At 33.2% G+C, this 69,374-nt stretch overlaps 9 protein-coding genes, 1 long non-coding RNA gene and 1 pseudogene across 16 annotated transcripts in view; 4 read left to right on the forward strand and 7 right to left on the reverse strand.

Moving 5' to 3' along the window:
- Positions 1-786, forward strand: part of LOC105114764 (receptor-like protein kinase FERONIA) — a 3,061-nt gene extending 2,275 nt beyond the window's left edge. Inside the window, 1 exon segment of the mRNA XM_011011432.1 lies at positions 1-786. This exon segment is cut by the window's left edge and continues 376 nt beyond it. Coding sequence (XP_011009734.1) covers positions 1-580 — 580 coding nt within the window. The 3' untranslated portion in view covers positions 581-786.
- A 5,455-nt stretch (positions 787-6,241) lies between these two features.
- On the reverse strand, positions 6,242-13,275 carry LOC105114774 (nucleolar-like protein). 4 transcript variants are annotated; one of them, XM_011011468.1, is made up of 13 exons: positions 12,812-13,275; positions 12,548-12,704; positions 11,812-11,882; positions 11,540-11,599; positions 11,228-11,440; positions 10,727-10,855; positions 9,336-10,019; positions 8,620-8,812; positions 8,326-8,519; positions 7,667-7,771; positions 7,334-7,473; positions 6,757-7,035; positions 6,242-6,668 (listed from the first exon to the last, which is right to left on the reverse strand). In XM_011011468.1, exons 1-13 carry the CDS (start codon positions 13,187-13,189, stop codon positions 6,398-6,400), a joined length of 2,874 nt encoding a protein of 957 aa, XP_011009770.1. In that variant the 5' UTR covers positions 13,190-13,275; the 3' UTR covers positions 6,242-6,397. The 4 variants fall into 4 exon arrangements, with proteins under 4 accessions (XP_011009770.1, XP_011009760.1, XP_011009752.1 ...); XM_011011458.1 differs by having other exon boundaries at positions 8,326-8,522; XM_011011450.1 differs by having other exon boundaries at positions 10,727-10,858.
- A 3,612-nt stretch (positions 13,276-16,887) lies between these two features.
- On the reverse strand, positions 16,888-18,075 carry LOC105114791 (uncharacterized). The gene is made up of 3 exons (XM_011011478.1): positions 17,596-18,075; positions 17,404-17,495; positions 16,888-17,313 (listed from the first exon to the last, which is right to left on the reverse strand). The coding sequence occupies exons 1-3, from the start codon at positions 17,927-17,929 to the stop codon at positions 17,029-17,031; spliced, it is 711 nt and encodes a 236-aa protein (XP_011009780.1). The 5' UTR covers positions 17,930-18,075; the 3' UTR covers positions 16,888-17,028.
- A 3,482-nt stretch (positions 18,076-21,557) lies between these two features.
- On the forward strand, positions 21,558-23,731 carry LOC105114799 (E3 ubiquitin-protein ligase At3g02290-like). 2 transcript variants are annotated; one of them, XM_011011491.1, is made up of 5 exons: positions 21,558-21,764; positions 22,337-22,449; positions 22,696-23,071; positions 23,158-23,267; positions 23,449-23,731. In XM_011011491.1, exons 2-5 carry the CDS (start codon positions 22,357-22,359, stop codon positions 23,473-23,475), a joined length of 606 nt encoding a protein of 201 aa, XP_011009793.1. In that variant the 5' UTR covers positions 21,558-21,764; positions 22,337-22,356; the 3' UTR covers positions 23,476-23,731. The 2 variants fall into 2 exon arrangements, with proteins under 2 accessions (XP_011009793.1, XP_011009800.1); XM_011011498.1 differs by lacking the exon at positions 21,558-21,764 and adding an exon at positions 21,781-22,056.
- Positions 23,732-25,948: 2,217 nt separating this feature from the next.
- LOC105114812 (uncharacterized) lies at positions 25,949-27,370 on the reverse strand. Its single transcript, XM_011011507.1, has 3 exons — positions 27,008-27,370; positions 26,669-26,922; positions 25,949-26,572 (listed from the first exon to the last, which is right to left on the reverse strand). Exons 1-3 carry the CDS (start codon positions 27,164-27,166, stop codon positions 26,179-26,181), a joined length of 807 nt encoding a protein of 268 aa, XP_011009809.1. The 5' UTR covers positions 27,167-27,370; the 3' UTR covers positions 25,949-26,178.
- A 3,045-nt stretch (positions 27,371-30,415) lies between these two features.
- Positions 30,416-32,562, reverse strand: LOC105119221 (protein FAR1-RELATED SEQUENCE 11-like; annotated as a pseudogene).
- A 6,142-nt stretch (positions 32,563-38,704) lies between these two features.
- On the forward strand, positions 38,705-39,750 carry LOC105114821 (zinc finger protein KNUCKLES-like). Its single transcript, XM_011011515.1, has one exon. The coding sequence runs from the start codon at positions 38,735-38,737 to the stop codon at positions 39,287-39,289; it is 555 nt and encodes a 184-aa protein (XP_011009817.1). The 5' UTR covers positions 38,705-38,734; the 3' UTR covers positions 39,290-39,750.
- A 5,376-nt stretch (positions 39,751-45,126) lies between these two features.
- On the forward strand, positions 45,127-50,185 carry LOC105114831 (uncharacterized). Of its 2 annotated transcripts, XM_011011532.1 has the most exons (7): positions 45,127-45,390; positions 45,880-46,054; positions 46,148-46,206; positions 46,307-48,109; positions 48,888-49,038; positions 49,168-49,867; positions 49,907-50,185. In XM_011011532.1, the coding sequence occupies exons 2-6, from the start codon at positions 45,946-45,948 to the stop codon at positions 49,833-49,835; spliced, it is 2,790 nt and encodes a 929-aa protein (XP_011009834.1). In that variant the 5' UTR covers positions 45,127-45,390; positions 45,880-45,945; the 3' UTR covers positions 49,836-49,867; positions 49,907-50,185. The 2 variants fall into 2 exon arrangements, with proteins under 2 accessions (XP_011009834.1, XP_011009829.1); XM_011011527.1 differs by having other exon boundaries at positions 49,168-50,185.
- A 4,594-nt stretch (positions 50,186-54,779) lies between these two features.
- On the reverse strand, positions 54,780-57,805 carry LOC105114848 (myb-related protein B-like). The gene is made up of 4 exons (XM_011011543.1): positions 57,503-57,805; positions 57,273-57,402; positions 54,934-55,819; positions 54,780-54,869 (listed from the first exon to the last, which is right to left on the reverse strand). The coding sequence occupies exons 1-4, from the start codon at positions 57,633-57,635 to the stop codon at positions 54,807-54,809; spliced, it is 1,212 nt and encodes a 403-aa protein (XP_011009845.1). The 5' UTR covers positions 57,636-57,805; the 3' UTR covers positions 54,780-54,806.
- A 4,412-nt stretch (positions 57,806-62,217) lies between these two features.
- Positions 62,218-67,308, reverse strand: AMSH3 (associated molecule with the SH3 domain of STAM 3). Of its 2 annotated transcripts, none has more exons than XM_011011564.1 (14): positions 66,976-67,308; positions 66,803-66,867; positions 66,646-66,721; positions 66,378-66,545; positions 66,157-66,251; positions 65,770-65,875; positions 65,623-65,669; positions 65,110-65,440; positions 64,849-64,938; positions 64,694-64,756; positions 63,982-64,056; positions 63,611-63,673; positions 63,157-63,209; positions 62,218-62,613 (listed from the first exon to the last, which is right to left on the reverse strand). In XM_011011564.1, exons 1-14 carry the CDS (start codon positions 67,072-67,074, stop codon positions 62,439-62,441), a joined length of 1,506 nt encoding a protein of 501 aa, XP_011009866.1. In that variant the 5' UTR covers positions 67,075-67,308; the 3' UTR covers positions 62,218-62,438. The 2 variants fall into 2 exon arrangements, with proteins under 2 accessions (XP_011009866.1, XP_011009857.1); XM_011011555.1 differs by having other exon boundaries at positions 66,157-66,249; positions 66,370-66,545.
- A 1,728-nt stretch (positions 67,309-69,036) lies between these two features.
- The window catches only part of LOC105114867 (uncharacterized), a 4,363-nt gene continuing 4,025 nt past the window's right edge, over positions 69,037-69,374 (reverse strand). The window contains exon 6 of the long non-coding RNA XR_840230.1: positions 69,037-69,374. This exon is cut by the window's right edge and continues 22 nt beyond it. This is a non-coding gene — a long non-coding RNA (uncharacterized LOC105114867).

Genomic DNA, 69,374 nt, shown 5'->3' on the forward strand with positions numbered 1-69,374 from the left:
TGGCCCGAACAACATGACGGACTCCGAGTCACATGTTTCAACCATTGTTAAAGGTAGTTTTGGCTATCTGGATCCAGAGTATTATCGACGTCAAAAACTAACTGAAAAATCTGATGTGTACTCATTCGGGGTGGTGTTGTTTGAGGTTCTATGTGCTAGGCCTGCTGTGATCCCCATGGGAGAAATTGGGGAAGATGAGCACGAGAAAGTGAGTTTAGCTGAGTGGGCATTACATTGCTGCCAAATGGGGACCCTTGATCAGATAATTGATCCATATCTAAAAGGTGAGATAGCTCCCGACTGCTTCAAGACATTCGCAGGCATAGCAAGGAAATGTTTGGAAGATAGGGGAAGTGAAAGGCCAACAATGGGCGATGTATTATGGAACTTGGAGCTCGCAATGCAGCAACAGGAAGGTGTTGGCCGGCAAGAGGTCAGCAGAGTTCAAAGGGAGGCTAATGGGACAATGAATGGTGATTTGGGCATAATGATCGACAACCAACGCTGCAGTGGCTTTGATATTTCAGATCCAAACCCAGGGGTGGAGTTTTCTGATATTATGGTTCCGACCGGACGTTGACACTTTGATGTTCATTTTCAACTCCTAGACCACTATATATATGGTAGCATTTTCTCTAGATGTAGTTCCTGTACTAAAGTCCCTCGTCATCTTGTATTATTTAGGTTGGCATAAACTAAATCCCTTCGAAGAATCATGTTCTGTCATTTGTAAGGAGGTAATTTCCTTTCTACCTTTTTCTTTTCCAGAAGCATTTCTTTTTCGCATTCATGGATTCATAAAGTTTAGTCTTAAGATATTAATTAACTTTTTTCATCTAATCAAACACCTTCTCGAGTTAGAATGATCAGAGCCAGTAAGTAGAAATTTCCAATAACCATTCACAGGACAGGAGCACTCAAACAGTAGCATGGAATCGGTGCTAGAATAAAGGAGGCAATTCTTTTTTTCTTTTTTCTTTTTTGGGAAAAAGGTAAAACGACTTAAAAATGAGTATCGCAAAGTTGAACAATGGTCAACACGGTAGGATATAGAGAGGGTTGCCGCTCTGCGAGAAAGTAGCTTACCCTCGTGGCGGCAGTTTAGTGGATACTAGATAAAAATCCCACTCTACACGCTATTGGGTTTGATAAGATAGATTTATTTAATTATATGATATAATAATAATAATAAATAAACCGAATTATAAAAAAAATGTGATAACGATAAAAAGCTAAATCTCAAAATAGATGGGAGTTTCAAATTTGACATGAGAAGGTTTTTTTCCTATTTTTCAAATGATAAATTTTCAGTCTTTTAATATTTTAAAATTTTATTTTTGATATAAAACTTTATTTTTTTTATTTAATAGTTTAATAAAAAAAACCGAATTCTAGAGATAATTATGGAGATTGAGAGATGCCACACAAAATCGTGGGTTGCAGATATTGCTGTATTCGTAATAGCTACGTAGCAGCCCATGATAAAAAAAAAAAACCAGACATGTTTTTTTAGCGGCAAAACATAAATCTGGTTAGTCCAACATCCGTATCCTTTCATCCATAATGGCCACCTGCAACCGCGTCCAAGTAATATACGCTATCCATTTCTCTGCTTAAAAAACAAACCCTACTCTTCTACAGCAGTGTGGGAGGAACGCGCATTATAAGTTGAATAGAACAGAATTATTTTAGGATTTCTTGGCTTCAAATGACTGCGAGTTTTGAACGACAAAGTTTAAATTTAAAAAGAAATTAATTTTAAATAAAAAATAAAAATAAAATTATTTAAAAAAATATCTTGGTTACTTGATAAAATTTGTTATCCAGATTATGAGACCATGGTAACTTACTTAAAAAAAAACTAAAAAAATTTTGATATTAACTTTTTAAACACGTAGCCTGAGTTACTAAACTAAAAATATCTTATCTTGAAAAATCACAAAGTATAATTTTTAACAAATTAAATATTAAAACATAAAATTAAAAAAAATTATACAAAAGGATTAAAAAAATAGAAGTTAAAAGGATGAGAACCTAATTTGAAATAAAAAGTAAATGAGAGAATAACCTAGAATTTTGAATTAAAGGGGTAAATTGAAAAGAAAAATAAAATTTAAAAAATAATCCAAAATAAAAAAATCAAAATCAGAAGAATGGAGACTAAATTTGAAAAAATAACAAATCATAATTATAGATCCGATGATAAAATTAAAAAAAATTAAAATTTTATAAAAGAGTTAAGAGCAAAAATTAAAAATCAAAATAAATAAGAATTAAAGTTGAAATATTAGTAAAAGAGAGGATAATTATAAAATTCTCAATAGCCAACATGAATTTCAAAGAGATAAGAAAAAATAAATAAGGGATCATCTACGACATACCATCGCCTAAAACACCATACATGTCATCCCAAATTAGAAGGAGGTGTCACGTGCAACTCTTATAACACCTTCACGAAAGCTGATGTTCTATCACTATACACTACTATCAAGAAAAATTCTTTTTTTATTAATATTTTATGTTTATCAAAATATCAAATTATCTATAAACCAACTTTATTATAAGAAAAAAAATATTTAAATTATAAAAAAAACCTCTTAAAGCTAGTTTAATAACTTTTGCTCTTAAAAGTAATCTAGTAATTTTATTATGCTAAAAGATAAAAAGATTTAAAAAAAAACCTATAAATGTTAGTTTAATATTTTTTAAAAAACTTTTAAGGGTAATTCAATTATTTTATAATGTTATAAAATACAAGAAAAATGTTTTAACTCAGATTAATTTATTAATAACAAATAAATCCAGGTGAAAAACTATTTTGTTGTTGAAATCAAAAAATATTTGATAATTTTTGGTATGACAAAATGGTTATTTTGTTATTGAAATCAACTCTGGTTTCACAGTGAATGATGGGGCATTTTAGTTTTTTTTATTTTAATTTAATATAGTAGGCAATTAGGCATTGTTGACTTGGTAAAATGTTTGGCTCTATTTATTTATTTATTTATCTTTTTTTTTTATGTGGGGTGTCCGGGCCAGCTTACGCACACAACGACTAATCCCCACGGCCCACTGAATACCCTGCAAACCTAATAGGCATGTAAGGCACCGCGGGAGTGACGAACGTACATGTCAGGGCTCGAATCCATGTGCAGTGAAAGGAGACAAGCCCCTTCCACCGCTAGATCAAGCCCCTCAGTGCATTTATTTATCTTATTTGCTTGGGTGCTACCCTTTGCGAGCATATATAAGCCAAGAAAAGGATGATGTGCTCTATAACTTTTCAACATACATTTTTCATCAGCTGTCACGCTCCCTCACGAAAGAACGAGGTGATGATATGGTTTAATTCTTGCCATTATGCCGATGGTCAGTACGTAGCATTAAATTGATGAAAGAACAATTCTTGTGGGTGAAAACGGGAATTTATCATTCTTTGGTGAGAAAAAGGGCCGGTGAGATTAAAAACTTTCTGCATTGCAATCTTCCTTGACAACAATCTTCAATAATTGTCTGCAATTATAGACTTTATAGATGGAGGTCGTCAATAGAGATTGATGAAGATGGAGTGGAAATTAGGGCCATGCATGAACATGAACACTCTTGAATATGCAGTCAGAGGATGCTGAGAAGTCTATGGTGCTTACGCGTAGCATTAATGGCTGACAATGGGCAGTGATGACCATATGATGAATAATGATAGGTCTACTCTAAAAGGTTGGTAAGTAAACTGCGAGTCTTCCACGATCAGACAAACTTTGTGTAGTTTTTGTCGAGTTGTTGAAGTAACCGTGTGAACAGCAGACAAACTTCGGAATCGTTTAGTGAAAGGATGCTTGAATATATATATCAATATATCATAAATATATTTTATCTTGGTAAATAAAAAAGTTGAACACGTAATCAATTATCTAAGTCAATAATTGAAAAAAAATCAAGAATCGATAGTGAAAGGATGCTTGAACATTCTACGTTGGAAAAGTGGTTAGTTCTAATCAACCATTCATTCACAAATGTCATTATTCTCTTTTGAGCTTTGATGGTTATTATTATTATTATTATTATTATTATTATTTCACATCAACGTAATTCTGAATGAGAAGTTTTTTTTACACATCTCAAAGAATTATGATTGATTTTGAAGTGAGACGTAATTAGCCGAATATGATATTAAAAAAAAATTGATTTTTTTTAATGGTTAGTGCTGATCTTTTAAAAAAACAAATTGATGTTATACTTAGTTGTATTGTCATTAAATTATTAAAAATCATGCATCTTAGATTGATGAATTATTAATTATCAAACCTCATTCATTATCAAAAACAAATTGACATTTAATCATTTTTTATAGGTTGCATGAAGAATAATTATTTTGTACAACAAAGACTATTTTTTATACTAATTTTGAAAGAAAAAAAAGTCAAAATCCAGAAAAAAATAATGATTTTTTTTTATATAAGGTTGTATGAAGGATACCAAAAAAAAAAATTCATTGTTTTTGTTAATTTGTGGGACATTGATATTGGGCAAATAATAAATAATAAGATAAAGAATATAAAACTATAAATCCTTATTATTTATAATTTTTTTAAAAAATGGTGATATATGGTTAGTGATGAAATTTAAAAACCATTTATTATATAATTTTTTATTAATTAATCATTATAAAACTTCTATTATTGTCACACAAAAAATGATATTTAATCATTATTTTTGTGAGGTTTCATGATGATTTTTTATACTAATTTTGAGAATTAATATAAAATTCAAAGTCATGAAAAAAAAATATTTTTTTAGTTTGTATGAAAATAAAAATTAATTATTAATTATTTGGAGATAATTATTATTGAGAAAATATAAATATAAATATAAATATAAACAAAGAAGAAAGTTAGGTAGAGCACATCGTGCTTGTGCTCATGGGCCCAATGACAACTAGGCCCGAGCTCCGAGGCTGGGGGCACTTGGTTTTGGAACTTCAAAAGATTAAACAAAAAAAGGTTGTCTGTAATAAGCGATGTGTCGTTCGCCAACCATCACCATGGCATGCTGCAACTCTGACATCACTACCTGCAACTTCCGGTGATCATTTTCTTGGCAGAATAAATGAGGGCTGCTACCCATTTTGTACAATATTTTTTTTTTTTTACCTAAAATCATTCTAAAAACATGTAAAAACCCTTGTTGAATCTCAAAACACATTTTATTGCATCCCAGAAACCCGAAAAACTCCCTAAGTTCTCTCTCTCTCTCTCTCTCTCCCTTTTCTTCTCTCTCCTCCCTCGATATCATGCTTTGAGACCCCACTTCTGGACTTTTTCTCCCGAAGGGCGATTCCCAACGACTCATCCACTCCCCTTCGAGGGACTTCGTTGTAAAACATTTTCACAGAAGATTTTTAACTTGAGGATCAAAGTGTTAAAAATCCATAAAATCTCCCAAAAATCGCTGTCATTTGAAGCCAAGAAATCTTAAAATAATTTTGTTCTATTCAACTTATAATGTGCATTCCTCCCACATTGCTGATGCACAAGGTATTGATGTAGAAGAGTAGGGTTTTTTTGAAAAAAAAAAAAAAAACAGAGAAATGGATAGCGTATCACTTGGACTCGGTTGCAGGTGGCAATTATGGACATAAGGATACGGATGGTGGACTGACCAAATTTTAAGTTTTTCCGCTAAAAAAGGTGTCCGGTTTTCTAACATGGGCTGCTACGTAGCTATCATGAATGTAGCAATATCTGCAGCAGACGATTTTTTTTCCGTGTCTTTCTACTCTAGAATCCGGTGTTTCTTTTCCTTTTTTCTAAGTTTTGTATCAAAAATTAATTTACAAAATCTTGGGGAATAAGAATTTTATTATTTAAAATGTAAGACCAAACACAACTTTTCACATCAAATTTGCAACTTTCATCTATTCTCTTGACCTTTTTCACTTTGGTCCTATAAGGACATTATTAAAAAAAAATAAGTTGAGGGATGAAAAAAAAAAACAGAGCATTAGCGCAATCCATGGTATCTTGTACCTTGATGCAGTGTAATAATTTTCCCATGCATTTTAGTGTTTTCTATAATGCATGGAAGAAAAGAAGAAGCTGAAATAGCTGTTATGGTTGGTGCAGTGGCTGGGATTGGTCTTCTGGTCCTTCTACTAACTGTAAATTACTGAAAGCACCACGGCAGGATTTTTGCTTTTTACGGCAATTTACGAAAGAAATAGGGCACAGCAAGTCTAAAAGGATGGATTAAACGTGACTTGTTTAGCTGAATTGTTATCCCCGAATATTAATGAAATTTCATTTCTGGAGTGGCAGTAATTTCTACATATCAGAGAATGTTACCCTAACAAAAAATAATAAAGGGAAACACATAAGTAAAACAAACAGCAGAATCAGCTTCATCTTCTTCTCTTCCTCCCTTTTCCCTTTCCTAATTGCCCAGATTTGAACGCGTGTTCTTGTTCTTGGAGGAAAGCCCTCGCCTTTCCATAATTCTCTGCTCTTTCATCCTCCAGCAGTGCCTTATCCTTTTCCTTCACCTCAAATAAGAAATAATTGTCCTTGCGCAGTTCACGAGCTGCCCCTTTAGCTTCTCGTTTTACGAGTTTCTTTAACTTTCTCCTTTCAGCCCGTTCACGGTCTGGGTCATAATCTCTACCCTTCACAAAACTGCAGCACAAAATTGCACAAGATGTTTAGCAACATGCCATGCTATGACCAACACAAGAAAATAAGAGGTGAAAGAAATATTAATTACTTCTCCTCAAATTTTGGAGCAACTAATTTGATGGGAACTGGCTTCTTTTTCTGCATTTGTAGGGGTTTCCGCATCATATGATGTTTGTTGGCCTTCTTATTAATAAGTTCGGCAACATCTTTGAATTTATCTTGTAACGTTGCTGGCATGTTTTCCTGTTGTGCTACCTCAAGCAATAACATTGAAATAGGCAAGAAAATTTCAGGAAAGGAACTCAACTCTTTATAAATGTCAACAAACCCTTGAAGAGTTTCTACCATGGTAACCAGCACACCAACCCTGCATGCATAAAATTCATTTTTGATAGATTAGCACACAGTGGATATGAAGACAGATTTGAGGAAGAATAGTAATAGAACTCCTCAATACTGTTGGATTGCATCAAATGATCTAAAGCAATACCATGAACATTCTAGGATTGGCATGCATTTGTAAGCAACAAATTAAATTAACTAATGATGGCAATTGCAAGGTTCATAAAAACTAAAATACAGGAATACAGAGTGAGGCCACAATGCCACTGAAAAAAATCCCTGTCTGCATTAAGCACCATCGCAGAAACAAAATCTCTACAAACCTGAAATCATCTGAGCTGAAAAATGAAGCGTCCTCTTTCATGTCCATTACCATGAGGAAATTCAGAGGACGAATCTCATTTACATGATCATGAATATGCAGCAAGGGCTTGAGTTCTTTTAGTTCCATAAGATGATAAAACTGCCATAGTACACACAATTAACATTAATTTCTTCATAATACCAAAAATAGTGTGGCTCTTTTTCAGGTACACATGAATAGCAAGCACACGTTGTTGAGAGCAATTTTTTCTTATCATGGTGGGGTGGCATAAATTAGGAAAGATAGAATGGCAAGTGCAGTAAAAACCACAATGCATCAGGGAGTTCTGTACCTGGGATTCCTGATAAGAAGATGGTTTTCTTTCTGTAGTTGCCATCAGCAAAGTTCGGAGAAACATTATGGCTTCAGGACAGAACTTCTGAGATTGTTTAGTGATCTGCAAAGGATACTACAATCAATACTTAAAGCCTAAATGAGAGTGTTTGTAATGCTGCCACTGCAGCACTCTTGAAAGAGGTCGGGTGAGAATTAAATCAAGATACAGGCTACTCAAATAAATACAGTCCCCCAAATATTGGCCCTTTTGCAAATTTTAGGTGTCCTGATTTTTTTGGCCACTTTGAAGTCGATGTTTTGTAAAAATTGAGTTTCCTATTATATCCTTTAGTATTTGATGAAAATTGACTACTCAAGTTTAAAAGGAACACATTAATTAATGTATAAAAAAGGAACAACACACTATGGACAACATTAATTATTGGATTAATTGATGTTTCATAAAAACATTTGTATTTGCAAAAGGGCCAATATTTGTGGGACAGGAGTAATAAAGTTCTGACTGGAAAGAAACGCATTTCAGGTATGCCTGCAAGTGCTTAGGCACTTTAAACCACCAATTACAAGTTGAAAACCTTTCCAGAAGCAAACAACAATCAAGGAGGTTGATATAAAATTCTTGTATAAATGAATAGATGGGCAAGAAAGACATACAGAGAGAACCATGGTACATAAGAAAGAACCAATTGCAATATCACGCCCCGACAAGATGGGACAGCGCATCAGATATTCAGACATCAACAGTATTACTGGGGTCATGACAACATGCCGAAAGTCGGAGCAAGGAAAGATCATGGACCACAACCTCAAGAGAGAGAGCGTTTTCATAGAAGGCCAGCAACTATTCTCTGCCGGAACAATAACTTTCAGTTAGAGATATGCACAACACTAAGAAACTCGGAATGAAAGTGGAAAGACCATCAATTCTCAAATCATATTACAACCAACCTGTATTCTTCAGAGCCTCACAAAATTGTGCACGAGTTCGTAAGATTCGCTGACGAGCACATATTGCAGAAAAGTATGGAATCTCCACGCTCATCTCCATCAGTGGCTTGACTAGCAAATTCAATAACTCAATATTCAAGGGCTTTTTATTTGCTAATACAGCAAAATACTGTAATAGCACACCATAAAATACCTGGGTGGAAACCGATTGTTATTTACACAATAGCAAAGAGCAGCCACACACACTTACTCTTAGAGTCACACAAAGACACACATTATACTATAGTTGCACAATCTGTATTCCCTGTCATTGTCAACACAAAACTGTCACTCAAAACTTATATCATGCTTATTAAAGCACTAGTTCCTAGCAAAAGCAAAACCACATTAATGCAACCGCCATAAAGCTTCTTTCATTGTTTGACTCTTTGGATGTGCTGTTTTCTTCTTATCAATTGTCAACTTTCTGTGCAAGCCATGTACACCTGGTATGAGTTTTAGTCTATTCACTCTTTTTTTATGAACATTAGAGCTCATGTTTGCATAAATCATGTGCATCTGTCAGATATAGGGACATAATTGGTGAGGATCTATATATTATCAAACACAAGTGGAAATAAAATCCTGTTTGTTGCTTTTCACTCCCTCAATCACCCTTCCCCACCAAAACAAGCACAGACCCACAAAACAAAGAAAACACAGCAAAGAATTCATACCTGAATTTTCTTCCGATTTTCTGCTGCAAGCTGTATTGCATTGCTTTTCCGAATTCGATCAACTACCAGAATAACATTTTCATTGGAACAATTCTCCAATATTGCACAAAATTCTTCAAAGCTCTTCGGGGCTTCAATTATATGCGGAATGTCTGGTTGGGTTGAATGTTGTTCACGATTTGCTTTTTTTTTCTTTCCATCCAGAGATTTTTCATCTCCTTTCCTAGGCTCAGCAGGTTCGGTTTTCTTTGACTTTTTGTGGCTTATTGGCTCTATTTCTCCATCATCATCATCATGAGAACCATGTTCTTCATCCTCTTCCAAATCTGTGCCAAGATTGTCATCATCACTCTGCTCCCAATCCTTCAAAGATGTAGACTTCTCATGTTCATCATCATCACCATCAGCATCTTCATCAGATCCTTCATCATCACCATCATCATTGGCGCTCACAGACTCCTCAGAAGAATCATCATCTTCATTATCAGAGTCATTTGCCTCCTTTCTTGCAAGAATCTCATCAACCCAGCCCTTTGCAGTCCCAGGCTCTTCATAAAGAGAAAAGGAATCACCAAGATCATCACCAGATATTGACCTTGGCCTCTGAGCTGACAGCTTCTCAACATCATCATTCTCTTCGTCACTGGAGTCATCAGCAACAAGCATACGTTTCTTACGATCTTTCTGAAATTATCAAGTACCATAAAGTTAATAGCTGAGATTTAGATTACAGTGCTAGAAAAAATGGTCAGTGAGCTTTATCAGTAATGTATACATAAAACAAGGAAACTGTGTCTTTTAGAACACAATAACTTATACCAGTATATAAAAAAAATCCTGCCCTTTTAAGCCTCTCTTGAAAGATTTCCGTATTACCAAGCTCCCATGCAGTAAAAATTTATAATGAATAAAGCTAGTTAAAAGCAAACTCCATAGAACATAGCATGGTAGAGCTTGTCAAAAGTATAACTCCATGAAAACTAACATGCATTCCAAAACTCTAGCAGAAGAGTGCCAGCGCATGCACAAGGAAAGTGTCACCATCCAACTCTTCACATAATTAGACTGCCATTACTAGAAATAAGTGAACATTGGAAATCAACATAGTTAATTGTCAGATGTCAAGCAGCTCAACAGTTGCCTCCCAAAAGCTACTGATGTGCTTGATGATTTTAAAGACAGTCCTTTTGGTTTTCCAGTTTGGTGGACTATGAAAGATGACAGAAAATTAATGGCAATATGAAGTACCATTTCACACTGAACATCCAAGATCAACAAGAATCCACCAAGTCAGAGTAATAATAGTAGTAATGCCATGCTGCCAAGCATGTATGCGTGCTTTTCTGCTCAGGCATATGCAGATGCTTTCAAATGAGTGAGAAGAAACATGCCTCTAGTTGCTCTAGTCGTTCTCTCTCCTTCTGGGCAATTTCTTCCGGTGTCTTTGTCCTGTCCGATGGCCGTGCACGTGAATCTATCGCCATCTCGTAAACGAGTTTGTCATAAGAATCAGGTTGTTCCTGCTGCAAATCATGTATATATATATAAAAAGAAAGGGATCAACTTCAAGAGTTCAGAATTATGCAAAGTCAATATTAACAGCTATTCGTTTACTGCTTCAAATTACATAGGAAAAGTGAACAAATTACCACCTCAGGTAACAAAGGTATAAAAGGAATCCATCTTAATCAACAGAATAGGTATAAAAGCCTTCATAGGATAATGCTTCCATAATTGACAACAATGTGGCATGCCAAGGTGTAGAGTAAAATAATAGAAAAAAGAAGATAGAAATTTTAAACATTCAAACAGGAAGTAGCAAACTCAGGAAGTAATTAAATTTAGCAACTTGAAAAGGCTTTCAAGATCAAGAACCGTATAAAAGAAACTACCTGCTTGAAAGTTTCAGGTTTTTGAATAACTGGTAACTCATCCTTCTTTACATGCTCGTTAGGAATGTCCTTATTGACAAGGGCCTTCAAGGCATTCATTTTGCCTGGTTCTGTCAAAGAAGACAAGGCTTGAGACTGCACCAAAGATGTGAAGCTTTTATCCAATTCTTCCATCAATTGCTCATTTTCTTCCTTATCTTTAGCTTTTTGAGCCTGGCCACAATTGCAAAAAAAGGGTTAAAATGTAAACTAAATCAGAAAACAGATGTCTCATTTTAAAGCTGTTTTCTTAAGATGAAAACAAAAAAACACCTTGAAAAACTTGCTCTTCAGAATAACCTCCTGCATCACTTCCTTCTTAGTTTTGGGTTTCTGCAAAGGTAAAGTTATGCTTTGTATCAGGGTTAAGCAATATTAGATATACAAGAGTTCAAAAGACAGCAAAATTAGATATAACAAGCTTGTAGTAACATCTCAGTTGTCTACATTTCAGGACGTATAATTTAGCCATGAGAATCATAGATAATGGACTCATATTTTGATATATTAATGGCACAAAACTGAGGTCACAAAGTGGATCTCACATTTTCCTCCCCGTCCACTGCATCCTGCGGCAAGCCATGAGCATTAAGTTGCTTTAAGATGGCTGGTTTATCTGGAAAGAAAAGGAAAGACAACACTGGTGATCATTAGCAAAATTCCAAATAAATCAAAGGAATAACATAAGAAGGTTTTGCAATCTTAGCATAATAATCAACAACAGAAATCTGGATTGAGATGGTGAAAATCAATGGCATTAAATGAACAGGTTTCCTACAACTGCAAGTGTCTACTAAAAACTAAGACATGTTGCGCCCTGGTAAAACTAAATTGAATGTACAAAAAGGAAAAGGAAAAAAAAAACCAAAATAAGGTCAGACACTTTAAAATATGATAGAATGCGGAAATTGAATCACTTTCTGTTATTCTATGTAAAATTCCTTGGAAACAAAAAAAAAAAAAGAGAGAGATGAACTTCAATAGGTCACATCACTTTTCCATGACCCGTTCAATTAACATCTATCAAAAAAGAAAACATTTTCCGGATGCTATGGGAGCATATTGAAGAATATCTGAGCTTAAGAATTTCTATTCCACAACCAGTTTAACACTTTCTGCTTGAAGTTTATATATATATATATATATATATATATATATATATCCATGGATGGAGCAATCATAAGCTTAACTTGGACATGACAATAATAACAAAAACAGAAAGCATCCAGCATTGTAAGCAAAACATAACCCAAATTTATTAACAAAAATTTTAATACATACTACTTGTCCCATCTGCGTCAGCATCATCTCCATCATCATCAGAAAAGATTTCATCCTCGAAATCATCTAGTCCCGACAGTGGACCAAGATTCGGAATTCCAAAATCATCATCTTCTTCTCCATCTGATAAATTATACTTGCTCTTCTTGTTTTTCAACTATAACCAAAAAAAATTAAATTTAACAAAATGAGCATCGCATGTAATAAAAATATACAACTTAATAATAAATAAATAAAATAATCGATAGTATATATTTTTAAGACCTGACGCTCGCGCTGGGAGCGGATGATAGCTTTATCAAACTCTCCAAGCTGTTCATTTTGTTCTCCAATTCTCTTGTCCAAGAAGACAGAAGACTTGCCGCTCTCTTCATACTCTTTTAACAAAGTCTTCTTCCTCTTTTCAATGGCGCGGCACCGGGAGAGCCCAATACGGAGCTCTTCGCCTTTGCGTTTCTTTCCGAGGATGTCAAATTTGCGGCGGGACCAAATTGTCTCAAAAGGGTTGCTGCTGTTTTTGTTGTCATTAGATGCAGCGCTCGCTTTCATGGCAACCGATTTTGGCGCTGTCCTGCTGTTCTTCTTCTTCTTCTTGGATTTTGTATTGCTGCTGCTTCTGCTTCTTTTTGATGTCTTTGCCATTGCTGTGTTTTTTTTTTTTGGTGCAAGGGACAGAGATAGTAGAGATGGGAGGAAGTCCCGTGAATTTGAGGGTTTAGGGTTTTGGTTTGTTTCTTCGGCTTTCACTTAAATTGTTTTCCAAACACATATAAACATGGGCCTATTTTCCAAACAAACGTATAAACATGGGCCTATATTTCCATTTTCTAAGCAAGCAAATCCCATTAAACCGAACTATATAAATAAATACTTACTTTCTATATTTTCAGTGAACCTTCCGGGTATTTACCGTGTTACATTGCAAGTCGACTTAGAAAAACTTAATATAAAAAAAATTATTTAAAATAATGGGAAATTTTTTGGTATGACATTAAATTTAGTTTAGTGTATCAAATTCAAAAAAAAATTGACCTCTCTGCTTATCCAACAAAAAAAAAATTGAAGACTGAATTAAAATTAAATAAATATTAAAAAATAAAATTAAAAATATAAAAAAATGTCAAGTGAGTGAGTCTAAATGGCCTAGCACATCTAGGCCTTGAAGATGGTCCAGTCTAAGTGCTTGAGTTTTTTTTTATATAAAATAAAAAAACAACATGATATTTATTTTTTATTTTAAAAAAAAAAAGTAAATAAACAATTTATGGACCCTGCAAGGCACCAACACATTGTCTAACTATTTGTGCTCAAAAATTTAAAGTTGAGGTTTTTGGATTGAAAATTTATTTTACAACTTATTTTCATATAAAAAGCACATTTAATAAATATCATGAAAACCTCATTAAACCAAAAAAAAATCAATTAAAAAAATAAAAATAAAGCTCAACATATTTTTTATGTATATTTATATATAAACTCACCATTATTAAGCTTTTAGATAACCCATTAACACAAAAACTAATGATTTTCTTAGTAAAAAGAGGGTTAAACCAAGCATTTTCTTTCTCATTATTGTTTTTCATACAACTTTCTATTTTACCCCTCTAACTCATGGATTTAAATGTTAAAAAAATTAGTTTTTGGACCCAGAATAAAACTATAAAAAATCATAGGACTGTGAAAAAATAAAGAGGAAAGTATGAGGATGGAAAAGAACTTTCCCCTATATTTTTTATTGGTCATGGATTTTCTTTTTGTTTTTGTACCTTGACACTTTATCATTGAATCTTTTTTCTTTCTTAAACAAATATTAGACACGAAAGGTTGAAATAAATAAATAATTTGGCTTCGTTAGAGTATATTTTGTAATTGTAATATGTTAAACTCTCACAAAATATAATAGTAAATCAGCGATTGATATTAATGGGATTCATCGATGTAAGAAATCGGGATTACTTTTTAGGATTTAATAACGTCCATGTCAAGTATTTTCCTTGAATGTTGTTTAAACCTTAACTAGACATGGTGTGAGATTTACATATCAGTATTGGATATAATTTACAATATCAGTATTTTATTAGTGGTATAATAATCAATCAAAATTTTTACATACAATACTATGATTTATTTTAAAAAACAATTGATGATTTTTAGTCTCTGGAGTAATTTTTTATGGTTACAGTAAAATAGTATATTTTCATGTTTTTTTCAACCTAAACTTGTTTTTAAAATCATCATTTACAATAAAGATGTAATTTTATATGGAAAATTTTAAAATAGAAAAGAACAAATTATGAATTTTATTTTTTAACTAATTTAATATTAAATAAATAAATAAAAGATAAAAAAAAATATATTAAAAAAATATAAGGTTTAATAGTTAAATATATTAAACTTGTGAATTGAGTAATCTAAATCAACATATAAAACCTATAAATTAAGTAATGGGCTCAGTTAAGATTAACAACTTGTTTTTTTTTAAATTATTGTTTATTTATTTATATAAATTTTTTAAATTATTGTTTATTTATTTATATGAAAACAAAAATGAAAAATTATAAAATTGAGGGTCAATCTAATACTTAGATTTTTAAAAAAAAAATTAATAACTTTATCGAAAACAAAACGAAACAGATTATATAACTCAATTTTCAATCGATATAATATTAAATGATAAAAAAAAAAGTTAAGCTCCCAAAATTTGTCAATAGACCCATAGATTTTTTAAAATTTAATAACATGTTTTTATTAAAAAAAACTATTTTTTAAGCTATATGATAAAAAAAAATAGATGATCACTTAATCTAATTCATTTAAAAAAAGAATAAAAAATATACCCCTTTAAACTTGCAAATTGTATAATCATTGTTATTTTGTTAAACTCGCAAATTAAGTTATTGGTTACATAAAATTTAATAACATAATTTTAAAAAAAAAATTTGGTTACATAAAATTTAATAACATAATTCTTTTTTAAAATTTATTTAACTAAATTTTTAAAAATTAAACTATACCGTGATACTGAGATATTTTTCTGCTATCAATCCGTTGTTGGAATATTTTTTTGATACTGTAATAACCATATAAAAAATAAATTATAATAACATGATTTGTTTATGTTTGTTTAATATTATGATACATTATGTTTTTTAAAAATATTTCTCACTTAAAATTTTATTTATTTATTTTAGATATTAATAAATCAAAACAATAAAAAATGCTTATAAAAACATCAATAATATATTTATTAATGTAAAAAAAAATTGAAAAAAAAATGGAGCTACCAAACAATCAGCTACTGGTGACCGCACTCGTATCAGATGCACGTAACAAATTGGGTAAATCAGTTCTCTCTGGAATTGACTTTATCTGCCCTGTAGGCTGACACTGCCTGAATGATTAGTGCCGTTGCTGGCCATGGAATGGACCACCCTCCGGGCTTTCAACCTCTGATCAGAATGTATACGGCAACGCCCAAACATTTGTGTTGAATTCAGAGGCTAGGTGTGGGGCTGGCATGAAAAGAAAAGTGCTCGTGGAGAAGGACTCGGCAGTACACGATGCATTGCCGAAGAAAAAGCAAACACCTGACCCAACTCATAATGAACATATTGTCTATTGAATACTGAGCCATGTGAGCAGAGGCATCAAAATTAGCTCTGGTTTCAGTTAAGATGCCACCATGTTTTAACCTGAACCAGCCGAGCATCAAGATCTCCAAGTCGTCGTGTTATTGAATCAACCTTTTGGGTCCTTCGGCTGATCCATGGATCTGATTTTCATTTCGAGTAAAAAGGAAAGTCAACTACTCGGGTTTTGACCGATCAATCGCTTCTCCGATTCAATTACGAATCTGTTCAGATGGATTTGACAAACTGATTCTAGTAATTGATTGGTTTTGATGAAATCAAACCTAACTAGCTTGAACCTGTAGCATTCGAACTCATTTGACTTCTTTACGAAGGACAGGGCACTTCGAGGAAGTGCAGCAATTTGATTTGTCTAAAATTAATCCTACAATGTCAACAATTATAGTCGTAGTTGGTCCCATTAAAGTTGCATCCTCAAATTCAAGAGTACGTCCTCAACCATGCAAGAATAGCATCTTATCTTCAAGTGACAACAATGGCGGTTCTAGGAGGATCACGGGGAGTACCCCAGCCATGGTCCATGGCCTCACCTAACAGAGTATTGCAGTCATGAAAAACGCTCAGGGAGCATGCGCTTTAGAAAGTTACTGTAGCATACGGAGGAGACCCTAAAGGAGTCAAGGGACCCCACTGTGTCTCCCTTAGCCATAATAGCAGATGCCCTGCATAATTACACACCTTAACTTTTCATTCGCACCCTAATCCCCGTCCCCTTTTGATAATTTCTCAGCAGAGCAGACTTTATCATTAATTTACAAACAATGTTACAAAACAAAAACTCCACAAGAAAAAGGAAACATCAAATTGATATGCTACATATGTTTATTATAGTTAAGCTAAGAGCCAGAAATCTTTGTGACGCTTAGTGGTGATCAAGTAACCTCCATGTTTTTTGCTTTTCCTCCTCACAGCTATTGCCATGCAATCGGCATTCTGGATACAGTATTCCACCACACCACCAGTGACTTTATTGCTTGCCCACATCATGATCAGCCGCCAAGTCATGGACCTCTTTTTCTGCCCCAGAACTAGAAGTGCCGCTCCTTGTTTCTTGGCCTCTTCCACTATCAATGGACCTTTCTCTTTTCCTTCCACCACTGCAATCTCAATTTGTATCTGCATGTGCAAGCCACCACGTTTTATATCCCAATGTCTATAAATAAATAAGATAAGACAAGCTACCTAAACTGAACTAATCACACTCACCTCAGGTCTCTTCAACTGACACATTTTTTTCAGAGAATTTGCAAGCTCGCAAGCCCTAGGAGCTCTATCCTTTCGGGGCTCTTCCCCTGTGGCTGCAGTCAGAAATGTTAAAACCCTTCAGTTAAACTGCCTCAGAATATATATGGTTGCATGATGTAGAAGTTAAAAAAAAATAACATTCCGCACACCAACCTTGTTTGGATGATGCTTTGGTTACATGAAGAAGAATAACAAGATCCTGGCTTTGAACAGTGTGAGAGAGTGCCCATTGTAGAGCTCCCTTAGCTTCAATACTTGAATCAACCACAATCATGATTTTCCTACCAAGTAACTCCACGGGTTTTTCCAGCTCCGACTTCCCGGACTTCTCTTCTCCAAGGTCGACATTCTCAGGATTCTCTGTCTTTTGATCATTTTTAGTAGAATTCAAATTAGCCTTGGCTTGTATAGGTGGTGAACGGACTCTAACATGAGGCCTAATCCTGTTTAGACAGAAACCTGGTAGTCTTGTGCCTATCTTGCCCATCTCCTGAGATGGGGTATTAAGGAGGCACCTATTATTAATTATAAGAGAGGAGAAGGAGAAGAAGAAGAGAGGAGATTGTTCACTAATGATAAAGGCCAGCTGCCTGTTGCTGAACCAGATTTCTAGATGCTGGCTTTGGGCAGCCATGGACCATATGGCTATTTATGCTATGCTTTTTCCTTCTTTTTCTCTTTCTTTTGTTATTTAATCATGTTGGTCCTCTGTTTCTTTTATTATTTTGTACCTGTGGGGCTATCGAGGAACGTGCTGGTCATGAAGCTGTGGGCCCATCACTCTAAAATTTGACCAGCTAGCTATATACTTCACAATATACGTGGCATATGTAATTGTTGAAGCAGGCAATCGAATGTTTTTGCTCGTTGTGTGCTTTCCACTCTTGTTTCCGACTCTAATATTTCTTAATTTCATACCTCGGTGTCAGGCATACATGATCATATACACTGTCTTGATCAAATCTAGTGAAAGAATTTGCTGATATGTACAGGGAGCATGGAACAGCTGGTGATGATCATTCTGGCCAGCACGGTTTGGCTTGGTGGCTGTTGGATTAATGCGGTCTTCTTGCACAATGGCTCTTGAACGGTACATGGTACCAGATTTCTTAGAAATTAATCGACCTGGAGTCGAGCTATTCACCATTCTCTGTTTCGAGTCTATCTCCAAACTCGATCAGTTATGTTCTAATAGCAACGGATTAGTTCCTTAATTACCCAGCAAGAGATTTGAAAAAAAAAATCAATGTTAATTACACGGGTTAAAACATGAGTACTTGTCCATAATTCAATTGAGAATTAATGTGTGTAATTATAACCAAGCTTGTTGAAAAAGATAAAGACCGGACAAAGATCTTGAAGTTTAGCAACACGGTCCAAATAGTATTTTATAAAAAAAAACTTTTTATATTTTAAAATTGTTTTAATATATATAATAATATTAAAAAATTAAAATTATTTAACATTTACTAAATAAGAAATGTCACCCACCTTGCCATGCTATTTCTGGTGCTTTCCATTGAATCGAGGAAAGAAATCAGTTAAAAGTAAATTTGCAATAGATGGATTATTTTTGTGCTTAGTATTTATGTAGCCTTGGGACTCACTAAACCCTCATCATAAAATTATTAAAGTATCAAATTAATATATTAATAAATTCGACCACTGAGAAAAGAAAAAAGTTGAAAATTCACCGGAGCATCTATTCGATTAGGTGAGATATGTAATTCAAGAGATTCATTAGGTGAGATCATGGTAATTATTCTGCCAAGGATATCAGAGAAATCCTATTTACAGTCGTCACCAACCATAGGCAACGATCAATAAAAGATTAGTATTTAGGTAGGGGACATTGATATAAAGTTTTGTTCTATGCAATATACCAAACTTGCTTCAAACGCTAGCTAGAGCTTCATCATTTCACAGAACATTAATACATTATGAACTCATAAATTAAGCTCTTGAATTAATTTTGTGTATAGTACTTTTGGAAAGAGCCATGCTCATGATGATGTAGTCTTGCAAAGTAAAACACTGTTAAGCTTAGATCGAATATCAGAGAATAAATTAAAGGGAGCTCTGGGACATGCATAGACTTTTCTTTGCAAAATTAGCAAAAGTCTTGCATTATTTTTGAAAGTAAGCTTCAACTACCCTCACTAACTTTGTAGATTTAATTAACGGGTAAGAGGTCCTTTCAGCCCTTTCATTGCATTGCATGTGTGCATGTAAAGATGATTTCTGGAACTTGCATAGTTTCCGAATTAGGTCGTGGCCGCCGCGAGGCAATCCAGCAACATGAAGAATATTCTTCCATGGATGGATATTGGAGTAAATTGGTGGTCCTGACTTTCCCTTCTATTTATGCTCCGAGCCTTAATCACGATCGAAATATGTATGTACTGGCTAGCCAGCAGCCCCGGCAAAGTTTTCTTGGATTCCAGATCCTAGGTTACACTCACCACCTTTCACTCGATCTTTGCAATTATCGTGGTGCTGTTCATCCAAGTAATTAATGGAATATATCTGAAACTAATTTCAGAAAATCCATTTAATTTATGTGATTTGTGATTGTATTGGCTTTAATTTTCAGCAGAAACACACACACACACTCACGTATTGGTAGAAATTAAAGAGCGAAATCGGCAGTGAAGATTTACATGTTGCTTCGAAGGGGAACGCAAAAGTGCTAGTCCCGGACTCCTGATATATAGTCAAGAAAGTAGGTGCAATTTATTCTTTTGAGAGAATATAATAACCTTAAATTGTTTAAATGACTATATATATATATATATATAAGTAGATCTTCTATATTTCCAATATGTTTTCTTAAATACGTATTCTCTATTTAATTCTTTAGCTAGCCTTTTTCTAATATAAGTTTCCAATTTATTTTTTTTCATTTTCCATGTTTCATATTTTTTTTCATTTCCCGATTCAATATCTAATTTCGTATTTTCTAGATAGAATATTCAACACACCTTTTTGTATTTTTTTTTCCAGACCATTAGAGCTTAATTTTCTTCTTAGGTAAACCTAAAAAAATAACATCTAACTGTAGATAGTCTTGACATTGCCACCAAATGATTCTTTATATCAATTTTACACAATGTTTTAGAAGATTTAAAATTAAGGACTTCCATTTATTTTTAAGCATGTCATCAATATTTATTTTTATTCAAATTGCACTATTCTTTGGATAGAAAACGACGACATCATTTTTGTTGAATATTAATGTTTCCGTTAAGGATTTTAATAAAAGTTCTTTATTGAGAAACCACGCTAGTGTAGTGATAAAATTGATATAAAAAATAGTTTAAATGTAAAAATGATAATACTCGAATAGTGGTATATTTGATGTTTTCCCTTTCTTTTTACAGCACAATAAACTTTTTTTTTTTTGAACACCACCATAGAAAAACCTTTGACTTTAAGTCTACATAAAAATAGCACTTTTTCCCCCTCATTCACATAATTTATAGATCGTGGATTTCAATTTTTATATTTGATTCAATAAAAAATAAAAACATGACTATAGTATTGCTTGTAAATCCCTTTATAATTTTAAAAAAGCCTCTATCGTTTTTTTTATTAACTATTACAAATGAACGTTCTATTTTTTTTCTCTACCTTTTTAAGCCGTGAATGTCAAATGAACGTTCTATTTTTTTTCTCTACTTTTTTAAGCCGTGAATGTTATATTTTTTCAATATTTTAACTATAATTCATGAATATAGAGCTACTGATATAATAATATTTAACAAAACTCATAGAGTCCATATACCTGAGAACTAGTATCAAGCAATCCTCTTTAAACTCCGGGCCATCCCTTGAAGTTACCAGTGATGTTTCTGCATTATGGCGTCGTATAATTTGATTGTTGCGTATATTTCGGTTGGGCCATTCTGTCTGGGTCAGGCACTGCACGCAGATAATCGAGACCAATAAGTTCTGGGCTGATTCTGGTCCAAGAGTTTGGGTCGACAAGAGACAGCGAGACAATGGCCTGTAGTAAAAAGTTGGCAAGAAGGACCCACAAAATCCTTTTCGTTTCTCTCGTTTATGTCGGCGAAGAATCCTACGTCGCAACGGGTCGTCTTCAAGCACAAAGTCTCGACTTGCGAATCTTGATAGTACTAGTCCAAGTCCAATTCGGATGTCTTTTCCCAGTCTTCTTTTTATCCTTCTATTTTTGGTTTCTTCCTCCCTAAATCTTTTCCTTTTTTTAATGATGTTTTCGGTGTCAACGAATAGTATTAATTCCTAGCTAGTTGATCAGCGGCACTCTTCTTTCTTTGATCTCTCTGTGTTCTGATCACTAGGTATGTGTCTGTCTTCTCTTAATTAATCCACAAATACATCATGTTTCACAAGTCCTGGTGATCAATCTGTTTCCGATGATCATCATAATAACTGTATGTCATCATCATCCTCCATAAGCATCTTCATGAACAATATTTAATGATCCACCCTCTCTCATGTTGCTGTTGATATCTAGCCAGAACTGCATTACCTTTAATTGTATTTAGAACAAAAGCTTCTTGTTTTTTCCCCTTCTCCATATGATTAATAATTATCAGATCACTACCCTTCAACTATTTAACCACAACTGAAGTAAGCGATTTCTGCTATTTCCATTATTATTGTTTGATACCTTTGCTATGATGTGGAAGGTTGTAATATTCTTTATGTCAAACTTTGGTTTTGGTTCAATTCATTCTTAATTTCTTATAGCATATAATTACCATACATTCGTGGGTTACTCTTTTGATTCAATTACCAGATTGGCAAAGTAGCTAAGTATTCTTTTCTTTCGGAACTGATCAAATTTTAGATTGCATATATTAATTCAGAGCCTAAATTTAAAGGGAGCAATTGCATTATTTAACTGCAGAGGAAATTCGGAGCTGGATAATGGTTTCTCTTTGTTGTTGCTTTCATAATGATGACCCAGGAGAGAATGTCAACAGTTCCCACAGGGGCTTCATGTACACATTATTCAACAAGGTATATCTTCTAGTTAATCAAACAGTACAGCTTGGCTTTCTATATTCTCAAATGATTAGTAATCATGCTAATTTTTAAGAAATCAAAGCCAGAATTATCGCTCCAATTTCACACACCAAACTGTCCTATTCATGAGCTGATTCGCAGCTATTTTCAAGTGAATTTGCTGTTATTTCTAATTGAAAACGTGCACTTTCCTTCTATATCATTTCCCATGATGCATCTCACACCGTCCTTTGCTCACAGTACGCAGCAGTATTCAGCAACGAGGAAACTCTTGCCCTCCCTGCACACAACAGAGGGCCACCAACCCCTTCAGTGGAATCCAATGCAGCAGTATTTAATATTACACAATCCGAAACTAGCATGATTTCTCCAGGAATCTTGCCATTCGAAGCCAATCCCGGACCCTCCAATACCGCAGGCCAAACACACCAAGAAACAGAACGAGCAGCGCAAGGTAGGGACTGTACTGTCCTAGAATTTGTGCCCGAAGAAGGTAAATCAAGTGAAAACAACTCAAAGGCCCCAATTAGCGTCTCAAAAGAAGAGGCAGAACCTGGATATCGTTACATTCATGCATCCATAGACGAGGAGGATGTTTGTCCCACGTGCCTCGAAGGTGATCAATCGTTCACGTTTTCATCAAACTTTCTTATCATTTGGGTGGAGTCTGTTGATTTTCTCATTTGAAATATCTGTCGGCAGAGTACAGTGTTGAAAATCCAAGGATAGTCATGCAATGTAACCACCATTACCACCTTAGTTGTATATACGAGTGGATGGAGAGAAGCCAAACCTGTCCTGTTTGTGGCAAGGTAACGTGGACCCTTTTTACCCTGTTTTTGGTTGGTTTTGATCTAAGAAATTCTTTCAATAATCATTAAAAAGATAAAATAACGCGTACCGCCTTCATTTCAAGCCCCATTGTTATATTACACAACGGTAGGAGAATTACGAGGTATATCTGAAACTTATGCGATACATGTTCTCTTACAGGTGATGATATTTGATGAAACAAGTTGAATTCGCAGTAAAGCTTCCAGATATTGAAGATGAGCATTGGATACAAGAAGGTTTTCCTTGGCAGGCCCCTCTAGACGTTCATTTCATTATTTTATTTTGTTAAATTTGTTCGTAAAGAGGCGAGTTAGTGACTCATTTTTTTATGAATTTTATTTCCCTGTAAAGGTTTTTTATGGATTTGATTCTTGCACTGTTGGTTCCATTGAAGTTTTGAATTTTATTGCCGTATAAAGTCTTGGATTACTATTTTATTACAGTAATTTTATACACCAATTAATTAGATGGTTGATTGTTGATCTACAAAGACAAACTTGGCTCAAGAAAACGCCTCACCACTGATTTCCATCTGCCATCCTTGTTTTTTTTACTCCTTAATTACTCTCAATCTGATTCATTTCATTTCTATTTTCCCCTTCTTATCTCTTGTGATTGCTTGTTACTCTTAAATCGAAAAATAACTATAGGGACTACCATCCTTTCTATCCACTTAAATTGATTTCCATGCACTGATTGATCATCGCTTACTTAATTTCATTTTAATATATTAATCTCATTTCACTAAATCACCTAAACAATATCATATTTAATGTGATTGTCAATACATACATACATACATACATACATATTAGATCGAGTACGTATGAGTAAGTATTCATGAACTGGAGATAATTCCATTCGTATATAGCATATGAAAACAAATGCCCAAAATTCCTGTATCTCTCCAAATTAAATTTATATTTTGTTTTTTTTAGTGTGTGTGTGTGTAATATTTAATGTATTTTTATTGCTTTATTTGACCTTTTGCTTTTTATACGATTAATAACTTCTTCTTTTTTTAATCTGTAAAGAGATATATTAAAACTAATCCTCGCACGTCAAAACTATGTATCTCTATCCAATCGGGTCTTGAACATGATTTGTGCATTCATAAAAATATATTTTATATGTTAATATATTATCAAATGACTTGCTTGAATTAATAAAAACTCTCTTTTTTTTGCCTGTTTATTTTTTTTCAGTATAATATTGTTTGATATATTAAAAAAAACATTTTGATTGGCAAGGAAGATTTTGTGATTCCAGATGCATATTACTGTTTTATCCACCAACAAAAATCAATGAACTTCAGTTACTATTGGAGGTAATGCTATATTCTTTTTTAAAATCCCCTAGTAATTATAAGACTTATAACGAACAATTAGATGCTCTTATATTTTAAAAGCAAAATGTAAGGGCATATTACCTTTACAAGTAAAATTTTTCTAACTAACATCTAAGAATGTTTTATGTTTTCAAACTAGTTTTTTTGGTAATTATTAGGTTGATAGATTATTTTAATCTTTTAATAAATATAAATATTATTTTAAAAATAAAAATTACAAGCATTAATAACCGAGTGACAACACTAAAAGCATCTAAGTTCTTTTTGGTAGTGTGGCATAGTAGTTGATTCACATAAATTTTTTTATTTTCCTCTTTTTTTTTATCAAAATATAAATGTGTCATTTTATTTATTTTTTATATCCAATTTGATCCTTATTTGTTTGATTGTTATTTTTTTTATTTTTATTCTTTTTTGATTTATTTTTTATTTAATTTTCTCATTTATTATTTGGTTTTATTTAATTTTTATATTAAATATGATCTTTATTCTTTTGATCACTGCTTTATTATTTTTTTTTCTAATTGAATCTTACTTTGAATTTAATCTCTTAACATTTGATTTTAAATTATTTTTATATTAAATTTAATTTTTATTTTTTTAATTATCATTTCTTTTATTACGAATCTTTTTTCTTATTACATTTTTTTTATTTTTTTTATTTCAATATTTTGTTGACTTAGAGTTTTGCCTCATCATTTTTTTTGGGTTGTCTTTCTATGGAGTTAGTTTTAGACTCATGACCATAGTTCTGAGTTTTAAAAGTTAATATAAGTTGATTTTGATTTTTTTTTAATTCTTTTTAGTTTCACACTACAACATTTAATTTATTAAGAATTAATCTTTATGTTTTACTTTTAACTTTTCTTTCTATATGAAGTTATCTTAATCTTGTGCCTATATTTTTCAGGCTAGTAGATTAACCTGAGTTGACTTAATTTTTTATTTTTTTATTAGTTTTACTCTTCTTGTTTGATAATTGAACTTTATAATTTTATTTAATTTGATTTCAATAGGATTATCTTGCATTAAAATCAAGTTGTAAATTTGACATGCTAACCCAGATGGATTTATATCAAGTATTTTTAACTTTTTTTTGCTGTTATTTTTTTAATTTATTTATTATTGTTATATTTTTTATTGTATTATTTAAATTAACTAAACTTATTAAATTTAATCGAGTCAGTATTTTGTGTCTCAATTTTTTTTTTGCTTTTTTTAAAGAAAAACTGTTATTTTAGCAATTTTTTATATTGAAAACAATCTACAGGCTAGCAGCGTAATGGAGGTCCTATCTAGAATATTCTATAATAGATACATGACCGTAATTTTCTTTTCATTTTTTTTTTTTTTGCCGTAAAACAACCCTCAACTCTCACCAGGTTAATATTACAAGAAAATATTAAGAAAAGTTATACCAATCCGAATTTCATGTAAATATACAAATTCCCTCCACATGATTACGTGCCATAGATCTCTAGCTTCTGCCTCTGGCTTTGCTAAAGCAGCTAAGGGCACCAACATGAATATCCTTTTCGTGCTTACAGTACCAAATGTAACTGCTTGGCGAAAGCTGGTGGATATGTGAATGATGATTGCTCAATCTGATCCTCTCTAACAACTGGATTCTCTCTCGCAATGGAAGTGATCATTTGATGTTGAGGTGACCTTGGCGGAGACGCGTAGAGGGCAGAGGCCTCAAGTATCTCTCTCCGTGTGTTTTCTTGCTCTTGGATCATTCTTTGTGCACATAATACAGTCAAGTAGAATCCGGCGGCAAAGAAGACTGTTAACAATGCAAGGATTCCTGCAGCAGAGAACAAGCCTTCTCTAATGATGAGGCAATTCGGCCTTGGTCTAGACCAATTCTTCAAATGCCCTGATTCCACACTCAGCCCAATTAACAACAAGATTTCCCCAACAGCAAAGCATATCCTGTTAAAAATCATTTACATTAATGGTTGAGATAATTGGCAAGAGTTGAGATGACTGATAATTGCAAAACCTGCAGCAAAAATTGACTAATCATACCAAGTTGTAACAAACAAAAATCCTGCCTTCCATGTGATGTTCTTGGAATAAGCAGAATTGGAGTCCCAAACAACTAGAGCCGGAGGCGTTGCTTTGCTCACAGCTATCAACATGTACATATGTTCCACAACCATAGCGACTGCTAGACCTACAAATGCAATAGCAGCGCATAACAATGGTATCTTGCCACTGCCAGTGTATATACATTGGGAATCCTTGTCATTTTCTTTTCTATCAGAGTTCACCCATGTCACCTACAAGATCATACCCCCGCAAAGTTATATATCACATATGGCTGTCGTGGAAGGTGTATTTCAAATGCTTTTGTTTAAGGGTTACCTGGGAACGAGCTGCTTCAGCTATAAGGCAAAGAACGAAACAAAATAGGCCACAAACAATGGTCAAGACCATGAGGAAGGCAGCTGTTTTACTACCCAAATCCGTACTTCCATTACTTGGTGCAAGATCTGCGTGTGTGACTGCTCTTGTTTTTCGCATGGTTGATTCCAAGATGATTACAATTCATGCAGGTTCAAGAGGATGAAATACGGACTGCTTTTTAGAAACCCATTTCATAAAAAGGACAGAAATTTGCAGAATAGCTTGGTGAAAAGGTTGCTTAAAGGCCAAAGATTCTCAGGTTCTGGCCTGGCCTTTAGTGTCAAGTATTCACACAAGTATAGTTGGTTCTCAGGAAATTTAAAACTAAAATATTCTGCTCAATGAAGATAATCAAATAAGGGCTTGCTAATTCTCTCTTTGAGTCTTCTTTATCTCAAAGTGCGTTTTATCCTTCTTTTCTAGACCTTTATCTCAAAGTGAATTTTAGTGTACAGGTAAGTTAATTTTTACAGCTCATCCAGAGTCAGCGTGAATACCTTCCAGCATCAAAAGGTTTCCAACACTTCAATCCAATGATAGAAATGAACAGGTGGGCTTTTTATCATAGTTCTAATCAGCACTAGCAGTCCTTAATGGACATGTCAGATTCATAATCGTACTTGCATATTGCACAGTTCACGAGTGCTATAAAGATAGGCGTCTCATCAAGTTCTTTAATCTCAGAACTTTATTAATTAATATTATTAAAGACACACCTGTTGATCAATCTCAGTCCAACAAAGGATGCATGATTTTTTGTATGCGATGTGAACTAAGAATGGACGGTTAAGCGCAGCAAAGGAAAGTGAAAAGGATGGCCAATACGTATATATTCTTGGTAGATTATCATTTTATTAAGCCCAGATCAGCTATTGAGTGTTGACATCGCAAGGTATATTATTATGAACACCAAAGTATCAAAAGTATCTTGCCGGGGTGGCAAAATCCGGAAAAGTGAAACAAGAAGAGGGAACAAAATAACAGAAATCGATATTTAGAGAATTCTGGATGGCTGAGTCTGGCCTTATAATTTGGTCAGACACATGGACCAGTGTAACGGGGAAGAGAACAGTGGTTCTGAAATTACCTGAAAAGGTGATCAGAAAAGATGGCACGGTTGACCTAAAATGGCATCTGAATGGGTTCTTTTGATTTAAATTCCTTCAAAGAGAATTTCATAAAACGATGGTGCTTCATCATATTCAACATTTGTCAACTCATGCACTTCCCATTGTGTTTTCCCTTTATGCTGTTTTCATTGGTTCACAAACGACCGAAATTGGATTGCTCTTCACAGATGTTCACCAAACCATCTTTTCAATCAATCAACTATGGAACGCATGTTAAAGGAGCACCTCATGATGACTCCTCATCAATCTTCTCGGAGAACTTTCAGACCCAAGAAACAACGGCTAGATAATTGCCTTGGTGCATCTACATTTGCTTAACACGGAAGAAATGGGAGATTTATTCCATGAGTAGGAATTTGTAAATGGAGATTCTTTCTGCATCCCACAAACATGGCTTCTCCCTATCACCCCACTTGTTTCCAACATATTCCTTCTAGCAGCTTCCCATGGGTTTTTATATTATCAATCATATATAAAACCTTAAACACTCACCAATCTTGATTACCTTATCAGTCCCATAGCCCTCCTCCATTTCAGGCCTGCATTCTGGAAGAGATGGCTTCTGAGAATGCGGATGTTGGTGATCTTAATGCTTCCACAGCAGCAAACAAGCTATTCTTCCAGAAAAAATGCCCAGCACGAAAAGCGCAAGCAACTCTAATCTTGAGAAAGCACTTGCACAGAGAGCACTTTTTGGGTCACGGAATCATAGCACGAAGGGCAGAAAAATCAAGAACAATGGTGCTAGATTGCTGCCAAGTAGGCTAAGCAAGGTTTCTTTGGCTGACAATTCATCCGACTAAGGTATATCTGTAAATGTCTTGAACTGTTTAGAATGTAAAAATGTCTGTTATAGCGTCGAAAGAAATGGAGAAGCATTAGATTGTATGGTGATGTCTTAAAAAGAAAAGGACAGCGTACATATTATTAATTAATTAACAGGATAGACTTAAATGACCACACTCGCAAAACAGCCTATCTATGTTTTTTTTTTAATTTAATATTTTTTTAACAATTAAAAAATAATTTAAATTTATTTTTTATATAATTATTATAATCTTATATTTTAAATTATAAATCTAATAGGTTAATTCGGATCCATCTATTATCCATTTATTATATTATAGTCTTAATATTTTTAAAAAATATCATTTAATATTTTTCTATACTAATATTAAAAAAATATTATCTAATATATTATATTTTAAGTCCATGATTATATTATTTTATTAAAAAATATATTAATGATATTTTTGTAAAAAAAATAATTTTACGAGCAATACAATACAAATCAGTGATCTAGAGATCTCAAACACGTGTAAAGATGGTGTAGTGGTGTGCATTAAAAAAAAAAATCGACTGAAATTTTAAGGACTTCGGAAAGAATCCAACTTGGCCTTACCATAAGAAGAGCTGTACGGCAGGTGCATTATCACCAGCATGGCTTGAAGTATGCAAGAGACTTTGCCAACATGAGCGACAAAGGAAATAGGGGAAAAGGGTCATATTTATGGTGTTAACACTGTCAACGAAAATAATAGAAATAATCAAGCGGGAAATTGAATCATCAAAAAGGAGAATAAAAGCAGCATGTAAGGTACCTGCAATGATTAGAACAATAAACAGGGATGGAAATAATTAGGTAAGGGCCTTGAAGGAACGCTTCTTCTCGATAAAAAATATTCTCAGCAAAATGAGACATAATTCAAATGTTCAAGGTGGTTGATCCATTCACGTGCTCAAGTATTCTATATTATAAAATAATATAAATTATATCATAAAAATTTATATAATAATTTAAATTATTGAATGATGATAGTTTTTTAATAAAATATTAAAACCTTAATAATTAAACAATTACAAATTTAAATTTTATTAATAAAAATTAAATATAAAATAACATAAAGTTTGCAGCAAATAAAGTTTCATTTATGAACCTAGAGACATCTTGATTTCCTAATTTGCAGCAAATAAAGTTTCATTTGGTTGCAAGGCACAAGAAGAAAACAATGATCGGAAGATATCTCAAAAACATCAGAGAGGATAAGAATAGGAGCCTTCTTTCATAGGGTGAACTTTAGAAATGGGGAGATTCGAATATTTTGTAATCCTGGTAATCTTGTAGGAATGCACTGTGGCACATACTCACCTTGCTTAAAACGCCGTGATTTAAAAAAAAACGAATGGAATTCTTTTGCAGGCTTGGCTATAATGAGACGTGGCTGTGGACATGTTATCGCTTCAATGAAAGTAAAAACCCTTGAAAAATGAGCAGGTGTTTTTGGCTGAGAGCACTCAAATACTTGCGTAGTAACATTTGGAAGGATAAACGATGAACTGTTCGTAGAAATGGACACTACCAACTGTGATCTGATTTCTTTTGATAAAAACTACCGTCTCCACTATCCTACTCTACCAGTATCCTAGCTCCGAGCCATTCAAATGTTCGCTTCTCATAATTGGACAATCTGATGCATCATGTCCAAAACGCCCACAGCAAGGACTCGAGTAGTGCTTTCTTTTTCTAGAAATATCAACTCCACCTCTGGCCTCTCTCTATTTTAGCTTTCCTAGAGTGACTATTCCACCAGCATCTTCTACCTCTGGTAAAATCAGCGAGTCTGACGGGCAGTTAAAAGCATTTTCACCGTGTATCTGTCTAGGAAGGCCTCTAACATGCGATAATACCATGGAAATTTGCTCACAAGCAACATCAAGGCATTCCTCTGTTTCAACCAATTCCGCCATAATTGTAGAAGTTATGGATTCTAGTAAATGAATTTTCTCGGACTGCATCCTTGAACTGGTAATTGAACTAGCGCCATCGGGAATTTGAAAACAGTTATTGGTTGACAGAACAAGGAGAAAATGTCTACAGAGGATGCCTGGAAATTCAAACCAATTTCAGCCACAGCTCATGTGTCCTTGATATGAATCCCAGATGACTTTGCAAAACCCATTTATCTGAGCATGGTGTCTGACTTGGAAACAATATTCGTCTATTGGGAAAGATGCATACTGTGGAGCTAACACGAGCTATTCTTGGAGTTGTCGAAGGCATATGGAGTAAGAACAGAAGCTGCATGTGATTCAATGGGTGAAATTGTTTCAGGAAAACACTTCTCAGCTTTTGTGGCATCTCTGACTTGTAATCAACAGTATCAGCCAGCTGCAAAGAGGATAAATAGACAAGTTAGGCTATCGAAATTAATATAAAGAAAGCAAACAGAAGATAATGTACGCACTTCCTCTACAAAGCAATCTAGTTGAGACTGTGCACTCAAAAAACCTTTATTTGGCATCTCAGTCCCTTTATTTTGAGATATCCACTTGGCTTTCATATGACAAGCTAATAACGGGGCTACAAAAAAAGATAGGTCATCCTCAAATCACCAGATACGTACCTTCAATGCCCAAGAAAAAGATTATGTATCTTCTTCACGTAGAAGTACGCAACTGAAAAAACAGGTCATCCCATGATTATCTACTCCAACCCAAATGCCTAACAGCATATCACAGGCATCCAGATGGTGGGTTGTGTCAAAAACCACTGCATCGCTAAATGCCTCGTATAAATGAACAGATGAAGCATAAGACCACACGATATCCTCTAACCTGTTGTGGCGACCAATTTTGAAGTTATATTTAAAGCTGTGATCTTCATCTTTCAGTTTCTTGCATATCACAATAAGATCAATCGCATCATTGTCTTGATTAACATTTCTGAAAGACAGTAGTAAGTTTCTTGCATCTATTTCTGTAAAAGGCAAGCATCCTAGCTTCACACCTTTCTCTAGCTCCATCAATCCTAACACCTGTCGCACCGACATTCCAGCTTTTGCAAAAATGCAAATGTGACTCTTGTCATCTGAAAAATTATTGCAATAGGCAGGAAGGAGGTGCACTTCATTCGATTTTAACATTTCATGGTTGCGGATGTTGCTAAAGCCTGTAACATGCCATTCAGGGACATCAAAATCCGCCCGCTTCACAATATGCGCGTGGACGCTTAACAGCCGCAACATGATGAATAGCGATTCCTTTTCATCTTTTCATCTTTCCATCTTCAGACAGTTTCATCTGTGGATAACCACCGCGATGGCAGGTGGAATATCTTCTCGTGACTCCTCGACAAACTCCATCATGAGTACGGTGACATCTAATTGAAAACCCACATTGCTTTGCAAAACTGCAATAAAATTCATAAGCAGAATCTTGAGATATAAACCTTTGGCCAATAAATGGAACGAGGTTTACTGAATTCTGTCCCACCAATATCGTGTCTTCAGGTGTTTTTTCCATGGAGCCCATGTCATATTGAGATATGTCTGTTCCATTCTCAGAAACCTTCATCACGATATATGCTCCCTCTGACTTCAAAGATCACACCTGCGCGCAAGCCACTTTTTTGAACTTAAAATGAAGCATAATATGCTGTGCCCCCTAGACTCGTAATGTCAACCAATTTTACATTTTAACTAACCAGAATTCGTAATGGTAGACAGCTAACATTCTATCATTCATCAAATTTAGCCGTTTATATATCCATGTTAGTGAATTTTTTGGCACCCAAGCCCATATTCAGCAATACAAATGATGGCACATAGTTTTCATGCGACTTTGCTATTCCTTGAGGACGAAATGGAGAAGAACAACGTTAAATCAACGAACAAACCCATTTTACAGATCAAGATTATGAACCTCGTAAGATTAAATAATTCATATTCAATCCCAACAAATTGTATCTCCAAAATCCTTACTAAAATCCCAATCAATCCAGCTTCATTAGTTACAAAAAAACAATAAAATAATCAGACGTCAAGGTGAATTTCAGTGATTAATGAATCGGAATTATTGCAATGTACACAAATAAGATAAAAGTAGATGTACATACCAGGGGGGTTTGGATCTTGATAGTATAAATATAACGGTCAATAACGAACTTCAAGTTCAAAAGCAAGACAAGAGTACATGAAACTGGCGGTGATTTAACAGAAGGGGAGCAGAGCGCATCCATGGAGAACGATAACTATTCATTGGGGGAGCTGAGCCACTGCGCGCCGCGCTGATACATGTTATTATCCAACGCCACAGCACAATTTCTGGCCGTTGACCAGTTGAGTTTTCAATCGGCGGGGCCCACCTCTGCAGAGAATTGGCACAAGAAGTCAAGCGATCAACGGATTGCACGTCAGCTCTGTATTTTTATTGGTTCTCTAACCTAGGTGGCGTACGTTAGACTGAACCATAATTGGAAGTGCTTGGGCTTTGATTTCCTGGGAGCCCAGTTGCATCTAACGTGGAAATCGATAATATCCACAGGCCGCCTGTATAATAATGGATTAATGGCCTAGCAAATAGATAATGGGTTAGTTTAGAATAAATGATTTAATTCTTAACCAAAATATTTTTGTTCTTTATCTATTATATTAACTCTGGTTTTAGTTTAATACTTTACATTTTAAATATAATATTTTATTTTGTATATGTTAGTATACATACCTATTACAATATTATCTGATTCAATTCTAATTTTAAATATTTTAATATGCACGTTAAGATATTATTTTAATTCAATAGCAATTTTAAGTATTTTACTTTGATTTAAAAGCATCCATGCTATCTAATTTCATTGTTATATTTTTAATTAATATCTATCTTAACAAATTAGATTTAAACTAAACAATTACAATCCATAAAATAATATTTATTTAAATCATCTCAAAAGAAGAAGTTTGTAATAAATACAACCATGGAGTCAAATTATAAATGAATTTAAAGTGTTATTGGAATGAGATAATGATTGTTTTTAAAAATATTTTTATTTAAAAAATATTAAACATAATATATTTTTTATTTTTTAAAAATTCTTTTTAATACCAACAAATTAAAACAATTCAAACATATATAAAAAATAATTTCAAAAAATTAAAATTAAAAAAAAAAGAAGACAGTTTCAAGCAGCCCATTTTAAAAAATTAAAATTAAAAAAAAAAAAGACAGTTTCAAGCAGCCCGTGATTGATGTATGAAATGATATTAAAATAATGCCTCCATAGTCAAACAACACTCCCTCGGGAAATGGGGGGGAAAGGGCAAAGGAAGAGATTCATCTAATCGAAGGGTCAATGACAATGACACTTGACATCTGATGGTGATGCAGACATTTAGAATTGCAACCTTCCGAAGGAATATATATATGGTCCACGATCACCAAGCGTGGGCAGGTTTAGGTGACAAATTTCCACTTAAAAATAATAATAATAAGATTGGATAGAATTTGAAAGCCAAAAGATGAACTTGATTTAACGTGGCACCAAAATTGAATGGCCTGGCTTGGTCGACGAGATGCAAATCAATAGTCTCAAGATTGTCTTTTCTTCTTATATTCGATCGGACCAGCACATAGATGACCACCAATCCTCGATAATGGAATTTTGGTGTTTTATCATGCTTAAGCATGAAAGGGAGATGTTAATATGTTGTCTACATATACTATATCATTCATTTTATACATTAAAAAAAATTATAAAGAGTGTATTTTAACTAGTTATGTTTTGAATCTTTTTTCCTAAATATTATTAATTTAAGTATCATAAATTTCAATATCACTAAAAATTTATCTAGTCATTAACTTTATAATTTTAAAAAATTAATAAAAAATATATGTAAGCTAAGTCAGACACCGATGATTGTTAAAAATACATACACACACTTCTCTTACATCTTGATATATTTAAAAAATATGTTTTATCTAAAAAAGATAAATAATAATAATAATAACTTTTAATAGCTTACTTCTCTCGCCTATCTCGCCTAACGTGAATTGACTAATTTAATAAATTTAAAATAAATTTGAATGACCAACAAAACATAAATTAACTTAAAAAAATAAACTAAGAATATTTTTTTAAAAAAATATTAAGATAATGACATATTGAATCACGTCAGTCACGCGTGACTTTGTTCATAAATCTTTCCAAGTTTAATAACTTTTTATCTAAAATAATTTTTATTTAATTATATGATAAAATAAAATATTTTTTTAATTATTATCATCATCAAGTGAAGCAACAAATTGCTTTTAAAATGATGATTAAGACCTTGAATTCAAGTTTTAAAAGTGATTTAAAAAAATAACAATCTTAGATCCAATTTAAGTGTTGCTTTGCATTTATAGGCATTACAATAACTTAACTTTGCAAAAAATAAAATAAAATAAAATAAAAATATAGCAATAACTTTAATTAATTAAAAAATAGCTAATCCATAATAACTGAAAGAGGGCAAGTATGAAAGTTATTGTAGGAAAACTAGTAAATTTATTATTTCAACTTATAATAATTAATTCAGGTAAATATTCTAAATCTAAGTTAATATTTTAAATTCACAACCCAAAAAATTAAAAACTCAGGCCTAGGTAAGAATTTTAATTGTCAACCAATATAATGCTAAATGATAAAATTAAAAAACAAATCCTGAATTTAAAACTAACCAAAGCAAAAAAATAATAAAAAAAAGAATAAGCATCAAATATGAAAAGAGAAAAGGATGGAGGGGTGAAATTGAAAAAGAAAAAAAATTAAAAGAATGATGATTAAATCTGATAAATAAAAATATCAAAAAAGGATGCAATTGAAAACAAAACAGAATTCAAGAAATGTATTAAAATAAAACAAAGAGAAATTAATAAAAAAAATAAAGGACAAAATCAAAAAGAAAATAACTTGAAGAACAATATGAAAATGTGGAGGACCAGTCATGAATATCTAGAAGAAAAGAGAGAAAAAAAATAAATATCAGTTATGTATCAGAGATCAAACAACTACACGAGCTATAAAAAGAGAAAAGGAAGGCCTAGATAAATTGAATGACATGGTGGAAAAACCTTTTTGACCACCGAAGTTAGATACAAGCATCAACAAGCTTTTTGTTTCTTTTTTTTTATTTGTGAAAATGCTACTCTACTCTCAAGATCCAAATATTATTATAAAAAAAAACTATTTTAAAATTATGATTTAGCCATTTGAGTCAAGCTTTTGGGAATTTGAATCCAATGGTATTAGAGTAATTATATTGTAGCAAAAAATATAAAATGTCATAAAAAAAAAACTCTAGACCATAGTTAAATGATTATTTGCTTTTAATGGTAACAAAGTCTTTTTATTATGCAAAACAATAATAAAAGATTTAAACGCCCCTAAACAATTGAAAAATAACAAATTAACTAAAAAAAAGATCATTTTATCCTAAAAAATTGTTTATTGAGAGTTTTTTCAAGGACAAAACCATGAATTTAATATTACAATCCATAACAAACAAATGCATATATACAATATTTTTCCTAAATGTTTTAACTTTGTCTTTAATGAAGAAGAATAGAATGGAGCACTTGTCTTATTGATGAAAGCTTATCCAAATGTCTGAACATGTGAAACAATTAACAAGTGCTCAAAATGCTGGCTTCAGATTATTGTCTGTTGAGAAACTCTGGCAAGCATGAAGACCATATATATATATATATATATATATATGCAATTAACTATATATCTAGCGTGATATTCTACAGTTTGATGGGAAATGTTGACAAAGCTAATTTAATTATGCCTAGAACACGTTCAATGGTGTCTAGCTCATGGAAGCCATAAGCATATGGACACAAGGAAGATCGAAAGTGTGCGGGACACAGTCGTCATCCCCGTACGTGTATGCAGCACCATTCCTCTGTGAGTTTTAGTGGCAGACATTCACTTGGAATCATTGATGATCATCGTCACATAAGATCGACATCCTCTATTTCATAATTAAAGAAATAAACTTATTAGGAACCCTAAATTTTGCCTCCACGCACTCTCTGAAAAATACACACTAAGAATCCTTTATAATTTGACATTGATGCAAATAATTTTTCAGAGGTGCACTTGCAAATATAATTAATTAAATTGGAGAAAAATTATTACACTGACTAAATTCATTTAGACAAGTAGTGTTGTATGATATGGTAGCACCAACATTTACTCATCATCGTTGATTAGTAACTTGATCGATTTCATCACAATATTCTCTAAAACACAACATTACTTGATTAATTTCATGGAATGTATAACGACGCTCCCTGTGATCTATCAAGGTCAACACAATATCTTATAATATTATATAATCAACAAGTTTTAATAATGCAAAACAGAATTATTTTTTTGTTATTTATTTAAAGCCTCGTTCAGCCTTGGATTGAATTATTAACATTCATTATATAATAATATTGATCAAATAAATTAATATGAGTTATTAGGACTTGAGTATATTTATTTAAAAAAAGTCATCGAATTTATAATATGTTTACTAATACAAGAAAAAAATAAAAATAAAAATCAATTTGGTAAAACTTAACTAACATATTTTTCATGGGAATTTCAATTATTTATGGAAAGAACTTATTAGAAAGAGAAGAAGAGGACGGCAACATCGGAGAAAGTTACGTCTAGGTTTGGCATGAACACATGACTTGACATTAAAGGCAGGTAAAAAGACAACGAGTCAATAACAGTGGAAGGCAAAACTCTACTTCCTGTAGGATCAGATAAGCTTAGGTAAGCTTCTTCGAGGGTATCTGTGTCGTTTTCCATAGCAGATGTCATCTTTTGGACATGGGTGCATGGTAGAACATCATGGTGGAGATGCAATTTTTTAATTATAATCAGACAATTTTAAATTTTAAATTGCTGGGACATGATTTAATATTATCGTATAATCACTTACATATATATACCTTATCTAAACAAAGTTTTTGGTTTGAAACTTATTATTAGAGTTAAAACTTCCACAAATCTATTATCGCTGAAATTTAATTTAATAATTAGATTATGCTGCTATACAGAAGATTCAAACCTTAATTACTTCTAGTTAAAAAAAAATTAGAATAACAGATTGTTAGTGAGATTTTATGATATTGTTCATATTTTATATATAATTACTTATTATGAAATATATTAAAATATAATTATTGTGAAGTCAAAAGGTTTGGATTTTGAACAGATTTAAATAATTGGGTTTCTAATATCATCACACATGATTTTCAAGCAATAAAAAATTACAAAGATGGGATGTGTGCATGGAACACAGTCTTTTTACATATATAACATCGCTCGAGCACACATATTTAAAAATTATTTGAAATCAAAATTTAATTTCATTTATGATTTGAATTTAATTAATTAATAACTTAGTATAATTTTTATGTTTGAAATAAAATATCAAATCTCAAAATTTAAAAAAGGTATTTTTAAAATATTATTTTTAGTAATAATTTTAAGAGAAATTAATTTGCAAATCAGATCACCCCTCTAATTTGTTTTTATCTATTTTTTATAATTTGAATTCCATTTTATCTATTTTAAATGCTAAAAAAAAACTCTAAACACATGAATACATGAATGAAATGATTTAACTCTTGAAAGATTCTAAACAGCATGTTAGTACAATCTAACATGTATATAAACACACACCCCATGTCTCCTGCAGTCCTACTGAGAAGTAGGGCAAAATTTCTAGGGTAAATGAGCATGAGTGCATCAAAAAACACATACCTTGGTGACCCCCAAAAGAAACCACCGTCATCAACTTTAAAGGTACTTGGTTTTTCAGTGAAGCGCAATCAAGAAGAATTGCCAGCTACAACACCATTCAATATTGAATATATCAAAAAATTTGAATGCCAATACTGTCACCGAGGTTTTGCTAATTCTCAAGCTTTAGGTGGCCATCAAAATGCACACAAGAGAGAACGTCAACGTGCAAAGCGAGCCCTGTACTTCTTCAAAGATCATCAACATCAACGGATCAAACCAGCAGGTCCCATTATCAATGCACATGCAGCTAGATCAGGGCCGTTGATTTGTGCTAGTGGGTCTAGAAGTATTAAAGCAGCAGGTGGGGTAGCTAGGTTAGAGTGTCCAGCAAAATCACCATCGTTGATGATGTTTGATCATATAGATCCTCGTCCACTTGTGGGCCCAATAGGTGCGGGGGCTATATCAGAAACGTCTTTGATTGCAGAAGATGAAGGAGCTGGGGTTGATCTTCACTTGCGACTAGCACCCTTACATCCATAGCCTTTTGTTGGGTAAATATTGGTTGATCCTTATGACACACCTATCCTTTTTACTTTGTTAGAAGAGAAGACGAGGAGGGACACGAATATCATAAATCCATCTTAGTTTGATGTATGCCATAATGACAGGTTGTTGCTGTTATTATTATTGAGGAGTTTGCAAGCAAAATGATTTGGATAATTATTACGAGGACGTTGAGAATTCTTTCCTTGATCATATGCGTGAGTTCTATCATGATAAATAGTCATCAACATCAGGACATGTATATGATCTCCTAGCTCTTGCACTGAAAATAGAACTTTCCAAATCATTCTTCATATGCAAAATGATAAATTGTAGCGCCTTTTGTTTTAGTTAAGAAGCATGAAGCACGTAGTACGCCTACAGATATATGATGAAGATAGTCATTTCTCTCGCAGTCTTCCTGCTATATATATATTTTTTTTAATTCCAAGTACTCATGGCTGTAAATTAAATTACTAATTAGCTTTCGTGATTTAGGCAGCATTACTAATTTACTATTACTGTTAGGTGAAGCTTCACATATGAATCTAGATCGATGGCATTTAGTGCGAGGATGATTAAGATTATGTGAAGAAATCAATTTGGAATTGATTAATTAAGAAGGGTTCGACTAATAGATGTTTTTAGAGTTTTTATTAAAAGTCATTTAAAGCTCCACTCAATCTCCACTTTTCTTATCAGTTCAGATATTATCATATCTTCAATAACCATTATCTTTTATTTTCATTTAAATATTTGATTTTTATTTTTTATCACAATTTAACTATAAATTTATAAAGTGAAATAAATATATTTAGATAATGTTTAAAAGGTGTCTTAAGAGCATCAGTTAACTTTTAGTAAACACAAAATATATTAAAAATAGAAATGTTAAATATCTGGAGTAACATGCGGGTAAACTTGTTAATGTATCAATTTATTAAAAAGTTCACATAAATTTCATTTGCATATATGTATAACTCAACCTAATTTATATGCAATATTTACGGGTTGTTTGATTTATTTATTTTTTATAAATTTCATTTACATATATGCAATTGAACCTGTTTTTTGAATTGTTTTTTATTTTGAAAAACATTAAATTAATATATATTTTTTATGATTTTAATATGTGGATATAAAAATATAAAAAATAATTTTAAATATATTTTTAATTAAAAAATATTTTTACGTACAAAAACACTGCGTTATTAAATATCACTTATGCTCGGCCAAGGAAGGCAAGTCTAGCAGCCCAGGGAAAAGCTTAAGAAAAAAAATTAAAAACTATGTAAAAAACGACAATATACCAAACAGTTCCTGAGGACATGTAAGCTGTCGCATTGTAAAATTCTCATCCCAAAGGCAGTGGTCCAAATAAAGCAGTCAAAGAAGCCACTATTTCGCCCACCAAACAGGAGAAGTTCAATGCCATCCACACTTCCCTACTCTTTCATCATCTCTTTTTAGAGTTTCAAAATCAGAAAAAGCTCATACTGCCACCGCACAACAAAACACAAATACATGAAAATAGAACTCTGAATTATCCCATTATTTTTCCGTAACAGTCTAATTATTCATTGCCGCAGTATTTTCTCTAGCTGTACCTTGTTGCGTAATCCAGCTAGTAATGAACAAACCTCTTCCTCTCCCTCTTATATATAAAGAATACCAATAATTTGGCACCAGAACCTTCACAGCCTGAGGCGTAACATTCCGATGTCTCTCTTTCTCTCCTTGCCTTCTAGCTAGCTAGTACTCCTGGTGGAAAAGTGAAAGAGAAATGGAAAATCACTTTCAGGCATCTATTGTTAACAATCAAATATATGGCAACGTTGGTGATTGGAAGTTAGAAAAAAGGTATAGACACCACATACCTCAATCTTGCATGCTATCGTCCTCACCAATGCCACCAGTATCTTCATGGAATGTTCATAGCGATCATAGCATATATAAATCAAAACGGAGTTTCAACGACTCGGCTGAAGCCAAGAGACAAAAGAGAGTTATGAAGTATAAGGCCTATGCTGTTGAAGGGAAAAGGAAGACCTCTTTCAGGAATGGGATTCGTTGGGTCAAGGACAAGTATTGTTCACTTGTGCATAGATATTGATGGACTATGTGAAAACATGAATTTATCTTTGTTTCTTGGATATATAGAATTTTCTTCCCTTACGAATAATATTTAAGGTTTTTGGTTTTTCTGATGATGATTTAAATATTGTGGTCACTCAATATGTATGCCTATACTTAATTTTTCGATGCTTGGTTTGTCCACGCAAAAACCTTGGGAGAGAATGATTAGAAGAGCTCTGTCAAGGAAATATATGGGAACCAGTTCTCTTTTCAAAAACGCTACCTGCTCGTGAAATCTCAGATCGACTAGAACATCTACCACTCCTCTAGTTCAAATATATAGCTTTGACCTCTGGTGGTATTATTTATTTTTTTGGCAGGAGGTCCTGGCTCAAAATCGCAAAACGCCGTACGCATACAAATACCCAATTATTAAATCTCCATTAATTGAGACACCTTTTCTTTTCTTTTCCTGCAGTTTTTCGACGGAGGAAATTCTTGAGCTTTGAGCTTCAAGAAGCGTGGTTTTTAATAATTAAGTTATGTTTCAGTCACGAATTTGAGCAATTAGTTACCTCGTATTAATAATAATAATAAAAAAACTTAACGTTAGCTGGGTCAGAGAGCAAGAAGGTGTAGAATAGATGTGTGCATTAGTCCTGTGAAGATTTTATTTCTCTAGGAGGTTTATTTGATCTTGAATAGAGATAGCTAGCCATCCATTTTTCTAGATTCATATCCTTCCTACTGTGAAAAAAAATCTAAATATGAACACTTGATACCTCATAGGACCACAACAAGTAATTAAGCTAGTAATCAATTATTTAGGTGGTAATTAAGTAATAAAAATTTAGAATTAAGAGGTATATTTTTTTTTATAGTTTTAACTTCGAGTTCTTAGTTACTACTAGAAATATATATAATTATTAATTTTAAAATTTATAAAATTAATTATAATATATATAAGCTAATTTACATCCACCCATGTAAATCTAAAAAAAACTAAGATATCCCATGTCCAAAAACAAAACGTCTGTCCTCATTCGTTTCATTTCAATTGCAAAGGTAGAAGACGATATATCTCATGACCCTGAATTTATTAATTTTCCCTTGAAAAATTTCAGAATAGATAAGCTAGAATGTCCATAGCTATATATAGCAGTCTCATACAAGTACAATACGAGCTAGGATGTGCAGACCATCCATACATCAAGGGCCCATCTTCACCGAAAGAGGTAGAACATAGCCAGCTGATAAAACCAGTTATCCCAGTGCTTCTTAGGTCGTCAAGTCAAAAAATTAGCCCTTCACTAGGTTCACGATATAACCATTTCAACACTTTTAAGTTGGATACGTCGCGGTACGTAGGAGAAAAAAAAAATTAAGCGTAAGAAAAATATTCAGGTTGCATACTTATTCCTTCTTATGTTGTAATTGCTGTCTTATTAGATTCAATCATTGTAATTATTCGGATCCACAAATCATCCCTACTGACTATTAGAATCTCTTTGAATATATCACTGAGTTTTTTCAAGATATAAGCAAAATACAAATTAGAGAGGCACATGGTCTGTTGGTTCCCTTTTTAGAACTATGTTTCCATTTAATTTTGTGGGTGCTTTTATCCTGGAAAATCATAAATTTATCTCATGAAGAGTTAGTCATACCCACAAGTAATATAAATACTATTGTTGTTTTAGCTTTACTTCCATCAATAACATATTTTTATTCTGGCCTTGACAGAAAAGGGTTTGGTTATTAATAGTTGTTCTTGTTTTTAATATCTTCAATGATTTCTATATTTATATGTTCTTTGGATTATTTATTAGTTGTCTTCAAGCTCTTATTTTTGCAATCTTAGCTATCCATGGAGGGACAATTGACGAGGTTTTGAAATAATATTTTTAGCTTAGTGCAATGTAGCTTATGCTTTTCTAGATATAATTTTCACCGTGAACATAAATATACATGTAAATAGATAAAAAAAAAAGTCTATAAGATTTAGAAGAATGGTAAAAAAGATTACAATATTATGGAATTATAGGAGAAAAATGGGTTCCATCATAGAGCGAATCCCATTTTAGTTAATTTTATACAATTCATGGACTGACCAAAAGAAAATATTATTAAAAATTAAATCACATGAACTTGTATCTCTTTATATTTCTATGAAATGATTTTGATTTAAAAAAATTTCTATTTAAATTAATTCTATCCATATATGGGATAATTATAAATTACAAATTAAATAAAAAGAAGATAAGTGTTTACAAAAAATGGGATTCAAGAGAAAATGATTTTGTTGGAAGAGATATAAAACTAGATATATGTAATATGTATAATCGTTATAAACCATTTTTTTTATAGATGTTTTTTTTTTAATTTAAGAGATATATGTAATAAACTAGATATATGTAATATATATAATGGCCAAAATAAAATATGAATAAAAATTAAATCAAACTAGTTTTTCTCTTTTTAATTCAAGAGAAAAACTAATAGCTAGAAACAAATTCATTTATCATCGACTACTCACTTTATTTTGGATTTCTCAGCAATAAACCCTCTAAGTTGTTCGGGTGTCGTTTTAAATATTTTGCTGCAACAAAGAACTGTCAAACCTTCGTCAATAGCACGACCGTATTGCTGTCAACTTTCATAGCAGGATTTTGCCAGGGCGGAAGATGGCTCTAGCCTTAACACGTATATAGCCATGACTGCAATAATTTTCTTCACTTTGCTCCCTCCAAAGAGTAATTAATAGGCAACCCCAGCTAACATGGATCAATAAATTATGCGATTGCGAGCCAGTGCTTTCGCAATAAATATCAAGCTATAGCCACAGTGGGGATAACCGTACCTTCATAATGTAATAAGGGTTATTTTTAAAAATTATTTTTAATATAGCATGTTAAAATAATTTTAAAAAATCAAAAAATATTAATTTAAAAAAATCATTTTTTATAAAAATATTATAAAATACAGAAGCCTTTTCACGTCTGCTGTTAAAGAAATTGTTGGCCCGCAAGGGCGAAGCACATTTGTCGCCGATTCTGAAACAAAGTACTATAACGGAGTGAGTTATTGGCCTGCATTAAATATTAGAATTTTTGAGAGTTTATAGACACATAAAAAGAAGAAATTATTGAGAACATGTATCTGCGGGTCCATTGTTGCATAGAGGAAGTACTTTTTCTTCGCCCTCTCCAACTATTGCAAATTAACCTAAGAGTAAATTTATGATCTCCGGAGTATCGCAAATTAATTAGAAAAAAGGGTAAAAAAACACCTTTTTCCTTTTAATTTCTTTAATGTTTATATAATGACATTGGCCCACTGAATTATAGTGATTTCCCATCACTTTTCGTCAAAGACCGATATGTTAGATGGTGAGCTTACATGCTTGTCCATCTATTTGTTGAATAAAATAATAATAATAACCATTAACATTCCTAATGTGTCATTCCTAAAATAATAATAATAATAATATCTGTTGTGAGTTGTGACAAATCTAGTGTATACCTTTCTCTACACCAATATTCCCCAATTGGCATGTGTCGAAAAAAGCCACGTTTCTATCCAGCAGTAAAATATCTCACTCTTTCTGTACACCTTAGTCTAAGTTTATCACAGCCTTCAAAAGATGAGTCACTCAAATTGAGTGGCCCGTTTAGAAATTTGAAATCACTCCCTCTTAAAAAAGAGACGTTATAACTTTCTTCTTCTTCTTCTTCTTCTTACCATAATAATAACAACTATCATTATTATTCTCTTATTTGTTTTTTAAAAAAGAAAGCTATGGAAGTTGCTTCTGTCTCCATTTATTGCATTTGAACTACACACCATTGAGGGGAAAGACACCGCCTTTCACTCTCTCATTAATCCCTGCAAAATATTTCCAAACTTTTCTCTCTCTCACTGAAACCAAGCCTCTCTGGAAATTTGCTTGCTTTTGAAGAAGGAAACAGAAGTGTCCAGGGAGTTTTAGCTCATCTATATCATCACTCAACCATTGGTTTCATGTAAGTTTTTTTTTTTTGGTTTCAACGTTTGGAGACACTTTTATGTATAATTGGATTGGATCAAGTGTTTATTTGAAGATAATAAGTGAAATGAATTTCTGAGTTGTGTTTGGTTATTCTAAAGTTTTAATCTTTGTAGGTTCTCTTGGTATGATGAGATTGAATTAAGTCATTATAGACTATGTTTTGAACATAACCAGTGAAAAAAAATTTATGGGTTCTATTTGTTTAGCTGAAAGCTCTAATATTTGATACGGTGAAAATTGCAGCTCATTGATGTTGAAAAACTCCCAAAGGAATTTGAATCTAAGCTAGTATAGTGTGCCATTTGCTTGAAATACATGGTTCTTAATTCAGGATAATAGGTTATGTTCTTACCTTTTCCATGATTTGAACTGTCTCTATGAATGTGTAAATTGTTCGTGGAATGGATAAAGGAATGCAATTTAGTTGGGGAATTAACCATGTTTCTATCTAATCAAACTGCAGATGGAGCCATCTATTTTTCTCCACTTATAGATGCTGAAGAGGGATTGATCTTTTGGTATTGAGAAAATGGGAATTGAGAAAGAAGGTTCCAAAAGTGGAGGGGGTTTCTTCCAGCTGTTTGATTGGACTGCAAAATCTAGGAAAAAGTTGTTCTCAAGCAAGTCAGATTTACAAGGTATAAGTTTCTTTCTCTTTACATTCTACATCCTCATGTACATATTGTTCTCTTCTATGGTTGGTAATGGATTTTTTATCCGACTCTTCGTAGATCTTTCAAAACAAGGAAAGACAAGTGGCAGGAGCTTGCGAATGGCTCGGCTTCGTCTGGTGGGTTATGGCCATTTGTTAATATTTTGTTTCATTGTTTATCTTGTTATTCAATTTTTTGAGATAGTGATATATCTAACAGTTTTCATTACATTTGCAGATGGATGATGATGATGACACTGGAGCAGGATCGAGTATTAGAGGAGGCAGTGATTATAGTTGTGCTTCGTCAGTAACAGATGATGAAGGATATGGGGCTAGGGCCCCTGGCGTGGTAGCCAGGCTTATGGGATTAGACTCCATGCCAACATCTAATTTCCTGGAGCCCAATTCTACCCCTTTTTTTGACACCCAATCTCTTAGAGATGCCTCTCGTGGCAAGAGAAATTTCGATTACTATCATGACCATCAAATCACTCACTCGGGAAATCTTCTTAACAAGGAGGATGGCCCTCCTAGAAATTTGGTGAAGTCCAAGCCTCAGAAGGTCCTGAGCAGGCCTATTGAAAAGTTTCAAACGGAAATCTTGCCTCCTAAATCGGCTAAATCAATTCCAATTACCCAGCATAAACTTTTATCTCCAATCAAGAGTCCTGGCTTCATTCCGGGCAAAACTGCTGCTCACATAATGGAAGCAGCTGCAAAAATTATTGAACCTAGTCCCCTAGCAGTAGCCAAAGCCAAAATGCCTGCTCTTGGTTCTTCTTCATTGCCACTGAAAGTTCGGGATCTTAAGGAAAAACTGGAGGTTGCTCAGAAAATGCCTCTGGTAGGGTCCTCTTCAGCAGCCATAAGAACTCGAGAAGCGAAAGAGAAAGTTGAAGCTTCTCATAAAACCTCGAGACTGGCAGAAACTTCTCGAAGACCAGTTGAGTCGAGTGCTGCCAAGCATCTAAAGGGGCAGTCTTTGAACAAAAGTTGGAATGGATCAGATGATACATCTTACAGGGCTTTTCCTGAGACTGATGAGGACTCTTCTAGCTCAAAGACTAAGGTAAAGTCTATCTCCCTTGCAATCCAAGCAAAGTTCAATGTTCAGAGAAGAGAAGGTTTGAATGCAAGTAGTAGTCAGGGCTTTGTAGGCCAGAAAGAACAGGAAGAGGTTTCATCAAGTCAGCCCTTCAAGAGCCACCCAAATTTCCGAAAGAGTTCGCAAAAAAGATCTCCTATACTTAAAGCTTCTGGTGCTCTTAGGCAGAATAATCAGAAACAAAATTGTATGATGGATAAAGACAAATTGCCTTCAAAGCCCTTGGTTTCCAACTTGCAGGGTAAAATGGTACTGTCTGGGAATCCTCCAGCAAGGCACAAAACTTTTGGTAAGACTTTTGGTTCCAAAAATGGATCCAGGAAGTTGGCCTTAGATTCGAGAGAAGTTGAGAAGGGGACTTCTAACTATATTACGAGTAATCCAAGGAAGAAGCGATCGATTGGTGGGAATTTGCATCTTGAGAAAAACCAGGTTGCTGATAAATTGCTGATTGACAGAAATCGGAAGGCTGTTGAAACTAATCCAGTTACTGATAGGCACTTTAGTTGGGCAGAAGAAAGCAACAGGAAAGGCATGGATGTTGTTTCATTCACATTCACAGCCCCCTTGACACGGTCTATGCCTGGTTCTGAAACACGTACTCGGGTTGCACAGGAAAAAGGTGGTTCTTGTACGGATAAGCGCAGCAAGAGATTGTTGCTTGACACAGATAGCATGAATCTATCTTCAGGGGGATATAATGTGATAGAGGGGGATGCTTTGAGTACACTTTTGGAACAAAAAATGAGGGAATTGACCAGAACTGCTGAGTCTTCTAGTTCCGTATCCACGTTTAGTTCAGGCGGCACTGCATCAAGGTTACATGATAACAAGGATCAAAGTGTCTCATGCATAGATAAATGGGATAGCTGCTATGATTGTCACTTTCTCTCCACGGATCCCGCAGCTCTCAGATTGAAACGCATTCTGCAGGTGCATATTTCTGAATTTCCAACTGAAAGAAAACCCAACATTACTAATTCTCTCTCTATATATGTGTGTGTGTGTGTGTGTGTGGAATACCTTGCTGGACACAAGAAATCCTGTTTAGTTAGCAGTGTATGATACAAAATACCTTTGGGTGCATATTTTAAATGCCATTGCTATGAATCTCAAAATGAGAAAATTCCTTCATATCAATCTTTCTTGTAACGTGTAAGACCCCGATAAGGTGTCTGGTGTCTAGATATCTTTATTAGGGCCAGCCTGGTTTTCATTTCCAGAGTACTGCTTAAGTGCTTTCAATCACTCATGTTTTTGTTTTTTCTTTCTCATACGATTTGTATTTCTCTTTTGCTGGCTGCTTCAGTTATGCTTTCTATTTTCAGTCTGGAGTGTAAGTCAGTTCCAAATTCATGTCTATTTCATCAGTCTGCATTTATCGCATGTTTTTTGACTTATAAAATACTGAAGCTGTATTTCTGTTATCTATACTGTATTATTAGGTGATAAATGTAACCTTGCTATAAATTGTTATTTTAAAAACCCACTTATGCTGTGAAGTCAGCACTTTAGATTTTGTGAAGCCTTGGAAAACTGCTATTCTCGATCTTCTAATGTTGTAGGCACACTACAATAGTAGGTGGTTAATTCTCTCTCTCGCTCTCTCTCTCATTATTTATCTGGGTCTTTAACGTAGTGTCAAAGTTTAATGTTGCAAACTTCTGCACGATTTCATATGAGGGTAGTTGATGCATTTATTACATATCAGGGAGTTGATGAGATGGACTTTAGCAGCAAGTCAAATGATTCCAGAAAGCTCCTTGATTGCAGACGTCCTGCTCCAGTCTCTGTTCTTGAACATTCTTTTTCAACTGAAAGTAGCAGCTCTTTAGACAGCGCGGATAGTTGCATTACAGAAGGTAAGGGCAATGCATTTCTCATTCTTAAACTTCACGTACTATTTAGTTTCAGCCTTTCAGAACCTCACAAGGGTAGCGCGCTTTACCAGTTGATGTCAAGAAAGTTAAAATGATTGTAATATAATTCAGGGAGCAGGCATTGTTCATCCATTCAAGTCCAGGAAGTCCATGGTTTGAGCTCTTCAAAGAAGTTCCATTTTGTGGATGTTGATATGGAGTTATCAGATTCTGCCTCTTCATCATCAACAGGAACTGTGGATAGAAAACATGCAAATATGTTAGCAGTGGCAGGTCATGCGAGATCAACCAAGTGGGAAATAGAATATGTGAAGAAGATTCTCTGTAATATTGAATTCATGTTTCAGGACTTCGCATTAGGTCGGGCTTCCGAGATCATAAACCCTCACCTCTTCCATCAGTTGGAAAGGAGAAAAGATATGTTTGAAAGTGATGGTGTTGATGCTAGGCTAGAGCGGAAAGTATTATTTGATTGTGCAAGTGAATGCTTGGACCTGAGATGCAGACGATATGCTGGTGGTGGATACAAGGCGTGGGTGAAAGGGACAACAATGGTGAGAAGAAAGGAATGGTTAGGGGAAGACGTGTGCAAGGAGATCTTGGAATGGAGCAGCATGGGGGATTGCATGGTGGATGAGCTTGTAGACAAGGACATGAGCAGTCAGTATGGAAGATGGCTGGACTTTGAAATAGATGCATTTGCATTTGGAGTAGAAGTCGAAAGCCAGATATTTAATTCATTGGTTAATGAGGTTGTTGCTGATATCTTGCTGTTTTGATGCCTATAACCCAAGAAGGAGATTCACGATGGCGAGAGATTGGGGATAATGTATGGTGGATGGTGCTTGTAGAGAACAAGGGTTGTGCTTTGTGTAGAGCTGTTAGGTCTTAACCAATCTCTAGGTTTTAACCAATGCCTCAGCATAATAGCTTTCCATTTCTAGTGTTTGCCAATCCCAACGTATGTTTTCCTCGGGGTGTTTATAAGATTCTTTATTGTTCGCTTCATTTATTTGGCTAGAAAGTGTTCATAAGTTGTCATCATAACTCATAAGCAAAATCACTGTAATCGAGGTTGGAGAAGCCAGCTTATGCATATGCAGGCTATCATACGAACTCTGGTTCAATTGATTACAGCTCGGCTCTCTTCAGCTCACTAACAATTTTCTTATTCAACTGTTCAGTCTGCAATCCATGAAGTTTTTCTGGTGGCTATTTCCAGTCGTCTCGAGTATTTCATTGCTTGATATGATGTTGGGTTCGAGGTTTCTCGGACAATGGAATGTGCGTAGTTTTATAAAACATGTGCATGAACTTTCTAATTTTTCCTAACTAAGTAATGACGTAGTTTTATATTTGTTATTTAAGTTTATTAAACCTTCCAAAAAATTGTTAATTATGTGCTTTTGTCAGGACTAGCCTGTTTCGCGCAGATATTGAAGCGGGTAGGGTTAGTAAAATACATTCCAGCTAATAGGGCTTCGATATGTAGCAAATGTGTGCCTGTTTTCGTTAGAAGGAGGGAGTCCGTTGTGACAGCAGCAGAAACCAATATAAAAAAGAGTTGGGCAGAGACAAAAATTAAGAGAAATGAGCTCTGTTGAAAGGATTTTCAAAACAATAGCAGGCATCGTTTTCGCAGCAGCAGCAGCAGCATCACCAAAGTATAACTGGAATAAATGTCCTGTGTGTTTTTTGTTCGTGTCCGATCTTTTTTCAGAACATGTCAATACAGTAGCCAGCATGATTCTTATCTGTTTGGTTCTTGAGTTTTTCCTTCTTGACAACCCGGATGGTAAAAAGGAGTTTAGCTGAGTGGGCGAGCTGAAGGAGACGAACAGGTTAGGTGGTAAGCTGGGCCTGTTTGTCTCATGATTCGACCGTTTGTACTAGGCACGAAACCAGTCTAGTTTCGTCTGTCATTTTAAGTGATGCCTGTCGTCATCCTGTGTCTGCCTAGGATGTTTTCTCTCCTGCATCCTAGTTTGAGTGGTCCGCTATCCAAGAAAAGAAAGGCCGAGCAAGGTGCAGCGTTTTAGTCTCAGGACGTTTTTGGCCAAATGTGTGGTAGTAAAAGAATCTAGGCTTTTGGGGCACTTTTTCTCATTTTTGAGATTCAACCGTTTACTTGGGTTTTTTCGACGTAAATTAGTTTCTGTAAAATTATTTTTTATTTTTTATTTTTTTTATTTCTAAAAAATTTTAACTTAATTTTTAGAAAAGTATTTTTTTTATTTTGAACAAAAAATATTTTTTAAAAATTATAAAAAAATTAAAAATATCATATTACTTACTTATTATAATAAATTTAATTATCAAATTTTTAATTATTATATATATTTTGTTTTGAATATTTATTTTTCAATTTCATTTCTTAGAACTTATTTTTTATATTAACTTTAATCTTCATTTTTATAGTTATTATTTTTTAATTGAAATTTTTTATTTATCAAATTTGATCCTTATTATTTTCATTGTTACTTATTTTATCTGAAATAATTTATGAAATATTAATTATTATTATTTTAATTTCTTCATCTTTTAATTTTTTAATTTTTTAGATTTGATCTTTATTATTTTAATTATTATTTATTTTATTTGAAATAATTTATAAAATTATATTTTTTTTTCAATTTCATTTTCATTCAACGTTTTAATTTATAAGATTTGTTTTTTTTATTATTTTAATATACTTAAAAAAATAAATTATTAATAAATTATTTTACAGCTTATTTTTTATGATATAACTAAATATTGAAAAATATTTTATAACTTATTTTTCATTATACTATCAAATATCAAGAAATAATTCACTTTACCAAAATTTATTTTCTAGAAAAACTTCTTTCCAATAAACAAAAGGATTTTAATAAAATTTTACAATAAACTTTACTTAATTTAACATGCGAAAAAAAACCACATCTTATTTTAGCACCTCTAAGTTTTTAATCATTTTATATATATATATATATATATAATTAACTTAAATGTAATAGATTTTAAAAAAATTTAAAGATTAATTATTTTAAACTCAGTCGTAAAAATGATGTGATTTCTCTTGAGGAAATGCCTATCTTTTTTAAGATACAATAAAGAAAATAATATTTTTTTAAAAACTTGATGGAGATAGTGATGTATTTTTCCAGGACGTAACCAAGAAAACGATCCAATACATTTGGTTTTAGTAATTTGCTGACCCAACGCAACATGTACTTGACAGGAGACTCAACATGATTGAAATCAGAAAAGGATTTGCCAACTATTTACTGATGCGGCATTTATAATTATTTTATTGACAATGAGTTTTCATTTGGTTGTTTGTTCGGAATTAAATAAACTTTTGTCCTGCACGCTCTGTCCAGCACGGTATTTTGAAAGAAAGTCTTACCTTAATCTCTTGGAATTCAATTTCAACAGCAAGACGCGTTCCTCCACTGCACCACTTTGAACGTATTTCTTTAGGATTATTGCATGCGCATATCTTCGGCTCTTGAACTCAATCGAGTCTTTACAGTCTCTTTGCTATTGTGATTGTTATTATAATTATAATTTTAAAAAATATCTTTAATTAAAATTAGTTTAATTTTATAGATATTTATTTAAAATTGATGTTAAATAAAAAATAATTTAATATGTTTGGTTAAAAATACTTTTAAAATTGAGATTATAAAATAATTTTAAAAAATATATATATTAATATTAATGATTTTTAATTTAAATATTATAGATTTAACTACTGCTATTATATCATAAAATAAATAACTTTTTTATAAATATTTTTTTATTATTTCATTAAATTATCCATAATTCCATTACGTATAAAATATATCCGATAAAAACTATAGTTTTCATCAATTTTTTAAAAGTACAACAATATCATGTACAATATAATCAGGAATAAAATTAAAATTATAATTAAATTCTGTAAATGTAGCATTATCAAGTGATTTCTATCTAATTTATATAATTATTAAATAATATTGAATAGTAATTTTTTAAATAAAATAAAATAAAAAATAAAAAATATTTTTTTATTTTATTGAATTAAACTAGTTTAATATATTTTTAATTTTAAATCAGACTAGTTCGCAACAATACAACATGCTTCACTGTTTGTTGAATTTGTTGAAGAAAATAGATGAACATGGGAGCATGGCTCCACTGTTCATCCATTTTCCATAACAAGAAGCAGCAATTAGCTGCTTGTTGTAACCTGTAGTTGCATCACAGGTAATAATAAGACTCATCATTAAAAAATTACAGTAAAAACGTTACTAGACATAAAAAATTAAGACTATAGGTGAAATTTACTAACGGCCACAATGCCAAACACTCACTTGGTTCGGGCACAGGTTTTATCGATGCAAATTCTTTTTTGAAGAAACCAAGTACTTTTGATGTCATCCATCACAATAGCATATCTGTCATGTTAATTGCTCTTCAAGACGGTGCCAAGATTCACCAAATATAACTCACTAGGAGATCAAATCAGTCGAAGTTGATAAAAATGCGTCTCAATCATCTGCTCCCTCAGAATAATTAACACTTGCAGATGGCCAATATCTATTTTCCAATATGCCCAGTGCATAAATATTAGCAGTTGGTGGAAAAACCACTTCATTGCATTCAGTAGTCAACTCTCTGTCAGTGACAATAACTCAAGGATAATTATCAACACCCAAGAATTTGCCGAACATTGTCAACACCACTTCATAAATTTTGCAAAACCACTGTCTAATCATATAATTTGTCAAAGGAAGATGAGCACAGGAAAAGCCTAAAAGAAAGATTAAAAAAAGGTACATACCATTTATACAGTCAGATTCGTAGGACTCTGGCGACTCCAAATTCGAATAGAGATCTTTAGACCGAGTCAACCCTTCTATTTCTTGTCTCCTTGGTGGCCCATGATTCCCTTCTCTTTTATACATGATGCAAAAATCGACTGCAGTACTTTTTTTGTTTTGTGTTTCTATATTAGAACAGGAAGGAGGTGAGTATCTAATGTTAGTGGGCTTTTTGGTATTTGATATAAAGCATTTTAAGCTGTCACATTATAAACATTAACGAAGAGGGTGCGTGGTAATTTTATAAAAATCAAATAGTTGGAATAGCAAATTTTATCTTCCTTGTCTCGAGTTTGAATTTGAGAGAAGATTATGACAGACGATTACGTTCTTTTTTCTTAATGAATGTATGAGTTTAAAATGTTGAGCATCAATCTAGATTTCTTCATAGCACGTCGACGTTGTATTTTAGGCAATCTCTAGGATTCTCTCTATAAATTATCTCTAAAAGGTCCGGGAGGCTTTCGTCTAGCTAGCTATAACTAGGATTTTCTTCAGAAAAAAATCTAGCCGTACAAGAAGGCAAATCCTAGCACAACCGCCCTAGTAAGGAAGCATTTGTGTTAGGGTTAGCAGCAAGAGAGAAAAGGAAGAATAAGGGTAGAAAAGAGGGGTCTGCAAGAGAGAAGTGTCTAAGTGCAAGTGCATGTGCTGCCGTGAGTGAGAGGGCAAGAAAAAGAGAGTGTATTGTGCTACCACTAAACAACAAAATCATAGTGTTTTTTGTTTAGTGATAAATCCAAGCAACTGGTATTAGTTAGAGTCGTTGCCCAGAATTTGTACTCATCATAAAAGCATTTATATAATATATATCTAAAATACGTATATATAATCTATCTAAGATTATATATATATATATATATATATATATATATATATATAGGAACATTATGGTGGAAACCTTCACGAAAACTTGCAAAACATTGAAACATAATTAGCTGGCCATAAAATCGATCTTAAATCTACACCTAGTATATATATATATATATATATATTCTTCCTGAGTTAATCATCGATGACATCCTTGCTCTCCTTCTCGATTGTCATTTCCAGAAACGTTAGTCAACAAGTTGTCCTCTTCATATTGTAACAATCCCCACCCACCAAGATCCCCAACTGCTGTCCAGTCCCAATCAAGCCATTCCTCATCAAACCTAGAATTCATAGGTGAAAAGCTATTGTACCATTCCCCGTTACTCTCTTCATTTGAGCTACAACCATTGCTGCTGTTGCTTTGTTTTTTCAGGTAATGGACGGCCACCCTTTTTGGTCCCATTACCCCACTACGATTTTCTCTCTCCTTGCTCATACACGGTGCCTCATTGTCTGTCTCTAATGTCACAACTGTATTATTTCCATAAGGATCTGCAACTTGACCTTGCAGTGCATATTCAAGGCGCTGTATTTCACTGTCTAGCCATTCATATGGTCCTAAAGTTTCAGTCTCTTTCTCGTCATTAATAGGGCAATGAGATATTCCAGCTGCATCAATTCTTTTAGCAATGTCTATGCAAGATTCTTGGACTTGCACACCATGATTCCTTCTATTTTCTGGTTCCTTCTGTGGACCTTCAGCGGCCGAACTCTTTATTGGGCTGTTTGTACCTTTGGGTGAGATCGCTGCTGTTTCTTTGCTCGCTGGTTCAGTTACCTCATGAGCTATGGCTTTAGGACTCTTAGGCTTACCTAATGTCATTAATGTGGCGTTGTGCTTTTTCATGGATGACCGGCTTGTTCTACCACGTCTACCCTTGTATGGCCCAGCTGCTACATCTGTGATATCCATGATGCTTGGTAAAGAATCATCATTTTTATACCGATTGAAGCTGTAAATTTTTCTGCTTAAATGAGAATTCCAGTAGTTCTTTATCTCATTGTCTGTTCGTCCTGGTAATTGAGCAGCAATCAAAGACCATCTGGAACGATCAAAATCAACCACTGTTATCTCATTAACTATTGAAATCAAAATATAATGAATACATGAACTCTTCAGTACAATAATATTTAGAGTAATTTTTTTATTAATTAAGCTCAACGTCTTGACTTCAGTGATATTGGTTCTTAAACATTTGACTTTCAGGTTGTTTGTTTCTTCATAAAAATTGAACGGTGGATCGTTCGAACTTTGAACATTAGGTGGTCTGATTAAGTCGCCATCTCTGTTATCATAGCAATGATCTGGGAGCTAGGGGTCAAATACTCTCGGCCCGCTAGAAAACCACGAAACGTGATCAAAGCTAAGGTCATTGGTCAATTTGATGCTCGGACCAAACATGGTACATGCAAAAATTGCCCCAGGATGGCTATAAAGCAAGCAGCAGGTATAATTAATACGCTGCACTGGATTGGTCGACAGTAAATTATTTTCCCTGTGAAATCAAGCTGCTTTTTCTTGGTGTCGTTACCAAAAAGACAAGGATAGCAACATCCAACCAAAATTTTTGAAACGGGATTTCTGTACAACAATGCGGTATAACCAACTCTCTTTTGTTTCAGTTTCAAATTAATATATATATATATATATATATATATAATATTTAATTGTTTGTTTTGATGTGGTGGCATTAAGGAAATTTTTAAAATTAAAAAAAGTGTTATTTTAATATATATTTTTTTTAAAAAAACCATATATAAACATTCTCGGCGGCAGTAAAACATGCCACTTGAAATAGAAGGAAAAAAAATATTTGGATTTTATTTTTTTGCCAAACACAAAGCTAAAGATGTTTTTATTTTCCAGAGATTATTATGAGTTCCGAAAAGAGAAAAATCAAAAGTGCTCGTCTACTATCAAATTGACTACAGAATGACTTTTCTGAAATGTATCAGAGTACATCCTTCATTGGAAGAAGTAATGGAAAAAAGAGACCAGTAGATAGAGCCTAGTCTTCGTGGAGTTCTTCCCCTAATTATTCCTAGCCTTACTCTTAAATTCTTGCACAAGAATTGCACATTTCTTACATTCAAGACCAGTTCTGATTTGTAAAGGGGCACAATTTGCTTGCTTTTACAAGAACCTAATCATGTTAAACACCATGCTAAATATTTAACTCGACCATTTTGTCGCTTGAGCCAAAACCAAGTGCGTGGTAAAGGGGAAAAATAAGAATTGTCCGAGTCTTTTCTTGTAGAGAGAACAATCGAAACAATGAAGATAAAATTGTGAACGATGATAAAAAGAAGAAGAAGAAGAAGAAGAAGAAGAAGAAGATGAAGAAGAAGATGTCTAGCAATTGGCCATTGCTTTCTTTGAAAAAGAAGTACGAAAAATTTAAACTCCCCTAACCAAGAATTGAACTGATGAATTAAGAAAATAAAAATTAGTGGTTATGTGGATAATCGCAGATGCAAAAATAAAGGCAAGATTACCTGTTACCCAAAGCAGTATGCAACTTAACAATGGTATCTTCCTCTTCTTTGGTTATGTTCCCTCTCTTCAAGTCAGCTCTTAAGTAGTTAATCCATCTTAGTCTACAACTCTTACCACACCTTAATAACCCTTCAAAAAACCAAACTCTACCAACCATCAATATGGAACAAAAAAGAGGGGCAAAACCATCTGAGATACGTGATTCATGTAGAAGACAACCATTTCTCACCTGCATTTTTAGGTAGTGATTTCCACGAGCCTTCACCGTTGGCTAGAATGTATTTGGTTAAGGCTTCATCCTCTTCAGCTGTCCATCTCCCTTTCTTTAGCCCTACTTTCTCACAGCATGGTGCTCTTCCCATGTCTACTCACCCTTCAGGCTTTCCTGACGAGCAACTGATCACTTCCTGCGTTAGTTCCTCCTGTTGAAAGTTGGAGAAGGAGACTTGTTTGATCGTTTCTTTTCCAGTAAAGGGAGAGAACTGATTTGAATAGGCTCGTCTTTTTTCCAAAGCCTTTGTTGTATACGGAAGCAAGTTTGGTGGAGGGAGAAATTAATGGTGATGTAGATACATGAACGGTGAAAGAACGTGCCACGTGCGTCGATCAATGACGAATTTAGAGTCAAATCTTGATATACATTTTTTTTTAAGCATTAAGGATCAAACTAGGATTCAGAGGGCACCACGGAAAAGGAAAAAACAGCAATGACCAAGGCAAATTTCTTAACTTAATTCGAGTTACAATTCATGCGTTGTACTATCTGAAAATTATATCATTATTATTATTGTTGTTGTTGTTAGAGCTAATTTAAAACATCATCACTATTATTATTATTATTATTGTTGTTAGAATTAATTTAAAATATCAAAAAAAATATTATAAATTATATCTTTTATATTTAATTAAATTTTTAATATAATATTAAAATTAGGATAACAAACTAAATTTAATTATTTTTATTTATTTTATAAAAATAAAATATAAAGAAAATTTTAATGACTTTTAATTAAATAAATATATTAAAAAATAATATAAATTATATTTAAAAAATTTAATTAATAGTTTAAATATTTAAATTGAGTTGATTTTATATTAAAAAAAATCAACTACTCAGGCCTGACAAAAGGAATATCCATAATCCAAGGAAGAATTCAAGCCTGGAGGGTGAGCTGTTGGGAACAGGTGGAGATGTCTGTTGCAAGAAGTGCCAAGTGTTGGTATGACTGTGCCATGAGTCTATGAGACTGAGGTTGTCTTCAATCAAACTGGGTTTTTTTCCTGGTTTGTTTTCTATTTCCATTTTTACCCCTTATGACTTATGCAATTTACCTTGTTAGTATGTTACAGTGATTTCGTTTCTTTTCTTCTTCTTTTTTTTTTTTGAAGTGAAATAGTGATTTCGTTTTGCTAATAAATTCTTCATTTTTTCCATTTTAAACACAAATTTACTTTCCTTCAATCTCTCTTATTCTCCTCTTTTCTATATTTAAAAAAAAAACATTATCCGAACACAAATAATATAAACTTTAATAATTAGTTGACCGGACAGATATTTTAATAGGTTTATTAAGCACAAATAGCATAAAATTTAATGATTGATATATTTTACAAGTATTAGAATTTTAGCATGTGCTATGTTATTTAGTTATTTTATAGTATAATGATATAAAATATTTATTCTAATTAATATTATAAATAGTTTTTCAATGAAGAAAAGCTGGTTAGTGAATTAATAAATATTTATTTACAAATTAATTTTCCTTGTTTTATTTTCTTCCTTTTAGAATTCTTAAATAATTTTCTTTTCTTTTCTTTTAATTTTCTTTTTTTTCCTTATCATTAACCAAGAAAACGCTCAGTTTTTCTTGACAAATAGACATTTTATCTCCTTTAACTATATGTAAGAAAAAATAACGGTGGATCTATAGAATAATTGAACTATATATCCAAAAGAATATGAGGTATTCAAACCATGCCAAAGAAAAATTAAGAAGATACGGATCTATATTAAACTCTAAAAGCATTGACTTTTTCTGGTTCAATACAAAATGGTAAATAATACTTTTCATTTGAAAAACACAAAAGAATATAATTAGATCTGATTCAGTTGAATTAATAACTAGCAGATATACTAATATAAGCCATAGTTATTGAACCATTTTCTTTTTATGAATAATACATGTATTCAGTTGGAGTGTGGATAACCTATTTAAGATTTATTTGAAGAAAAAAACATATTCTCACCATTAAAGCCAATAAAAGCATGGCCAGAGGCTAGCTGAGCTGAGACATTATTAACCCAAAAAATACCTAAAAGCCTTCAAGAAAATACGGTGGACTGTTTCATTGTGAACTCTAATCGTGAGTTTATGGTTTTGCCATTTATTTAACATTGTCTAGGACTCAATCTTAACTTTCTTTTCGTTAAGATATTTTTTTAATATTTTGTTTTATTAATTTTTTAAATTTTTTATTATAAATTTTAAAAAATATTATTTTAATACTTTTTAAATAAAAAATATTTATGGGATGGTTTTTTTCTTTGTATCATGCCTTCCCTTCACTGCTCTCCCCTTTCTTTCTTTCTTTTTTTTTCTGCTGACTTAATATTTATGGGATGGTTTTTTTCTTTGTTTCATGCCTTCCCTTAACTGCTCTTCCCTTTCTTTCTTTCTTTCTTTCTTTTTCTGCTGACGTTTTATGATTGTTAGAATTCTAGGGTTTACAGGATACCTAAATCACTTATTCTCTCTTTTTCCTCTTCTATGGCCGACTATAATTGTTAAATTTATAAAATTTATGTTTTTTTTTTCAAGTGGGAGATGGGCTAACAGGGGTATATATGAAACAGTTGAGCTGAGAGGTGAAGGAGAGGGTGAAAGCCTGAAAGGGAAAGAGAGTTTGGTAGATACATATTTATGTTGTAGTTTTGTTGTACTAACTTTGTGTTTAGGTAAGGTCTTTCATTCGAAGGGAATAGTTGAAAATATGGATTTATCAGAAATTATTAAAGTTTAATAAGGGTATTTAAATTCGACACACAAATTCGTATTTCTATGGATTTAACAAACTTGAGAATGTCAACCAGCAACCCAATGTCTTGTCGATCAATTCAAGCCTCTTGGTTAGGCAGTTGATTTTATTAAGTATATAATTAATTAAAATTCTGAAACCAGCTGGATTTCTTACATCTGATGGTTCGGATGTGGAGGTTCATCAAGGCTTAGCAACCCAAACAGGTGTGCAAAGCTCTGTGACGGGTGCGAACGAGCAAGAGTCGGATCTCCCATGTTAATGCTCTCCTCCACTCCTTTTGCCCCATCTTGGCCACGTCGCGATCTGCTCCGTTGAGCCTCTCCTCGGAGTGAAGGCTTGTGCTAGGTTTAATACAGGTGTCGTCGCTGCCCTACCAGTTCTCCTGTTCAATTAAAAAAATTAAAAAAAAAACGAAAAGAAAAGTATTCAATTGCCATTCATTATTGTCACAACTGATACTTACTACGGTATTCTACCTCCTCCTACTTTCCCTTAGCACTAATTCTTCTAGAAAGATTTTTTCATGGTTAACCATGAGTTAGTAGAAAGCCGGGGTCAAGAGATATGCTTCTTCTGTGATTTCCGCCTCGAATTTTTTTGCTGGGCATGCCCTGTTATTAAAAGCCTTGTCCGAGAATAGAGAATTTAGTATGATGAGTATAAACTATCAAACTAGCCTGTAACACTATTGAAAAGAAACAAAAAAGAGAGAGGATGAGGAGGAAGAATTATTTTATCATAAATGAGCATCCAAACTTTCCCACTCACCCAACAAACAATAATGAAGAAAAAAACAAATAATAAAAAATTAATTTTGAGTGGTATAATTTAATTATTAGGTTCTAGTTTTTTTTTTAAAAGATTACTACTTCAAATCTTATAAATTTTAGAGTTACTGTAAACATATATTTTACATATAATTGATAATTTTAAGATTAATAAGATTAATAAAAATACATATAAATTAATCAATTATACATGTTAATAAAAAAAATAACAAAAAAGAAAAAGAAAAAAACAAACATATGCCCTTGCTCTTTTCTTGTCGGGCATTGAGAAAAGAAATGCGTCAATTCAATAAAAAGGTATTCAGAAGTTGCAAGTTCCCAAACGGAAGAAGCTGGGACCATCTAACTAAATGTCAATATCATTGTGTGCCAACATTGATGCAGGTCACATGCAAGGCTGGAGAAGCGAGGCCATAGATTGCTTAAGATTTAGCCGATGACTGTAACAGGTGTACTGCAAAGCATTCGTGCCCACCAACGCTTGCAAGAAGGCTCATTCAATTGAACACTCGTATCATGATTGTTAGATCACCAATCTTTTTCTTTGCTCCAACCGGAGTCTCATCAGAGAGGTGGGCTCTAGTTTTTCTCCCTCGTTTTCTCCTATAATTTAATAGCATCCTCGAAAGTCTCAACTGACTGATGTTCACCAAAGCAACAGTAGAACGAGAAATACAAGGAATTATGCCAAACGTGAAACCAAGGATTGAGGTTTCCAGTATAACTGCTCTTGCAGGCCATCTCTCCCCTTCCCTGACAACCAGCAGCACGGCTGATCATTAAAAATCCCCATATAAAATCTTCATGACACAGAGGCGGTCCAGACCCTCGCCATGACCGTGATATCTGTAACCAGCGTTTTGTACCATGCAAACTCATAGATTATTGACCTACAAGCTACATGCTCTCAAGATCCCTCAAATCAAGCACACGCAAAGATACAAGCTTCCTTCTCTATACATAATAACACTCGTTTGTTTATAGATTGTACAAGATCATATTTCTAATCGAATACATTGAGAGAGAAGGTTATGAACCCTTGTAACGTTCGGAGCGTTGCTCCTTGAACCAGCGCCTTCCATTCTGGAATGCTTGTTGGAAAGTGAACACACTCAAATACAAGTCAACAACACAAAAAATTATCATATACAGTGAGGTAATATCTGTGCATCTTGGAGATGGAGGCCAGAAACTCCATCCAATGGTGTTAAGAAACAAATGTATACGCTCTATTTCAACAACATTCTATTCATTGAAACTCTTGAATTTACAACATTTTGACATACATACTTGCTCTGAAGAAAAATACTTCCATCGAAACTCTTCCTGCTTGCAAGTTTACCGAAGATCAACAACATCAAACTTCATCATGGAATTCATGTAAACATGAGAACAGTGCTCATAAATCGGGCTCCCATCCGAAGACTCCTCATGGGGATGAAACCCTCTCTGCTGGCAATTACGAATCACTGACACACCACTTGGATCAGATAGATGAAAAATTCCATGTGGACTGCACTAGCAGAATATATTTGTTAGCGACCTGAGCTAGATAGATAGATTTTGAGGGGGGGTCATTTGTCCAAGACATAGGCTAGAGCTCCCCCCTACATGAAAGTGGCCAAGATGGGATTTTGTGGCCAGTGGGTGTCGTATCCTACACCTCTTATAAGAGTATCAGCATCAACTTAACCACTTGAATCAACCCTATGTAGATCCTATTAGGTAATTGAACTGCATTCTTTCATAAGTCACCTTTAATCTCATACTAAAACCTGCATTATCATATTTACTGACATCTTCACATCACCAACCGGGCAGTTGGAACTATAGGATAAGATACGGACCATAGTCCAGCCCATGTGGTTCAAGCTGTGACTACAATTTCAAAACTTGTCCGACACCTCACGAATAATAGGCAACCTCATGACAATAAAACTACAAATATAAGGTTCAGGTAGTGAATGCATTTATTCTTTATAGCTTTTAAACATAAATTTTTTAATCAATTTATATAAACGAGATTTAGGGAAGTGAAAAATTGGGGGGGTCCCACCTTGATTCATCTGTTGGGGCCATAACAATTGCAATTGCTTCAGGCAACATGATCTAAAAAACAAGGAAGCAAAACGGTTGATCAGCAATACACATTAAATTTCAAAACAAATGGATAATAGATCAAACAAGATAACGAAAACTCAAAATGTTGATATTCTTTTCAATTTTTAGTATGTCCATAAATAATTGGAGAATTAGGGCATTGGTGAAATAGAAGGTGTGGTAGAAACCACTTCTTAAGTGATAATTGTTAGATGTGATTAAGCAGTGATATATAATAAGAAAAACCAGCGCACAAGAGCTTTAAAATTTTCAAAAACTTCACACATAGTTAGCTGCACATATGCAAGCTGAAAGAGAACAACCCAATGAACTAGAAATAATGACATCCCACAAAGAAGAGCCAGGGATGTATTAGTGCAAACTCTAAGGCAGCAAAAAAGATAGCTTACCTGATACGAGTAGTGAGTGTGCAGATCAACTGAAGACATGAAACAAGTCTGTGATGGATGTGTCTGAAAAGTCATGCAAGAAACTTGAATAAGGTAACACATAAAGCACCAAATCGAACACTACAGAAATACATAACTCTTTTATATACCAATGGCTGATAGCAAGTTACTCAAAATGTGAAGGCAGTTATGGATGATACCAACAAAAACAAGACCAACAATATGCAGAGTAAAAAAATTAACCAGAATGATGGCGAAATTTAACATCTAGCCAAATACTTTCTAACAGGACAACAAATATGAAAACATAGTAACACAGCCAAGTTAAAAAAAAAATTCTGACACTAACTCGCCATTATTGAGATACTTACATGAATCCATCCAAGGGGAAAAAGTGATAGTTTGTCTTGAACTTCAAATATTTCTTCTTCATTTAATGTCTGGCACTGCACATTAGCAATTGTTTCAGGTGATGTTACTAAAAGCACAGACATGAAGAAAAGGGAGACCTAAAAATAAGAAATTATGATAGATGATATTTCAAAGTCAGATGCACATAATTAAGGTGATAATGTTGAATTGCATTCCATCATATAGTATATTTTGAGTCCAAAAATGTGGGCATGCATCTTCCAAAGAAACAAGAAACAAAGAACCTCAGACTGCATTCACAGCATATTGCAGTCTTGTTTGATTTGACAATAATGCTAACAGAAATTAAACTGAAGAATAGTTCCACTTTTCATTTGTAGGGATGGTAAACACTCGTGCATGTGCGCATATGTCTTTATATGCATACGTCAAAATATATTGAGACATGGAAAAGAGGATGCTCTCAACGAGGGAATACAATGTGCTCTTGTGGATATAATCTTAATGTCAACTAATCTCCTAATGTCTCTAGAGTTAACAGATTTCATAACTCAAAATCATCAACAATTGCCCTTCAATGATTTACTGGTTGAAAGTAGTAGAGCAGGAAGCATATAGAATTTTGGGCAACTTCATAATTTTGAAAAAAACATTAGTTAAAAACAGTACATAAAATAAAAGGCTAAGCTGAGAAAAAAAATGTTCTCATACCGAATCTGAAGTTGACTCTTGCTTTGGAATTATAAGCGTGGTAATGTGAAAAACCCTGTTTTTCTACAACACATGAAGTGAATTAATTAAGGAACTTTAAAGGCTTTGAGGAAAAAATATATTTTTTTGTTGTACAAAAATTTGGCTCCCCTTACCAGTGAACCAGCAAGAACACCACATGTTTCTAAATTTTTATCCGTATTTGCCCGAGCCAATCTCAAGAAGTCTTCCATCAAATTTACAGGCTGCAATGACAGTCAAAAGGGGATAATAAGACAGAAGTACTAATGATCAAGAATCTAGTATTAAATTGAAGATTAAAGGACCATGATAACTTCTTTTTTTTTAAATAAAAAAAGATAGTGGATCTCCCCTAAATATGAATTTTCAAACATTAAAAAGATTTGGACACCTACAACATGTAAATGTTGATAGGAATTAGAGCTTGGCAATCCATCATCAGAAGGTTTTGCTGGTCCAGGTCTTGGATCAGCAACTTTAGATGAAGGAATCAGAGTAGATTCCTGCTGCACTTTAGCAAGAACAGGAGGAGGGGAGGGTTGCCTGATGCCAACAAACTGAAAAGGATCCTCCCTTGCTTCATTAATTAATGTTGGGCATGTGTCCTCAGCCAGACGTGGCCATCTACCATCATCTAAGGATAGAACTGATTCCATTGTAGATTCAACAGCCGCAGAATTGGCATCTTTTACTGCCATAGCATCATATTGTCCAGCCTGATTCAGGCTATCATATCCATAATAAAACACAATGTTAAGAGTAGTCCCAATTTTTTTGGGAAACCTTACTAAGTATTATGAAACACATTCAATATTTTCAATTCATCACAACATATAACAAAAATAATCCAAAATTCAAGAAAAGAAAAACATAGTTGAAGGTTTAAACAGATTCGGTAAAGTCCTCACCTTGAATTTTCAGTAGAGGTTAAGTCAGCATTGCTAGGGTACTGAACCTGCATATAAAAATAAACCGATTAGTCCATGGATTTTGCATGTTTTATTGAAAGCACACACGTGCAAAAAGCAAACAAAAGAAGCAGCCAAAAATTTTACCTTTATCTCTGCACTCGGTCCTGACCATTGGCCCCGGAAACCATTTGGGCCTAAAAACGAGTGTCTTGATAAAGTCTCTTGTTTTGGTAAAGGTAAACTAACAGAACTGCAGGTTTTCAAAAATAATTAAGTGGTTCTTACTGAAAATTTGAGCTCAATACCCTTATGCATCACATTTAAATTCACAGTTCGCAGGCAAAAAAAAAGAAGTAGAAATAGCAAGACATACAATCATCAAGATGAGAAATTCAATGAACGTCAGCCTTCTTAAACCAAAGACATATCTTTCACAACAAAAAGCAATGCAATTTGAATACCATACAGCTACAGAAAATACAGAACTCGTGTCTCTAAATAATAAAACTATTCTTGAAATATTATACTCACAACTTCTGCAACTGCTTGTCAATTCGCGACATGTCTAAATACAACCCTTGAGTATGATTATTATCATACTTCCACGATGACACTGGCGCGACAGGCTAAAACCAAAAAAAATGTTAATAAATAACAAAAACAACATATGAAAAACATAAATATAACACAAAATATGCCAGGTATCATTTATCCACAATGCACAGATCAAAAGAGAATTCCTTTATAATTACCTTGCTCAAGTAAGAACTTTTATTAGCAGGTGGCCATTCCAAAGTAGATGTTCCTGAACCATTAAATTCGACTTGTTGTGTTCTTGCATAAGCTTTTTCTATCTCATCCACTCGCCTTAGGAATTCAGGCTTGATTGATTCAAGCTCATTTAACACCGCAAATGATCTCTGTTAAATAACAAAATAATCACAACTTAATTGTGATCATAATTAACGCAATTAACATAAAGCTAACGGCAAGAACAAATATAAAATAAATTAAACTTACTTTCTTGTAGTTTGCTCTTTCTTTTTGATACAAAGCTTGGTAATCTCGATGATAAGGTATGGTTTCAGAAACCAAACTGAACAAAACACAAAAAAAAAAAATGAATTCTAAAAAAAATGAAATTAAGGTAAAAACGGTGCAGTTTGCCGATATTAACCTTAAGTATCTAAGTAGCATTATGTACAAATCTACTACATTCTTCTCTTCTCTGTGTATATTTGCCTATCAAATCCACACACGAAAAAAAAGAGTAATTAGGGCAAAAATTAAAAATTGTTGCATAGTTGAGATATTATAGCTAAATTGGAATTAAAATGCAATTTTGGAGACCTGACGGAGAAGATTATCAGCGATTCTGTAGTAATTACGGAGAGGAATCCGATTATCGACTTCGACTTTACGAGTCATTTTATCGACGTTGATCTTCATCGCGTTGACGATCAATTATTCCGGGGATTATTTCACGTTTGCCTTGACGAGAACACGGGTTCTTACAGAGATCAGTTTCTAGACTTCGTAGCGAAGAAAAGGACAGGAAAGCGGAAAGATCTGTCGTTTCGAGTAGTCAGAGAGAGCTTCTTTGCCTCTTCCTGTTAGGCTCTGGCAAGTTTAATATGGTTCTTTTTTCGCTTACAGTCGTGTTAATGAGCATCCTTGCCGTGGCACGGCGTTATTGGTAAAATTAAGTGCTGCCTTGTGTAAAATTTTAAGGTGCCCAATAAATAAATAAACAATAATAATAATTAATTAATATTATTATTATTATTATTTATTTTAAGAATGGATAGATAATAAAAGAAAAAAATAAATTTAAGATCTAAGAAAAGTAATTAGAAATTTCTCTCTGGATATCTTTTTTTATTTTCTCCCTTGTTTCTCTCAGTTTTTTATGTCTATTTATCTATTGAGAATAAATATTAGTAGTTGATTATTGAACATCATAAATATAGGTTTAATTACTACCACCCATATAAAACTTTTGATTGTGGAAAAAAAATTATATAATTTATAATTATCTCTTAATAAACGATAAATAAAAAAGATAGAGATTTAACCAATTAAAAAGAAATTCACATATTTATGTTTGAGCATTTGATAATTTCATTTTTTTTTGTTTTACTAATTTTCAAATAAATTTTCTTATATGTGTGTGTCAATATTATATTTTTAGAAAAATACCTTTTAAGGATGTAGTTATATTAAAAAGATCAAAATAATATAGAAAAATACATTGCTCAAAATAAACTATGAATTATTTTTTACAATTTAATAGCATTTTTTTTACGTGCTAAACAACAGCTCATTTGCCTTCTTCACAGCTATTTCCTTAACTTCTTTTTACCTTCAATTTTTCTTAGCTTGTACCTCATTTTTTATTTATTCTAGAGTCTAGATTTTTATTTTTTGTAGAGAGATTTGAATTATTCACATATAAATAATACAGATCATATGAAAATTAAAGGGAACTGAGTGAATTTGTCTTGAGACCATGGAATGTGGCATCCATGAACCCCATTGATATCGAAAATAATCCAAGTCAGGCCTTCTGTTAATGAAACAGTTGAAGGCATCATTTGAGAAAGGGTAAACAGGATCAGAACCATCTACAATCCAATTTCCATTAAAGATTGTTAGATCATACTGTAAATTAATGTTTAGTTTTACTAGATGTGATTTTCATTTCATAAACATAAAACTAAAATTCTTAGCTTGTTAAGCATGTGTATATCCTAAGCCTAATGAGTTTATATTTAATGTCATGTTTGCTTCTGATTTTCTCGATAATTTTGATATATTTAATGTCATGTTTGCTTCTGATTTTCAACTTATTTTTTAAATATTTTCTCGATAATTTTGGTATGTTGTTCTTAAAAATAAAATATTTAAATATTTTCTCGATAATTTTGGTATATTGTTTTTAAAAATAAAAATATTATTTTAATTAAAAAATATTTTTAAGCATGCATGGCATTACAATAACTATTTTAATTAAAAAATATTTTTGAAAAATACATTGCATTACAATATCAATTATACAAATTCAGAACTTCTTTCCTCTGAAAATTTTGATATTCTACGGCATGATCTTAACATTTCAACTTCTAAGAATCACGAGAAAATATTGTAATATTGTAGTGTGTTATTGAAGTTTTTGAGTTTATAAAAACATGTCAGTAAAAGAAATTTTAAGATCCCATGAAGTCAATGAAAACCTCTAAGTTTCCCTTGGATTTCCATTGTTCCCTGTCACAGATTCTGCAGGTTTGTTTTTGTATGCAGCCTGTGTAGCAAAACAAAGTCCACTGTGAGTTCTAGGGAGGCTGTATACTCCCCATTGTTGCTTCACAGAAAACTTCGTCATCCATATTGGTGGTTGTAGAGGTTTCCGTGTAGCTTGAACAAAATTTAGTTCCAGGAACTCATCAAATCAAGCTTTCAAAACTGCACATTTTGCTATTACATACCAGGACACAAATATAACTTGTTATTTTCTTTCTGAATGCCAAAATGAGCACATTAACTTCAAGCTAGCGAAAAATAACGCTCGTCTCCTCTCTCAGAACATCTCAACTAGAAGAAATCCCTCTGAAAACAAGCAACCTCCAACCACAAATTGCAGACATCATAATAAATATCAAAGCAACAAAGCAGGCCCAGCAAACATGAAGCCAAGTCCTAGCAGAATCTGATTTGCGGTGTTGTATGCATTGTTTTGTTCAGCTTGAAGG

This window comes from Populus euphratica, unplaced genomic scaffold, assembly GCF_000495115.2.
Source record: "Populus euphratica unplaced genomic scaffold, PopEup_1.0 scaffold5.1, whole genome shotgun sequence".
NCBI lineage: Eukaryota > Viridiplantae > Streptophyta > Magnoliopsida > Malpighiales > Salicaceae > Populus > Populus euphratica.

Excerpts from the sequence above, each read along its gene's own strand:
- LOC105114774 (XM_011011443.1), bottom strand. The coding sequence starts at position 13,189 with ATGGCAAAGACATCAAAAAGAAGCAGAAGCAGCAGCAATACAAAATCC. Across the intron at positions 8,813-9,335 it reads AAAATCGGAAGAAAATTCAG|GTATTTTATGGTGTGCTATT; the intron begins GTATGAATTCTT and ends GTTTCCACCCAG. Across the intron at positions 7,036-7,333 it reads TTCAGCTCAGATGATTTCAG|GGTTGGTGTGCTGGTTACCA; the intron begins GTTTGTAGAGAT and ends TTATGCATGCAG.
- LOC105114791 (XM_011011478.1), bottom strand. The coding sequence starts at position 17,929 with ATGGGCAAGATAGGCACAAGACTACCAGGTTTCTGTCTAAACAGGATT. Across the intron at positions 17,496-17,595 it reads CAAAGCATCATCCAAACAAG|CCACAGGGGAAGAGCCCCGA; the intron begins GTTGGTGTGCGG and ends TTCTGACTGCAG. Across the intron at positions 17,314-17,403 it reads GTCAGTTGAAGAGACCTGAG|ATACAAATTGAGATTGCAGT; the intron begins GTGAGTGTGATT and ends TTGCACATGCAG.
- LOC105114799 (XM_011011491.1), top strand. The coding sequence starts at position 22,357 with ATGGTTTCTCTTTGTTGTTGCTTTCATAATGATGACCCAGGAGAGAAT. Across the intron at positions 22,450-22,695 it reads TGTACACATTATTCAACAAG|TACGCAGCAGTATTCAGCAA; the intron begins GTATATCTTCTA and ends CTTTGCTCACAG. Across the intron at positions 23,072-23,157 it reads TTGTCCCACGTGCCTCGAAG|AGTACAGTGTTGAAAATCCA; the intron begins GTGATCAATCGT and ends ATCTGTCGGCAG.
- LOC105114812 (XM_011011507.1), bottom strand. The coding sequence starts at position 27,166 with ATGCGAAAAACAAGAGCAGTCACACACGCAGATCTTGCACCAAGTAAT. Across the intron at positions 26,923-27,007 it reads CTGAAGCAGCTCGTTCCCAG|GTGACATGGGTGAACTCTGA; the intron begins GTAACCCTTAAA and ends ATGATCTTGTAG. Across the intron at positions 26,573-26,668 it reads TTTTTGTTTGTTACAACTTG|GATATGCTTTGCTGTTGGGG; the intron begins GTATGATTAGTC and ends GATTTTTAACAG.
- LOC105114821 (XM_011011515.1), top strand. The coding sequence starts at position 38,735 with ATGAGCATGAGTGCATCAAAAAACACATACCTTGGTGACCCCCAAAAG.
- LOC105114831 (XM_011011527.1), top strand. The coding sequence starts at position 45,946 with ATGGGAATTGAGAAAGAAGGTTCCAAAAGTGGAGGGGGTTTCTTCCAG. Across the intron at positions 46,055-46,147 it reads AAGCAAGTCAGATTTACAAG|ATCTTTCAAAACAAGGAAAG; the intron begins GTATAAGTTTCT and ends GACTCTTCGTAG. Across the intron at positions 48,110-48,887 it reads GATTGAAACGCATTCTGCAG|GGAGTTGATGAGATGGACTT; the intron begins GTGCATATTTCT and ends ATTACATATCAG.
- LOC105114848 (XM_011011543.1), bottom strand. The coding sequence starts at position 57,635 with ATGGGAAGAGCACCATGCTGTGAGAAAGTAGGGCTAAAGAAAGGGAGA. Across the intron at positions 55,820-57,272 it reads CATACTGCTTTGGGTAACAG|ATGGTCTTTGATTGCTGCTC; the intron begins GTAATCTTGCCT and ends TGATCGTTCCAG. Across the intron at positions 54,870-54,933 it reads GAAATGACAATCGAGAAGGA|GTAGATTTAAGATCGATTTT; the intron begins GAGCAAGGATGT and ends TATATACTAGGT.
- AMSH3 (XM_011011555.1), bottom strand. The coding sequence starts at position 67,074 with ATGAAGATCAACGTCGATAAAATGACTCGTAAAGTCGAAGTCGATAAT. Across the intron at positions 66,868-66,975 it reads CTGATAATCTTCTCCGTCAG|GCAAATATACACAGAGAAGA; the intron begins GTCTCCAAAATT and ends TGGATTTGATAG. Across the intron at positions 65,670-65,769 it reads GACCGAGTGCAGAGATAAAG|GTTCAGTACCCTAGCAATGC; the intron begins GTAAAATTTTTG and ends TTTTATATGCAG.